The sequence below is a fragment of the Vulpes lagopus genome, chromosome 1 (genome assembly GCF_018345385.1).
Source record: "Vulpes lagopus strain Blue_001 chromosome 1, ASM1834538v1, whole genome shotgun sequence".
NCBI classification, from domain to species: Eukaryota; Metazoa; Chordata; class Mammalia; order Carnivora; family Canidae; genus Vulpes; species Vulpes lagopus.
The window spans coordinates 67,646,851-67,703,844 of NC_054824.1; the positions used below are offsets into that span (position 1 = coordinate 67,646,851).

Sequence of the window (56,994 nt, forward strand, 5' to 3'; positions counted from 1 at the left end):
TCTTTACTGCCTTTGGGCTTTTGCATTTGGTACTCTAGCTCTCTGAGACTTTCTTTTTCCCTCTCTCCTCTTCCCTCTTGGCCAATTCCAAGTCATCTTTTAGATCACAGCTTAAACATCATTCCTAGATGAGTCCTGTCTGACGACCCAGACTAGGTTAGTCCATTCCCTATAATATATTTTCATATCACCTACCATGATTCTAATTAAGTGTATATATCTGCCTCCCCTGCTAGACTGTTACCTCCATGAGGGAAGGGAGCATTTCTGTCTTGCTGACTGCTATATCCCCAGTGGGTAGCCCTAGCATTTAGTAGGGCTAAATATATATATTTCATTGCTGATCAACATATATTACTCATTATAAAGATTTTTAGCTAGGGGCACCAGTCTGGCTCAGTCCATAGAGCATGTGACTCTTGATCTTGGAATTGTGAGTTCAATCAAGCCCCATGTTGGATGTAGAGATTACTTTTTAAAAAGTAGCTGGATTTACAGTTGCTACCACCAATAAGTTATTTAGAGTTTAACAATCTTAGTTACAGTGATTGTCTAGTTATTATTATAGAAACACTATCAAATGGACTCTTGTCCATCATCTCCAAACTTATTTTACATGAACGCTTTTAAGATGATAATGTACTGATAGTAATATCCATTCAGATGAGCATAGTGTATAAGTTTTCTATTTCTCATTTGGCCACATAAGGTAAAATATCCACACATCCAATTAGGATGTGAACATCTTTGGGGGGACCATTATTAACTCTAGCACACAAGACAGTAAAATGTAAATGCATACATGAATTAGTTGTTGCAAGAAATGATAAGAACTTTGTTCATATATACTTTAAACTTTATATCAGAACAACTTCCAGAGTAGATGACATAATTTATTAAGTGAAAAATATCATAAATATATATTGAAAGAAGACACGCATAAACCAAAGATTATTAAATAGACAACATACATCATCAGCTCAGTAGTTGCCTTGCTTCCATGTGCATATCCACTATAATGCTTTCATGAAACCTGGGATTTCCTGCTGTTTTCAGGTACACACACCGTTTCCTAAAGGCAATTATATAATTATACAAACAACTATATATAACAGCATAGTGCTTTTCTTACATATGTCTAAAAATAAATTTTAGATGAAAAATATAATTAGCAATGATTTTTTTTCAATAAATACCTCTTAATATCCTGCAAAATTCCCAAAAAGTTTCCCAAAAAGTTTGGGAAAAATTACAAAACAACCTATTTGGGAAAAAACCAATTCTAACATTCTCAATTGTTTATTTTAAACATTATATGGTCTCATTCATTTGGGGAATATAAAAATTAGTGAAAGGGAATAAAGGGAAAGGAGAGAAAATGAGCGAAAATATCAGTGAAGGTGACAAAACATGAGAGACACCTAACTCTGGGAAATGAACAAGGGGTAGTGGAAGGGGAGGTGGGCGGGGGGTTGGGGTGACTGGGTGATGGGCACTGAGGGGGGCACTTGGCGGGATGAGCACTGGGTGTTATGCTATATGTTGGCAAATTGAACTCCAATAAAAAAAATTAAAAAAATAAAAGACCATGGTTAGATATTTTATTTTGTTATCTAGCAATGTCATATGAATACATAGTATAAGATGACAATGGGCTTATGGGAGGCTATCAGTTGGCTCTTTCAGATAGGAGCCTCATTCTGGGGGTGCCTGAGTGGCTCAGTCGGTTAAGCAGTTGAGCGTCTGCCTTTGGCTCAGGTTGTGATCCTGGTGGGTTCTGGGATCAAGCTGAGCCTGGCATAAGGCTCTCTTCTCAGTGGGGAGCCTGCTTCTCCTTCTCCGGTTGCCTCTCCCCTCTCATGCTCTCTTTCTCTCTCAAATAAATAAAAATCTTAAAAAAAAGAGAAGAACCTCACTCTGTATCTTGACTGTCAACTTTGACTATTTACTAATACTTAATATTAGTAAACTAATATTTAATATTTAATAATTCTATTCAGGGCTAATTTGGCTGTGATGCATTAACTGGAGAGCATGTCCTTTTTTGCAATGTAAAGTTTACTTGAGAAATCAAATTAGAATCAGAAGGTTGCCTGATGCATATAGTTAAAATGTCAAGCTGTTAAAATAGGTGAAGGGGATTAAGAAGCACAAATTTTCAGTGATAAAATAAAGAAGTCACAGGGATTTAAAAAAGAAAACAAAACAACTATCAAGCTGCCCAAGGTACCAAAAATAAAAAATGCCCAGGCACTCACAACCCTTCAATCCACAGCTCCCCTTTCCCTAATCTGGCTCAAATTATAAAAATCAAAATATTCATGTAGCATTCTGCATTGGAAAATGTAGTATATTTGAAAAACAATGAGTCAGAATTCTACTTGCTGATTCCCACCCCCTCTTGGTTTGCAAGATAACTGCTTATTACTTTTCTCTCAGTCATTTCTTTTTAGTTCTTGTTTCTTTGTCTAAAGCTGCAATGCAGCCACTAGCCACGTGTAGCTACTGAGTACCGGAAATGTGGCTGAGTCCAAATTGAGATGTATTGTAAGTGTAAAAGACATACTGGATTTTGAAGACGTACATTAACAAGAATGTAAGATATTTCATTAATAATTTTTTATACTGATTACTTATTGGAATGATAATATCTGGATTTATTTTGGGATATATTTGGGTAAATAAAATATATCATTAAAATTACTTTTACATGATTCTTTTTACTTGCTTAGTGTAGCTGCTAGAAACCTTAAAATTACATATGTGAGTCACAAATTTGTATTGGGTAGCACTGATCTAAGACTCCTGAAGTTTTCTCCTGTTACTTTTTTTAGTTGTTCTTTATTGTCTGACTGCTCTTAACCATTCCTTCCCTTTCAGTAACTGCTTAGATTTAGAAGGTAAACTAGAAAGTGAAACTCTGTGGCCAACCCTTAAGTCAAGAGAATTAAAGGCACTGGTAAACAATGAAAAGTCTCAGTTCAATTCTTCAATGTATTGGGTTGGTGCTACAGTATTAGAAAAGGGTGGGGCAGCAGGAGAATAGTCTTCATTAGTGTTTGTAGAGATGGACTATGTGTATGTGGAGACATAAAGAGATAATACAAAATCATACATTCACAAGGAAGTAGGACAAAATGTATTTCATCTCCAACCCTCCCCATCTCTAGGATTTTAATCTATTTTCTTTTTGGTGATGTTAATACGTCTGCCTTTTTCTATGCATACTTATTTAGACTGCTCTGTTGGTAGAATGTGGCTATTGAAGAAAAACTGCTTGGAGATGAGGATGTGGGGTGGTGTTGCAGATCTAAAGACCAACAGCATAGATCTTAAAGATGTTTATCTAAGTTGAAAAAAGACCTTAATTACCCTGTTCCATTTTCCACTCTAAACCATAACCCTTAGATATGTAGAATAAAGGCTGCTTGTATTGTGAGAACACCAATATTCATCAAACATACTGAATATATACTGATGGGGGAAATTCTCTGAAGATATATTTTTCAACAGGGAAAAAACATGAAGAAAAAACATGATACCATTGTTTGTGAACCTAAAGAACTTCTGAATCCCTCTCCCAAAGTAACAAATTGTTGCAAATCTCTGTGGGTGAAATACAGTTTTCAGAAGGAGTACATGACCCGACTTGTCAGCTCCCAGCCAGTTTCAGCCATGTCAAGGAACCCAGGTAAGATATTATTTGTGTTAAGCTAAGATAAATATTCTATCTAGCACATATTTTTCTTGGTATTGAGGACATAAAATTGGGCCTTAAATAGATTATTTAAACATTAACTGTAAGAATATAGTGGTAAATCTATTCATCAATGTTCTTCGGTAGTAAAAATCTAAAGCTGACTTTGCCTCATGATACTAAATCTCTTAGTGTCTATTAGCTCTGAGTTGTTGATGTGACAACTCATTCAGATGACCCCAAATTAACTAAAATAGATCATATTTGTCTTTTAATACAAATTCGTCTTTAACTTGACCTGACAATGTCCATGTTGTTAAGTAGGGAAAATACACTTTAGGTTCCTCTTTGATTTTGCCAATATAGGAGAGAACATGAAGGAAAGATAAGCTTGAATTACTGTTTTACAAAAATTTGCACGCTTACTAAATGTCCCTGAATGTTGGAAAATTAAAGCCTTATGTTGTGAAGGATATTAGGATTAGGTGTTAAATTTATGGGGTTTTTAGACTTTTAGATTAAGAATATGCTAGACACCTGAGAGGAATAACCAAAGCTAATTTCAGACTATTCTCCATTTTAAAAAGAAGTACAAGCCACTGAGAAAGTGGCAATTTCAGGCATCCTGATAGTCTCTTGCCACCATATCAAATAGGGTAGCTATCTTCTAGAAAGACCTGAATTGACTAAAATACTGAATTTTGATATGTGCAGGTGTCAACAATGATTGCTTAAAGCCTGAGACTGTCACCTGTGAATACCTTCTAGAACATGTTTGAGATGTAACCCGTACACCATAAAGTTTAACCTCTTAAAGGGCAAAATCCAGTGGTTTTCAGCATATTCATAAGGTTGTGCAGTCGCAATCACTGTTCTGGAACTAATGTTGTAAACTTTTCCTGGTACGTTTTCACACTCAGCTAAACCGTTGGATCCTCACAGATTCCTCCTCGAGCCCCTTCGAGGTGCCCCATGGGAGGCTGGTCCAAATGCTTTCCTAATTAGTCTCGCCTCACACGCAGAAGCAGGGTGAAAAACAAAGCTCCTCCGCTTGATGTATGGGGTGACAGCCAACAACCTAGTCGACGTGTTTGTTCTCGCTCTGTACGTAAGACCTGGTCTTTTTTTTTTTTTTTTTTTTTTTTTAAGATTTTATTTACTAATTCACGAGAGACAGAGAGAGGCAGAGGGAGAAGCCGGCTCCACGCAGGGAGCCCGACGCGGGACTCGATCCGGGTCTCCAGGATCGCGCCCCGGGCCGAAGGCGGCGCTAACCCGCTGGGCCACCCGGGCTGCCCCTGGGCCTGGTCTTTCAGTCGGGCGGGCCAGCGGCGAGCGTCCAGGGGCTGGGATCCGGCACGAGCCTCCCGCTTCTTTCCCACCCGCTTCCCGGCCCAGGAGGCTGCCGCGCGCTTCTCCCTTTGCCTTTGGGGGGCATTTAGGTGCGTGCAGACTGAAGGCGGCGCTGTGAGAGGGCAGCGGAGGTGTCCGAACGGCGTCAGAGCGCCGAGCCGCAGGGTGAGGGGAGGCGCCATCCGGAGCACTGCGGACACGCATCTCACGTCTCCCGCTCGCCGCCAGGGGCTCGGAGAGCGCGCGGCGCCTCACCGCCCACGCGGGAGAGCGCGCGGGCCGCCGGGAGCGCGGCGCGCGCCCCTCATTGGCCACAGCGGGCCCACGTGACCTGGCCCGCACCGCCCCCGGCGCGCGCGCGCTTTCCCGCCGGAGAGCGGCGGCTGGGCCACCGCCATTTGCAGGGGCTGGTGGGGTCGCGGGAGGTCGCTCCGAGGGGCTGCGGAAGCTGTCTCGCCGGGAGCCTTAACAAGAACAAGAACAAAAAAACCAAAAAACGCCTTAAGTACTGCTCAACGTAAAACCCCTACTGAGGAAGCTGATTCTTGAAAGGTCTCCTTTTCCCCTCTTTTGGCTTTTGGACACAGACTGGAAGTGGAAATCGCCAGTGTTATGCAGTGTGAAGCCCACATCTGTTTCTCTTGTTACTTTCGGGAAATAGACACGTTTGAACGTAGAACTCCTCGGAGAAAGAAAACAATTTTTTAAAAAAAGATTTTATTTATGAGAGACACAGAGAGAGGCAGGCTCCCTGCAGGGAGCCCAACATGGGGCTCGATCCCGAGTCTCCAGGATCACACCCTGGGCCGAAGGCCAGCGCCAAACCGCTGAGCCATCCAGGGATCCCCAAGGAAGCAATTTTTGTGAGGGGAACTTAACCACTTTTTCTTGGAAAAGTTGGGATGCAGAGGATCTTGGGAAGTCCAGGGCATCCCCTCTGGGCATCCCCTCCCCTTGGGAAGTCCTGATAAGTCGTTTAAGGGAAATGAGAAACTCTTGGGGAAACAATTAGTAAAAACAAAATAGGGCTTTTCCACTTCTAAAAAATGTAATAGTTACTGGTAGGGGAGGGCAGCATGACGTAAGTGTGTGTATGGGTATAAATGAGATAAGTGCATTGTATAAGTCTAGTCCAGTTATTCAGCCTCTTTCTCCCTTTGAGAGTGCTTGGGTGCTCATTTTTGCTTCTCCTAAGTCTCATCAACTCCCTCTTCCTCTAGGTGGACACATTTTCTTATTTTATTCATTAAAAAAAAAAAAAAAAATGCTAGGGCCTGCTGAATTCCAGACGCCATGCTACATACTGGGATGACAGTGATGAACAAAAACATTAACAGTGCCTTCCATACTGGAGCGTACTGTGTGGTAAAGGAGGCAGATAGTAGTCAATTAAACATAGTAATGTTCAATATGATGGGATTAGTGCTAAGAAGAGGTCCAGGTGCTATAATGGGGCTTTGACCTAGCAGAGAGATTAGAGAAGGCTTCGCTCAAGATGTAACCCAGGACTGAGAACCTGAAGGAGTTAAGGACAGTGGGAGTTGCAGGCAGAGGGAGCAGCTTGGCCAAGGGAGAGCTGATAGCCTCTCCCCTTCCAGTGACTGCCCATCTCACTCCTTTCCACCACATGTAAATTAATCTTGCTTCCAAGTTATCAAAGACACTTTTTTCATTCAATTGTTAAGTTCTTAGGGAGTGACTCATAACCTATAATTATTGTTATAGACAATGTATGTACAGTAGGTAAGTATACACTATACACATCTAGGGATGCCTAGGTGGCTCAGTGGTTCAGCATCTGCCTTCAGCTTAGGGCCTGATAGTAGAGTTCCCTGATAGAATCCCACCCACAACAGGTTCCCCTCAGGGAGCCTGCTTCTCTCTCTGCCTGTGTCTCTGCCTCTCTCTGTATCTCTCATGAATAAGTAAAAAAAAAAAAAATCTTAAAAATCAATATATGCGTCTAATATACATTATCATCTCTTGTTTTATATAATAAAAACATGCAATGATTATAACCATTTAGAATATGATATATCTCAACAGAACTAAAAGCACTACAGGAATTCAAAGTGGTAAGAGAACACATTCTTTTGGAAGATTCAAAAAAGACATCTTGAGAAAGTAATTTTTGAGATATGATTCAAAGGTAAGATTTGGTCAAACAGGATAAGAAGGCTGGATGGATGAATTGAGATGTGATCTAAGAGCCTTGAAAACCAGTCCAAAGAGTTTATAGAAACTAAATAGAAATGTTTTATTTCACTTTTAAGGACTTTCCTGAGATATTTTTTCCTTTCCAGTGTTTACCTTGGAAAATTTAAAATCTACAAAAGTCTATGGTTAGTCATATACCTTTTACATGGATTTACCATTTTTGGGAGGGAGGTGGCACATTTACTTTATCTTTTTATCTCTCTCTACATTCACACATACTCATGAATGGATGTACAGATGTTTTTCTTTGCTACAAAGAAAGTTAGATAAAGTAGATATACTAATTTCATCTCTAAATAATTCTATCTCTAAATAATTTATCTCCCAAGAACAAAGATTTTTCTGCATAACCGCAGTACAATTATGACATTCATGAGGTATTTTTAATTTTTTTATTTTTTAAAGATTTTAAAAAATTTATTCATGTGAGATGCAGAGAGAGAGAGAGAGAGAGAGAGAGATAGGCAGAGACACAGGCAGAGGAAGAAACAGGCTCCTCACAGGGAGCCTGATGCGGAACTCGATCCCGGGACTCCAGGATCATGCCCTGAGCTGAAGGCAGATACTTAACCTCTGAGCCACGCAGGCATCCCTGAGATATTTTTTAAATGAAAATTTGAGTATTCACATTAACATATCAATAATAAATGAGTTACTAATTTAAAATTTTAAAAAAAATTTTTTTTAAATTTTTTAATTTATTTATGATAGTCACACACAGAGAGAGAGAGAGAGGCAGAGACACAGGCAGAGGGAGAAGCAGGCTCCATGCACCGGGAGCCCGACGTGGGATTCGATCCCGGCTCTCCAGGATCCGCCCTGGGCCAAAGGCAGGCGCCAAACCGCTGCGCCACCCAGGGATCCCGTGCTGCGCCACCCAGGGATCCCTAAATTTTTATTTACTTATGATAGTCACACACACAGAGAGAGAGAGGGGCAGAGACACAGGCAGAGAGAGAAGCAGGCTCCATGCACCAGGAGCCCAACGTGGGATTTGATCCCGGGTCTCCGGGATCGTGCCCTGGGCCAAAAGCAGGCTCTAAACCGCTGCACCACCCAGGGATCCCTGAGTTACTAATTTTATATGGCATGCAACAATGACTGAGACAATAAGTGCTATACAAGTGTTTGCTTATAAAAACACATTTTCATGAGTGGAAAACCAAAGAATATGAAAATTTTGGCATATGGTGAAAAGTCTTACATTCTTGTTCCCTGTCTGTTCAGTTGCCACTCTCAGCACTTCTTATTATAGGCAACCATTGTTCTTGATTTTGGGACATCCTTCTAGAGGTTCTTTATGTAAATATGAATAATTGTGAGTATAGATTTTTATACTCCCTTTTTAGAGAAAAGGTAGCATACAGAGCACATTGTCTTTGTTTTCTCACTTAACAATATGATTTGGAGATCTTTCTGCATTAATACAGTGTTATTTACAAAGGCATAATATTCCATTGTGTGAATATAACAATTTATTTAAATAGTTTACCCTTGATATACATTTCGGTTGTTTCCAATCATTTACTATTGACAGGAATGCTACAACAAATAATCTTGAACATATTTGCATTTGTAAAATTTGACAGATACATTGCCCCCTACAGAAGTTGTTCCAGTTTCATTCCCACCAACTGTGGGAGTATCTTCAGGCTTTTGATAAGGTTCTATGCCAAGAGGCAAAATATGTGAATGTGAATTATTGTTGATGTTGTACAAGTTTAAATGAAATATTTGTCTTCAAGAGAAACTAAAAGGGTGTTTCTTAGATAAACTTATAGAATAGCCAATGTTTTTTCATCTAACCCTATGTTCTGTCCCATTCTCTCCACTCCCTTTATGCAACTGCATCTTTAGAATCATAATCGATAATATCTGTTGGATACCTTCTATGTGTAGGGCATTGAGCAAGATTCCAGAGTTATGAAATAGAATCCTCAAGGAATTCACTGTTCAGTTGATCAGACATGCACAAAATATGAATGGTTATTATGTTGAGTTCCAGAATGCAAAACACATCTCTGGCTTTGGCACACTCAATCCTCTGTTGCATCCTACCTCCATGTCCTTCCTTTTCTGCCCCTTTGCCTACCCAGTTGAGCTACCCAAGCCTTGTTGCCTTTCATATAGCTCCTCATTTCTCTTATTGTCCATTACTGAAACATATCCAACTTGTATTCCATCTTCCTAATGGAGATACTAGATTTTGTATTTCCCAGATGACAGTTAATTGATGAGTTAAACTAAGAGATGCAAGTCATTATGCTTTTGATTGGCATAGGCAGGGCTGGCCCTTACCACTTCAAAGTAGGTGACCTCCATTTGGAGGATCTCCTTACTTGATTGTGCCCAGAGAGGATAGTATTTCTCCTCTCTGGGAACCTTCTCTCCTGCGGAGGCTCTCAGTCCTCACTAATACCCTCAACCCTTCGTTTGGGTGTCAATTAATCATTAGGGTGTTATTTCAAGATGGCCTGAGATGTGAATGTCATTAATATGTGTAGGTTTCATGATACTCTTGAAAACAGCAATAGAAACTGAAATGGCAGTACGGTTGCAATTTTTATCAAAGGGCCATATATTTCAGCTACTATGTAAGCCACCTACGTAGGGGCTTACTCTTGCCTGAGGCAAATTATTGTACTGAGACCCTAGCCCTCCCTGCCCCCTCTCTTCACCCTCTCCCTCTTTACTCTGTTGTAGGGTTCAGGAACTCTGAGGGCCATTGCCCTCAGAGCTTTTTTAAAAAAAATATTTTATTTATCTTAGAGATAGAGCGAATGGGGAGAGGGAGAAGGAGAGAAGCAGACTCCTTATTGAGCATGGAGCCCATCATGGGGCTCGATCCCAGGACCCTGAGAACATGACCTTCGTGAAAATCAAGAGTCAGAGGCTCAACCAAAGGAACTACTCCGGCACCTTTCAGAGTTCTTTACTTTTGAACCCAGTCAGGCAGCCCTGGCTCAGTGGCATCTGGCAGAAGGAAAGGGGGCCTGTGAAGTGGGGTGGGTGCTCTCCCATGCCCTTAGACACTCTTTCCCTTCATCTTTTCCCAGGCTGCTCACAGCCTGGCTGATCTCTTGTGAAAGACTTTTTTTTTCCAACTGTATTACCCTGCATAGGTGATACACTTTGTACTCAGGCAGAAGTGGTTCTCACTGGCTGCCCAATGTATTTAAATGTATGGAATCAGGGACATTTGGGTGGCTCAGTGGTTGAGCGTCTGCCTTCAGCCCAGGGTGTGATCCTGGAGTCCCGGGATCGAGTCCCACATTGGGCTCCCTCTGCCTGTGTCTCTGCCTCACACTCTCTCTGTCTCTTATGAATAAATAGATAAAAAAATAATAAGTGTATGGAATCAGGTAATGATGTATTTCATTGCATTAAATTTTTTTTCTCCAGGCACTCATGCCCATGAGAACAAATCATGGATTAGAGAGGTTGTTTTGGTAAAAAGGGCCTGTTTTTTTGGTAAAAAGGGTAAAAAGTAGCCTTCTACTGTATTTGTTGAATGAATGAATGAATGAAGGCTAAATTAGTATCCAGCCTCTCCTTTCACCTCTACCCTATCCCACTGTCCCATTTCCAGAAGAGAAACTCTTTAACTGGCTGTTTTTCAGTTGTGTAGATTAATGAGTCTCAACTCTGTATATTAGGATCACCTGGGAAGTTTTTTTAAAACAAAAACAACCTATGTGTAGGTTTATTCCAAGAACAACAAAGTGTTTTTTTTAAAATTTTTTTTATTTATTCCTTTGAGAGAGAGCATGCGTGTGCAAGAGCATGCATGAATGTGCAGGTGCACAGGAGTAGAGGGGAGGGTCAAAGGGTGAGCGAAAAGCAGATTCCTTGCTGAGCAGGGAGCCCGATACAGGGCTTAGGGCTCAGTCCCAGGACCCTGGGATTATGATCTGAACTGAAGGCAGTTACTTAACCGACTGAGCCACCCAGGCATCCCCCAAATTGTTTTTTTTTTTTTAAGTTTTTATTTGCTTATTCATGAGAGACACACACACACACACACATAGGCAGAGACACAGGCAGAGGGAGAAGCAGGCTCCATGCAGGGATCCTGATGTGGGACTTGATCCCGGGGCTCCAGGATCACGCCCTGAGCAAAGGCAGATGTCTGCTCAACCGCTGAGCCACCCAGGCGTCCCCCAAATTGTTTTTTTTTTTGTCTCCAAGTCGATAATCATGTATAGCCAGAGTTGAGAAGTATTGTTCTAAATAATGTGTTTGTTCATCTATCTCTTGGTTTATCGAATTGATGCCATCCATTGATTCTTTTTTTCCTATTGATTCTTTAACATGACAGATAAGGTTTAGCTCATATCATACCCTCTCTTCTCATGTTTAATAGTTAAATTATTATTGCAATACTTCTCTTCGTTGTCTTTGTAAACTTAAGCAATTTAAACTCCTTATTTCATATATTTTCAGCACGATCACATGACTCCCCATTTTATAAGAGGCAGATACTAACTTCCCAGTCCTCTGCTCACCCTGCTCTTTGTCCCTTACACTTTTTTATTTTTATATAGCCAGAGTTGTTAGCATTTACATTCTGGCCTCCAGCCACAAGCAACTCTTCCATGCTTTGTCCATCAGCTGAGTCCAAAAGTTAGAAACCAATAACCTTGGTTTACATTTTTGTACCTATGTAAATACTGCAAAATACCAAGTCTAGTGATAGTTAATAAGATGTATAAGGCTTATTGTATACCTGGCACCTATGAACATCAGTTTTTAATATCATAATAATCTTTTTTGAAATATTTTATTTATTTATTTGAAAGAGAGAGAATGAGCACAAGTGTGGAGGAGGGGCAGAGGGAGAGGGAGAATCACGCTCCCCACTGAGCAGGGAGCCTCTCAGGGCTCAATCCCAGGACTGTGAGATCATGCCCTGAGCCGAAGGCAGCTGCTTAGCCAACTGAGCCACCCAGGTGCCCCTAATATTCATAATAATCTTAAAGTCCTTTTTAACAAATGAGGAAACTGAGGCCCAGAGAATCTAAGTATCTTGCTTAAGAACAGGAAATTAGAAAGTAACTGGGCCAAACCTTGAAGCTTCCCCTGTGGAGGATAGGATAGAAATTTCTTTTGTTTAGATTCAAGGTTAGGACACCTACTGGCTGGAAAGAGAATGCTCATGAAGGATATATACACATTTTTTTCTTTCTCTTTTTTTGGGGGTGGGGAAGGTGATGGTTGTCTTCAGCTCCTGTTATACAACTCTGATCAGTTTTCTTTTTTCCATTTCTGTTAGTAACTAATTTCAGCCACTTTAGGATCCCCTTCTTTCTCAGCGGATGGCATAGTTTTCTGCTTCATGTACAAAATTGATGTCATTGGGGTACACACCCGAATCTCCTTCTCCCTTGCTCCAGACTTCTTTACACCAACATCACAACTTACCTCCTTCTATTCTATCTCAGAGGAAGGGCACACCCCCTACTCCTCCCCACCCCCCACCTTCGATTCGAAATTAATCGAAGTTTAATTAATAAACTTTCCATGTACTTTTATTCTCATTGCTCCTAAAACTCTGGGATGTTGCCTCGACAATTTGCTCTACTCTATCTTTCATTGAGATTATTTCTGCTCTAATTCCTCTCCTCAACCTACAAAACCTGCTCAGGACTCTCAACCTAGGAAATTCCTTCGACATATCTCTTCTTTTTGCTACTGCCTATTCTCTCTCCTTTCTTCATCAGGGCACCCTTTGGAAGAGTAGTCTATACCTCTTGGCGCTAAATCCAGTCTGGTGGCTCAAATTCACACTTCGCTGTCATGCAAACTTCTTTTCATCCTTACTGTATGAATAATTCTCTTTTGCTCTACTTCAGTCCTGGGAGATACCGGCAGTCCTTTTTGAAAAGAGCAGTTTGTCCTTGGTGAGAGATTTGAGCTTTCCTGAGATTGATTATAGTGGTCTTGCTAAATTTAAGCAAACTATTTTGAAATTGTTATTCAGCTTGGGTATTGTTAGCTATTGAACATTCAACTATATATGTTTAATTGGTTTTGAAAAGATGTCTTTTTAAAAAAAGTTTTATTTATTTAGAGAGAGTGAAAGACAGCATGAGAGCATGGTGAGGGGCAGAGACAGAGGCAGACGCCCACCAAGCAGGGAGCCCAATGTGGGGCCCAGTCCTGAGACTCTAGGATCATGACCCAAGCCACAGGCAGACACTCAACCAACTGAGCCAGCCAGGCACCCCTGAAAAGATGTCCTTTGAGATGAGGCAGTGACCACTGATTTTGCACTTGGCAGATTTAAATGTTCAAAGTAGTTGAACTTACAGCACTACTTAATGGCTTAAAGTGCTCTTAAAAGATGCCACTTTCCTCAATTAAAAGGAAAGGTTTCACTGAGTTTGAGGTGAGGCCTTACCTTTCACTAAGGTAGTTTGTCTCTGCAAAGGAGACGTATGTATTTTTCCAATCTGGAAGCAGATGGTCCCACATGTGGAGAGGCCAAGACTTCAGAAGCTTCACACTCAGTTCTGTCCACTTGTTGTGTCAGCATCCAAAGGTAAATGGTTGTTCAAGACCCTGAAGTTTAGGGGTGGTGGCCACCAGCAATAAAATCCATATGTACAGGAAGGATTTTTTTCTCGAAGTATAATCACTTCCTGGTGATTGAAACAGGGACAAAATTGCCGTGTCATACAGGTAAGGTACCATGAAGTTTAACACAGACGAATGCCCTGTTAGAAGGAACTATAAAGCAATTCCTTCATCTTCAACTTAAGCCACATTATAATTTGCTTCACATTCAGACCATAAACTTCCTGTATGACCTTTTATTGTTTTCTGGACTTTCTTATTGCCTTTCCTTTTTTTCTTCTTTTAAGGAATTTATTTATTTATTTATTTATTTATTTATTTATTTATTTATAGAAAGAGAGAGAGAAGGAGGGAGAGAGGGAGAGAATGAGCAGGGGCAGGGGAGAGAGGGAGAAGCAGACTCTGTGCTAAACAGGGAGCCTGTTTGGGGACTGGATCCCAGGATCCTGGGATCATGACCTGAGTCAAAGGCAGATACCTAACCAATTGAGCCCCCCAGATGCCCCACCTTCTCTTCTGTCACATGATTTATAATTTCCATTTCTTTGAATTTCCCCCAATTTTCAGCTGTACTGGCTCTTCTATAAGTCTCCCTTGCCCAGGAGACTTCCTTTCTAGAGCTGTTCTCTAACTCCCATCTAGTCTCTTTCTAGGCATATTGCACCTCTGTCATCCGGGGACTTTCCCAGATCACGTGGGTTGGATTCACCTTCTGCCAAATCTTTTTCTTTCTTGGTTTAGTCATAGTCTGTTACTGGAAGACTTCTTTTGGAGACCTCCTCAGGAATTTTGGATGGAAGAAAATCTTCCCAAACCTTCATATATCTGCAGATATCTTTATTCACCTCTCACATATAATTGAGAGTTCTGCTAGACATGGAATTCTAGGTTGAAAATAATCTTTTATAACATTCTTCAGGGCAAAAATAGTTCCTTTATATTCTAGTATTCATTCATTCATTCACTCATTCATTCATGGGAAATGTGTTGCCAAACTAATCAATGTTTCTCTGGAGATTTTTAGCACCTCCTATGCTTAGTGTTTTGAAATTTTATTTATTTTATTTTATTTTATTTTATTTTATTTTATTTTATTTTATTTTATTTTATTTATTTTGAAGTTTTAATATGTTCTAGAAGTGAGGTTTTTACTTCCCCATTTGTTGTCCTGAGAACTTTGTGGGGCTTTTGTGTGTATGTGCGTGTGTATGTGTGGGGGTTACTTTCTAATATGAAGTTTGGTGTCTTTCAGCTTTGGGGAGCTCTCTCTTACGTTCTTTGCTTTGAAATCTGCCCCCCCTCCCATTTCTCTCTTTCTGGCATTCCCATAAATCAAATACTCATCTTTCCATATTGGCCCTCTAGGTCATCTTTTCTTTCATATTTTTCACCTTCTGATTTTTTTCTGAGTGATTTCCTTGACTTTATTTTTTCAGACCAACTGTTATGCTTTTAATTTTGGCAATCATATTTTTTAAATCAGAAAGATTTTGTTCTAGGATTATTCTTTTTTCATAGCATTCTCTTTTTGTTCTTGAATGTAATATTTTCTTAAATCTCTCAAAATATATACATTAGAGATTGCAAACATTCTCTTCCATTCCTTGAATTATATGTTTTCTTTAGGATTAGCTTAGTTTGTTTTTCTGGTATTTGTCTTGCATTCTTTGGTCCTTCTCAATTGCCTAGTGAACCTGTGTTATTTTAAAGAAATATGGACTGGGAAGCTGGTGTGGTTTTTTTTTCTCTGCTTTGTGTGAGTAGGACTGTTTTCTTAGATGGTAGCAGTAGCTAACATTTATGTAGTGTCTACGCATGTTCCAGGCACTGCCTTGTGCAAGCTAAATATATTAATTCATTTAATCATCTCAAATACCACTCTATGAGGTAGTTACTATGATATTTTATTAAGTTTCATTACATTCCATCAATTGTAAAATATACCATCATTTTGTTTACTACTAAGAAGATAAATATACCATCATTGTTGTTTACTACTAAGAAGTTAAATGTTGTTGAAATATGACATGCCATAGGTTATAAAATATATTTTGGTTTTAGAGGCATTAAAAAATCTTAGGGTTGGGGCACCTGGGGGGCTCAGTCTGTTAAGCACCTGCCTTCTGCTCAGGTCATGATCCCAGGGTCCTAGGATCAAGCTTCACATTGGGCTCCCTGCTCAGTGGAGAGTTTGCTTCTCCCTCTGCTTCTGCCTCTGCTTATGCTCTCTCTCTCTCTCTCTCTCTCAAATAAATAAATAAATAAATAAATAAATAAATAAATAAATAAAATCTTTGGAAAAAAATCTTAGGGTTGATGAAATAATACATTACTATTCCCATCTTACAGTTGGAGAAACTGAGGCACAGAGAGATTAAATAACTTGCCCCAGGTTTCAGTGTTATCTGTAGTGGGTTTTATATTTGGACCCAAGTGATCTGGTTTCAACATTTTACCACTTTGCCTAACTGGCTCCCCGCTGAGTGGAGACTCATATAGAGGCATAGGAGAGCTCTGAGTTGGGGGTGCTTTAGGGAGATGAGTTAGGGAGCTCACTTTCTGGTCCCAGGTCCCCCAAATGCTAGAACAAGGAGATCGTTAATTTGAGGCACCAACATTCCTAAAGAAACCTTAGCTTTCTTCACAAGATTTGTTTTCTTCCATTAGAGAAGAGTGGTGTGGGTTTTTTTTTGTTTTTTGTTTTTTTTTTGCCTGAAGTGTGTGGGTATAGTGAGTGACCTGGGGGTGTCGAGGCCACCAAGTGATACAGGTGATTCCCATCAGATTTCCAGCCAATGTCACATCTCCTTCTCCCAGCCCTGGAAGGGCTCCATTTAGTGGAGTAAATGACCTTGCAAGCCTCAGGAACTCCTGTGGTGAAGTCTTGGTGCTTTCTCTGCCTGGCTTATTGGTCCATATCTTGTCTCATCTGCTTTCTGCCTTCCAGAAACATGCACAGATCTCCCATCTGCTGTTGACCCAGTCTTCCATTCTTTTCACTTTCGTGGTTTTATTTTTTTTTTCATACATTCATTTTGGTGATGTCTTGGGAGGGATTAGGGACAATGGGAGGCCAATGCTTGTGTTCAGCCTTGAGCCAGAAGTCCCTAGACCTCTACTTTTAGTGAACAAAATCAAGATTATGAAAGCATGATCACTATATGAGAAATTAAAATATTCACATTATAGCTAGCAGCAGAGAAACACTTATAAAACCATATTTGCTTAGAAGATTTCCTGAGTGCAACTGAAGGGAGAGGTGGTCAAAGTTTCTTATGTAGGATTCTTAACACACAGCAGTGTTTTTTTTTTGTTTTTTTTTTTACAGCAGTGTTTTTTATTTATTTTTTTTACAGCAGTGTTTTTTAAAGTTACAATACATTGGGGCTTATTATTTGCTTTATGAAGGAATTATTCTTGCAAAAAGATTAATCACATGATTGTCCCAGATTTCCCAGTAGCCCATTTAGACTATGATTTTATTTTCAGAACTCTGTGTGGAAATATGTGTGTATATATATAGTACACACATATATATAGTATATATGTTATATAGTATAATACTATATATACTATTATATGTATATATAGTTACTATGTTATATAGTATATATATGATTATACACTACTTTATAAATATAAATATATATAAATATATTATATTTATATAATACAAAATATATGTTTATATAAATATATATATATATATATATATTTCTCCATACAACTTTTCAGCATAGAGCAAGATACTTTTCCCCTCTGGACATAAAAAATTCAATACTTGGAAAATACAGTTTTATTTACTTTTTTGTTTAATTTGTTTTGGTTATCTTGTCACAGGAGTTCGCACTTCTTCAACATATAACTGTTTTAGAAATTTGATTTAACAATTTCTTACCTGTAATTTTATAATATTTATTATAATATGGTGACATAGTTATTTTGCTGTGTAAATGTCTGCAGGACAGGGATATCAGTCTCTCTTTAAGAGTCAGCAAATAATGCTGACTAAACAGGTTAGTACAGCAGAGCCCTGAAGCCCTTTTGTATTCAACTTTAAAAAATATATTTTATTTATTTATTTGAGAGAGAGAATGTGTGTGTGTGTGCATTCATGAGCACAAGGAGCGGGGGAGAGAGGGGCAGAGGGAGAGGGAGAAGCAAACTCAGCACTGAGCAACTGAGCAGGGAGCCAGACAAGGGGTTCAATCTTATCCAGGACCCTGGGATCATGACCTGAGCTGAAGGTAGATGCTTAACGGACTGAGCCACCCAGGCGCCTTGCATTCAACTTTTATGAGGAATGACTAAATGATCAGAACCAAAACACAAGCCGCCAGGAACCTAATTTTTATTTTATTTTATTATTTTTTAAAGATTTTATTTTGAAGTAATCTCTACATCCAGTGTGGGGTTGGACTCACAACCCCGGGATCAAGAGTCAATATCCCACCGACTGAGCCAGCTGGGCACTCCAGGAAACTAATTTTTATTTTTCTTTAAGATTTACTTATTGATTTATTCAGAGAGAGAGGCAGAGACACAGGCAGAGGGGGAAACAGGCTCCATGCAGGAAGCCCGACGTGGGACTCCATCCCAGGTCTCCAGGATCACACCCCGGGCTGCAGGCGGCGCTAAACCGCTGCGCCACCGGGGCTGCCCGGAAACTAATTTTTAAATTTCACTTTTGGAGTCTGTCCTGAAGCAGATTTATTGCCAACACAATTTCCTACACAGTTTTTCCTATATTTGACAGCTCTGGAAAATTGATATGGATATTGATGATTATTTGTTTGGTTGCAGGGAAGAGACTTACTCTGGTCACCTCCAAAAAGCTGTGTTTGCTGGTGAGAATGCTTATGAAACAGAACTGAACTTGGAGGGTTCAGGTTCTGAGGCAGTTCTGGGCCCAGTCTTTTTTGAGTCTTGCTTTCTAATGAATGTTTGTTCTGCTTACTTCTTCTCTGTTGGGAGCTTCCTCTATCTCTCCTTTAAATGTTTCCTTCCCCTTCATAATTTTCATTTGCAAATGCTTTGACTTATCCTAGGCCTGACATAATCCTGTGGCATTCCTTGTCCTACTGACAACTTTTCCCTTAGTCTCTTGAACATTGAACAGAGGTGAAGGGACCGTGTTCTCTTGAGAGGCTAGGTTCTGACTACCTGGCCAGCCAGTGTATGTGCTTAGGTCAGGTATTCATCTCTGATCCAAACAGCTGTGGCCCAGGGTTGGGTTGGGGACATGGAAGGAGCTTGATTGCTTAGGCAACATGGCAGATTCTTTTGGAAGGGGATGTGGACATCACATTAAAGATGGGCATCTTTAATGAAAGGACCGTAAGGTGTGTTTCAGGATTCAGAATCATCATCATCATCAACACACACACACACAGAGTCATAGTCAATATACTATAGTTACAAGTAACGATGCCCAATAATATATTTTAGAAGGAAATTTTCTTTTTTTAAAAAATATTTTATTTATTTGAAAGAGAGAGCATGAGCAGAGGGAAGGGCAAAAGGAGAGGGGGAGGGAGAAGCTGATTCCCCACTGAGTGCAGAGCCCAATCCCAGGACCCTAGGATCATGACCTAAGCCAAAGTCAGATGCTTGACCCACTGAACCATCCAGGTTCCCTGAGAAGGAAATTTTCAAAAAGCATTTAAAAATGGTTAGGAAAACACTGTTTCTTCTGCTTTCCCATTTACTTCTCTCATTATTCCTTCTCAGTCATTTTTATGGTCTTTTGTTCCTTTGCTTACCTTGTTAATCATCAATCTTATCCATCAGCTATATAAGCTCAGAAAGATCTTACTCACTCCTACATTTTTATTGAATAAATAAATGAAACTCATAAATCTTTGGAGTTCTGACATCCCTTGAGCTTTGGATATATTGCTTTTTTTTTTGTTTTTTTGCTTCAGAAATATTACAGATGCCTGCTAAGATGTCCTACCAGGTACCTTAAATGTATAAAAGAACTCAAAATTAACTTCTTCTTCTTTCTAACTGCCTCCTCTGCCTTCTATACCTGTCCTCCCTTGACCCTCATTCTCTGTACAGCTGATGATGCCATCACCTTTCCAGTGTCCTGAGCTGGAAAAAGTAAGAATTTCCTTTTCCCTCACATTTCTCAGCTAATCTATTGCCAAATTCTGGCCTATTCTGCTTCCCAAGTATTTATAGGATTTGTTCTCACCACTCACCCCTATTAGTACTGCTTCAGGTGTGTATGCACTAGTTCAGGCTCTGTATGGTGAGGTTTAAGAATATGGGCTCTGCAGCCAGGCAGACCTAGGTTTAAATCCTGGCTCTCACACTTACTAGCTTTCAAACCCTGGGCAAATTACTCAACCCATCTAAATCACCGGTCCTCAAACCTGGCTGCCCATGGCAACTACCTAAGGAGCTTTAAATAAAATACTGATGCTTGCTTGGTTCAACTGATTTCATTGGAATGAAGTGAGGCCTGAACTGTGTGAATTTTTAAAGACTTCCCAAGGGATTCCAAGCCAGAGCCAAGTTTGAAAAGCACTGCCCTAATCCACAGTTCTCTCATCTGTACCGTGCAGTTATGACCACATGGGGGTCATTGTGAGGAAGTAGTTAGTAAGACAATGCTGGCGTGGAGTAGGCATGCTAGTTATTGTAAGGCAACTCCTTATCATCTCTCTGCAGTACTTTGCAGTAGCCTCTTACTGCATTCCCTGTCTTAAATCTTACCCATCTCCACTTCAATCCCAAAAGGAAAGAGCTAGAAGAAATCTGATCCTGTAATTTCCTGCTTAAAATCCTTCGGTGGGTCCCCTGCTCTCCTAGATAAAGTCCAAGCCTCTTTCTGTGCCTTTATGATTTTACTTTTGCCTACTCTCTTACCTCTGTCTCTCATCATCCCCTGCCTTTCAACAATAGCCCTACTTAGACTTTCTGTACAAAACCTCACTGTCATCCCTGTGCTTTTGCTCAGTTGACACTTCTGCCTGAAAAATCTTGTTTGCCATCCCTTCCCAGCTGGGCCCACCCCCATCTCTCCCTTCTCCTGGCTAATTTTTCATTCTTCATTCTTCAAGACTGAATTCAGTTATCACTTTTTTAGGGTCATCTGTCCTGACTCCTCTATGTAGACCTTGCTCTTATATATAACATGTTGAATTGTAGTTTGTGTCTCTCTCCTGCTAGATTTTTTGAGGACAGGACTTATTCTCTCAGTTCAAAGCCTGGAAAATCAAAGTCCTCAAATTGTATTGAAACAAAATAGGTTCAATGCAAAATTTGCTGTGTCTACGAAGCCATACTTATATCTACTTTAGTCCAAATTTATTTCCTCCTCCTCTGTATGCCTGAAGCACTTGGTAATTGTTTCATCCCAACCAGTGGGTTGTACACAACTTAAGGACAGAAACCTTGTCTTTATTCTTTGTAAGTTCCCCAAAGCATCCAGCACAGTAGTTTACTCATAGTATTGCTTAAAAACACTCATTGGTTGTTGAAAGCAAATAAGGTTTGGAGGAACTCATTCAAGGACCATGGATATAAGCATGAAATGGAAAAATCTATTTTACAAAACTATAAAGATAGAGACCTGAGTTGTGCAGTAGAGTAACTATTAACCATGTTTGCCTCCTGAGTGCTTGAAATGTGGCCCATTGAGGAACTGAGTTTTAAGTTTTCGTTATTTTTAATTTATTTAAGTGTAAAAACTGACACTTGGGTGACGGGCACTGAGGAGAGCACTTGATGGGATGAGCACTGGGTGTTACACTATATGCTGGCAAATCAAGTTTCAGTAAAAACAAACAAAAAACCTGACACTTGATTTCACTGTTGGAAAACTCTTAAGTATGTTTGGAACAACTGGGTTGTATATATCTACCTTTAAACTGTAGATTTCATGAAATCAAAATACAGATTAAGGTTTTCCAATGAAAAGATAGCACCTGGATTGAGATTGCTGTAGGTATAAAATAAACACTGGATTTGAAAGGCTTAAGTATAATAAATAAGAATGCAAAACATATTGGTAATAATTTTCTATTGATTATATGTTTAATGCTAATACTTTGGCTATATCGTCTTAAGTAAAATATACTACTAAAATTATTTTTGCTGACGTTACTTCTAGAAGATTTGAAATGAATATGTAGTTTGAATTATATTTCTATTGAACAGAGCTAATCTATTCCAAGGCAAGACTTTGCATTTCTATAATCATTGATGATGAGATTTCATCCCTCTCATTGCCTGAGACAGTTTTTAGTGACAAGTGGGGAGTGATTTACAGATAGTTAATCATTTCTCTTGAACTCTTTCCTGTCAATGTAGATCACAGTCTGCCTTCTCAGCCTAAGGAGAGTAGCATTGGCCAGAACCATCACCAGGAGGAAATAATCCACAAGTTGGCCATGCAGTTGAGAAACATTGGAGACAGCATTGATCGTAGGATGGTTCAAGAGGTGGGTCTTCGTTTTCCCCAGCCACGGTCAGTCAGGTAGCGAGGAAAAGCAAACAGAACAATGGCTGTCAAGTGGCTGGGATGCCCAGGAATTAACAGAACACATGGATTAGTAATGTCTAGAGTATGAAACATTAGATCTGAAAATTGTGAACCTGAGTCAAAGCCAGTATTTGATCTCACACTTGCTATTCAAACTGTGGTACATGGACAGCTGTATAGCAGCAGCAGCTTTTGGCAGCTGGTCAAATGTGCAAAATCTCAGTCCCCAGCCTCAGTGCTGGAATCAGAATCTACTTTTTTACACATACCCCAGAGATGTGTGTGCACATTAAGGTGTGAGAAACGTTGCTCCACACCCTCAAACTAGAGTGCATATTAGAGTCACCTGTGGAGTTTGAAGAACAGCCGCCTGGGCCCCACCTTGAGAGATTCTGATTTAATTGGCATGAGATGTGTGGTCTGGGCACTTTTTTTTTTTTTTAAAGATTTTATTTATTTATTCATGAGACACAGAGGGGCAGAGACACAGGCAGAGGGAGAAGCAGGCTCTATGCAGGGAGCCCGATGTGGGACTCGATTCCAGGTCTCCAGGATCAGGCCCTGAGCTGAAGGCGGCGCTAAACCGCTGAGCCACCCGGGCTGCCCGACATCAGGTACTTTAAAAGCTCTCTAGGTGGTGGGGCGCCTGGGTGGCTCAGTCGGTTAAGTGCCTGCCTTCGATTCAGGTCCTGATTCCTATGGTCCTGGGGTTGAGCCCACCTCAGGCTCCCCATCCTCACTGGGGAGCCTCATGCCCGCTGGTGCTCACTCTCTGTCAAATAAATAAAATCTTAAAAAAAAAAAAAAAAAAGCTCCCCAGGTGAATCTAATACTCATTCAGGGAAGAAAGCCTTTGCTTTGTCATGGTTTTCCTCCTTGAACCAACCCAGAGGTGATAACGATAACCCTACCCCTCTGGTTTCTTTGTTTCTCTTGATTATTATAAGAGATAATAAGGGGAAATGGGAAAGAAGAATGATTACCATTTGATGTCTTAAGAGGTGTTCAAGTCTACCAGAACAACCTATAATTGGCAGTGGAGAAAGAGTGATATATGGGCTCCATAAGGGGGTGGGGCTGGGTGGGGGAGGGGCTGCCTTCAGAGCCCAACTTCTTTCCCTCAATTGGACCTGTCCTGTGATGATTTCTTGTTCATCACCACTGTTGCCATCATGTTGGCTTTAGGGAGTGCCATGCCCTCTTTTATGGTCGGGTCCAAAGGTGAACAATACTCAGCCCTTCCCTCAGAGAACACATTCCCTGAGACTAAATATCCCAACTACTAAAAGTCAGAAGGAAAGAGGAAATAAACACAGAGTGTCAAATAAAATATTTGATGGACAACTTTCATTCAAACACATTTTATTTAGTGCTTACTGTATGCTAGACTCAGTTCCAGGCATAGGTAGCCAGAGCAGACAGCAGGGCAGCAGATGAGCCTGCACTCGTTGAACTCGTAATGTAGGAGGGGGACAGTAAAGCAGATGACTTGTCAGATAGTGGTGCAGGCTCAAAGAAGGATGGGGCATGCTGAGTGATGCACAGTGACTTTGGGGAAGGCCTTTCTTGGGGAGGCAGTATTTGAGTGGAGAGTGGAAATCAGGTAATGAGCCGTGGGAATACCTGTGGGGAAAAGTGTTCTGGGCTGAGGAACAGGGAGTGCAAAGCCTTGTGATAGGAGCAGGCTTAAGGCACAGCAAGGAGGCTGGAGTGGAGAGAGTTGAAGTCCAGAAGTTGGTCTCAGTGTTAGAGGCAGTGGTAAGGTGTCTGGGTTTTACCCTAGAGATAAAGGAAGCTTCACGGAAGAGAGAGCAGGAGAGTGCCATGAGCTGATTGATCTACATTTAGGATAAGGACTGGCTGCCAGGCAGAAAGTAGGCTGTCGTGAAAATTATTTTAGCATATGTGTTGCCGAAGCGAGCACTGTCGTGAAAATTAAATGAGATAATTCATGTAAATCACTTAGAACAGAGCCTGAGCCACAGAAAATTATGATTAAATGTTATCTCAGCCAAGAATGAACTAATTTTCTGCCTTCGCCCTTTCACAGTTGGAGTTGACCACCTCTGCTATGGATCATTTATCACCGCATATTCCTGTTATTCACCATTTCCCTTCCAGGCCGCAGTCTCTTCTGTAGGAAAGTTTTCCCAGATGACTCTACTTTATGAATTAAGATCCTTAGCTCAATGTTCCTGCTTCTTTATCTGCAAACTCTGAGTACTCATGGTTCCTTATAATTTTTTTCTCTCAAGAGGAGAGAACAGAGGAGGACAAAGCACAGCGACCTGTTTTCTGTATTTGCCTCAACCCAGTCAAGAGGGCACTGCTCTAACCTAACTTCCTATTCAATTTTCCTCCTTCTTTCTTTCCCTTCCCTTTGAAGGTATAATTAACTTATGTCTTAAATTTATGCCTACAGCTTAATAAGTTGACATTGAACTCTCCTGGCTTTTTAAAAAAATAAATAACTTTATGGAAAAATAAAATTCACATACTATATAATTCACTTATTGAGATTGTACGACAAATGGTTTTCGAATATTCACAGAGCTGTACAGCCATCATCAGAATCAACTTTAGAACATTTTCATCACCTCAGAGAGACACCTCAGACCCAATAGTTAATAGTCACTTCTGTTTCCTCCCACTTTTCTTCCCAGCCCCACCCAATTCCTTTCTATATCCATGGATTTGCCTATTCTGAACATTTCATGTAAGTGGACTAATATGCAGCCTTTCGTGTATGGTTTCTTTCACTTTGCATGTTTTTTTTCAAGGTTCTCCCATATTGTAATACCTATCAGTATTCTATTTCTTTTGTTTTCTTTATTTGAGAGGGAGAAAGGAAGAAAGCACAAGCATGAGGAGCAGCAGGCAGAGGGAGCTCTATGTGGGGCTTGATTCCAAGACCCTAAGATCATGACCTGAGCTGAAGGCAGACACTTAACCAACTGAGCCACCCAGGCACCCTATTCTATTTCTTTTTATTGCTGAACATTATCCCGTTGTATGTATGTATCACATTTTATCCATTCAGCAGTTGATGGACATTTTGGTGGTTTAAACTTTGACTCTTTTTTTTTTTTTAATTTTTTTTTTTAAGATTTTATTTATTCATGAGAAACACAGAGAGAGAGAGAGAGCAGAGACACAGGCAGAGGGAGAAGCAGGCTCCATGCAGGGAGCCGGATGTGGGACTCGATCTCGGGTCTCCAGGATCAGGCCCTGGGCTAAAGGCAGGCGCTAAACCGCTGAGCCACCCGGGCTGCCCTAAACTTTGACTCTTATGAATAACAATGCCACGAACATTTGTGTAGAAGTTTTTGTGTAGAAATATGTTTTCAATTCTTTGTGGAGTATATCTAGGAATGGAATTGCTGAGTCATGGGGCAACTTTATGTTTAACTTTTGGAGGAACTTCTAGGTGGTTTTCTAAAGTGGCTGCACCATTTTACATTGTGGCACCACTTGTAGCAGTGGTGTGGAGTAGCAGGATGTGAGGATTCCAGTTTCTCCACATCCTTGACAACATTTGTTGTTAACTGTCTTTTTTATTATAGCCAGCCTGGTGGGTGTGGAGTCCCAAGTGATCTACAATTCCCTGATGGTCAGTGTTGTGTATCTTCCTATGTGCTTACTGCTCATTTGTATATCTCCTTGGAAAAATGTCTATTCATTCTTTGTCCATTTTAAAATTGGATTATTTTTCTTTTTCATTATTGAGTTGTAGGAGTTCTTTGTACATTCTAGGTGGAGGTTCCTTATATTTTCTCCCATTTTCACTTATTTGATGGTGTTCTTTAAGCACAGTTTTTAATTTTGATGGAGTTCAATTTATGTATTTTTTTCTTTTATTTCTGCTACTTTTGGGGTTATATTGCCTAATATACCTTGCCTAATCCAAAGCCATGAAGATTTACACCTATTTGTTCTTCTGAGAGATTTAGTTTTAACCCTTATATTTAGGTCTTTGATCCATTTGGAGTTCGTTTTTACATATGGTATGAGTTAAAAGATCATCTTCGTTCCTTTGCATATGGGTAGCCAGCTGTCCCGGCACTATTTGTTGAAAAGAAAAGACTATTCTCTCCCTATTAAATTGCCTTGTCATCCTTGTCAAAATCATTTGGCTGTAAATGTGAGGGTTTATTTCTGGACTCTCCATTCTATTTCATTGATCTATATGTCTATCCATACGCCTGCCCTAGCTTTCCCTGCAGCATTTTTCAAAGCTGGCTTTGCCCTAGACTGTTAAAGATATCTTGTCCTGGACCACAAAATTACATTTTAGACCACCTATAAATAGACCACAGTACATTTAAAAAATAATTTAAAAAATACCTCTGAAGTTTGGCTCTAAAATGCTCAAGGCTTTACTCTGCTGGTTCAAGACTTAAATCAAGCAACAGAATTTCAAATCTGGAATGGTATATTTCATATATAGTCATCATTTATTTACCTTTTGTACTCTGTTTAATCAAGTGGCCACAGTGATTCTCCAGATGTCTTCTTGCTTTTGGTGTATTTAAAGAAACTTTTATTCTTGCTCTTGGAACTTCCTAACAAAGAGCTATACTTTTGTCTGCTAAATGGATTGTCCTTGAGCTGCCATGTAACTTGATTTCTTGCGGTTTTCACTTAAGCAAGTGTTCTTTATTTTCAAATAGGCCTTGATTCTCAAAAATAACATCTTCTATTTTGCTATTTAGGGGTTTTGCGGGATTTTGGTTCAAGGACCTGGTATTTTCTCCCCCCTCATCCAGGGCATGTAATTTTCCTAGGTAGAAAGTATGGTTTATTTTTATTATTTTAAGAAAATATTTATTTATTTATTTTGGAGGGGGTTAGTGAGAGGGAGAGAGAATCCCAAGCAGATTCCACACTGAGTGCAGAGCCCATTGTGGAGCTCGATTCCACAACTCCGAGATCATAACCTGAGCCAAAACCAAGAATTGAATGCTTAACTGACTCTGCCATCCAGGTATCCCTAAAGTATGTTTTAAAATAGTCTTCCTATCACTTTTAGGATTTAAATATGTCTTTGGAATTTTTCTCTAGAGGACTCTTTCCTTCTGGATTCTAGAAATTGTGCCCTTGCCTCCCCTGCCATCCTTACAGGCCTAGGAGTGGCAATAATTGAGACATTACTAGCCTGGGTAACTGCATCACCTTGTTTGTCCCCCACCTTTGTAGATAGTCTCTTTATTTAACTATCCCTGAATTATCATTTTTTAAAAAAAAGATTTTATTTATTTATGAGAGAGAGAGAGTGCATGATTGAGAGAGAGTGAGCACAAGATTGGGGACAAAGAGAAAGTGAGAAGCCTCCCATGGAGCAGGGACCCCGATGTAGGGCTTGATCTCAGGACCCCAAGATCATGACTCAAGTGAACTGAACCACCCCAGTTCCCCTCTTTCTGAATTATCCTACTCGGCAGTGTGCCATCTGTTCCCTCTGGGACCCTCACTGGTACAATAATGCATATGGAATATCTTAGCTTGTTAGAAAGAGGGGAGAGAAGCCAATGTTTATTAAACAATTTCTTGCAGGTGCTCTTTGAAAGACTCTTAAACATTTCATTTAATTCTCCCAATAATTTTATGGGTTAGTGGATTAGCATTTCAGGAGAAATTGGTTGAGGCTCAGAGAGATTAGGTAACCTAAGGTCACTTGGCAATTAAGTGACAAAACTAGAATTTAAATATATGAGCATCTGATTTGGTGCTGTATACATTTTCTTATCTACATTGCTGGAAGGAAACTCGTTCAATTTTCCTAACTGATATCAACTAAAAAGGGGGGAAAATCCTTTAATGATTCCCAGTTGCTGACAGGACACAGTCTAAATTCTTTAGCTTGCTACTATTGGTTTATCTTTCATTCATTCATTTATTCAACTAACACTTATTGAGTATCTACTGTGTGTCAGGATCTGTTTAAGTACTGGAGTTATGGCAGAGATTAAAAGAGACAAAACTGGGGAACCTGGGTGGCTCAGTTGTTTAAGTGGATGCCTTTGGCTTAGATCATGATCTTGGGTTCTCGGATTGAGCCCCTTGTCAGGCTCTCTGCTTTAGTGGGGAGTCTGCTTCTCCCTCTCCCTTTCTCCTTAGCCCCCGTGTGTATGTTCTCTCTTTCTCTCAAGTAAATAAATAAAATCTTTTAAAAAATGAGACAACTCCCTAATCTCATGGAGTTGATAATCTAAAAGGGAGACAAACTGTAAGTGAACAAATAAAGTATATAGCTTATCAGACACTGATAAATATTGTGGAGAAAAATAAAGCAAGGAAAGAAATGAAGAGTGTTGGAGGATTTACAGTTTTAAGTTGAGGAGGGAAGGCCTTACTGGGAGGGTAATTTCTGAGCAAAACCTTGACAGAGGTGTGGAGGGAGCCCTGGATGATCTTAGGACCCCAAGATTCTGGGTCCTGAGTTGGGTGGGGTGGAGGAGCAGTGGAGGCAAGCGGAAAGCAGAGACTTAGAGGCAGGAGCAGATTCGGCATGTTTGAGCAAGGAAGCAATGAGGCTGAGGCTGAGTAGGAGAAAAAGTAGTAAAACCTATGTCAGAGTGGTTGGTAGAGGCAGATGAGGGAGGGCGCTGAGGTCCCCCTGAGGACTGAGGCAGAGCAGCTGGAGAGCACTGAGCAGAGGAGCACAGTTCACGGCCCACCAAGTCTGCTGTGTTGAGAAGGGACTGCTGGACGAGGGACAGGGACAGGGAGACCCATTTGTATTTGACTCTCAGCCTTGTTCTCTTGATGTTCACAAATAAACAGTGGTGTGTGCTTACTGCTCCATAGACCTGCTGTGCTCTGTTACCTCCAACTTGGCTCATATTCACCCCCACACACTCATCTATGTCCTATCCTTTCTTTCAACCCCAAAGCAAACATCTTGCTTCTTTGAGAGAACAAAGCAAAGGTTCTGCAAAGCCAGAGGAAGAGGTCATCAGTCCTGAAAAGAGTGCCCCGATTGCTGATGGTTAAGATGGGAAAACCCGCCCAGAGGAAGACTTCCCAGGGCATGCAGAGGATGTGGACATTACACAACAGACCAAGATATTGTCCGGCTCATACAGTTCAGAAAGCAGCCCAAGATGCTTGTTTGTGACATTGATTGAATTAATCTTAATATGGAGTTTCTATCTACTGATTGTTCTATTGCTCTTTTTTTTTTAACCCCCTCCCCTCTCATTCTTGTGTTAAACAGGATCTTCAACAGGAAGTCAGAGAGGCACTGGCTCATTTTGTCTTGCTTTTCTTTGGAGGAGTTCATGTGTTGCTGCGCTTTCTCTGGAATAACCATTTGCTGTAAAAGGAATGTAAATGCCAACTTCTGCTTTGCTCCTGTCCTCTGAGAAAACCTGAATCCTACTAGAACAAATGAAAGAAAACCCTTCTCCATCTCCTTCTTTTTTACCCATCACTGTTGGTTCACACCTGGTTTGTTGGAGAAATGCAGACTCACTGGCCACTTGTTTGTGCAGAGCAACCAGCTATGAGATGCTTGTGATTGCCTCCTGGAAAAGCCCAAGGAGGCCATGACACTTAGAGAACATCAGCGCTGTGGATGGTCCCTGTGTTCCTTGTAAGGAAATCTTAAACATTTTCTTCCATGAGTGAAGTTGAACCTCATCCTCAAAGCAGAGGTCACAGAAATGAGTGCTTTCTCCTGCCCCTTCCTGGGGTACCAGGCCCTCCAGTGATCTGTTGGTCCCCCCTTGTTGCCTGTGCCCAGATCTCCAGTGCCCTGTTCTTCCACCTGTCTACCTCATCTTCCCTCTCTTGCCCCTTTTTGAAGTATCACGAGTATTAAGAAAGTTTGTGGTTATAAATTATAAGTTCTATATATACCTTTTGAGTTCTTTGTAGGATAAGTATTATTTAAAAATTAATAATTTAAAAATGAAATAAATATTGTTATTTTTTCAGCATGAAACACCTGTGCATATTTCTTTTTTTAAAAAAAGATTTTGTTTATTTATTTATTTGAGAGCAAGTGAGAGCTGGGGAAGGGGCAGAGGGGGAGGAAGAGGGACAAGCAGACTCTGCTGAGCATGGAGTGGATGTGAGTGTGATGTCATGATCCCCTGAGTTCATGACCTGAGCTGAAATCAAGAGCTGGATGCCTACCAGACGTACCACCCAGGTGCTCCAACTGTGCATATTTCTTTTGTGAAGGAGGGATTCCACTTATTCCTGCTCATATGGGTTCAAAATTTTGTAGACTTTGATCATATGTAGCATCACCTTTGTCCTTCCAAAAGTAAAATGTCCCCATTTTTCCAGTTTGTCTCAGGTAATGCCTATACAGTCCCATCATTATTTAGGTTTTGGTTTGCTGACATGGATGGATGAATGCTGGAACATCTTTCTTATTTATATTTACTCTTTTGATAGGTATTTATTCCTATGGTTAAAAATCAAAACAATATAAAAAGGTTTCCAATGAAAACTCTTGGTCTTATTTTCTATCCTGAATCCCAGTTATGTCTAATAGTTTGTTACATATCCCTTTAGAGTTTCTATGTACAAATACATAACATAAACACACATACGTATATTTACCCTAAAAGGAAGTATGTAGTACACATTGTTATGTACCTTGATTTTTTTTTTTTTTTGCTTAGCATGGTGATCAGTAGTCTTACGAATGTTAACTTATTTACTTCTAATAGCAACCTTACGAGACAGGTATTATTTTTATTAGCTCTTACTGTTAAGGAAACTAAAGCAGTTGATAGAGGAAGTAGAGCGGTTAACTAGTTTCCATAAGGGCACATAGCCAGTAAGTGACAGCTGGAATTCCAGGCTAGGTTATTTTTTTCTTTTTAAAAATATTTATTTATTTATTAGGGGGAGGAGGAGCAGAGGGAGAGAGAGTCTCAAGCAAACTCTGTGCTGAGCATGGAGCCCAAAGTGGAACCTCAATCTCACAACCCTGAATGGGAATCAAGAGTTGGTGGGTTAACCAACTGAGTCATCCAGGGGCCCCCAGAATCTAGGTTCTTTTTTCTTTTTCTTTTTTTTTTTTTTAAGATTTTATTTACTTATTCATTAGAGACACACACACACAGAGAGGCAGAGACATAGACAAAGGGAGAAGCAGGCTCCCCTCAAGGAGCCCAATGTGGGACTCAATCCCTGAACTCCAGGATCACGCCCTGAGATGAAAGCAGAGCTCAACTGCTGAGCCACCCAAGTATCCCTAGAATCTAGATTCTTAACTGCTATAATGTACTGCTTCTTGGAGAGCTTGCCATCTGACAGAGAGCTCTTTCAGACAATGCATGGTGTTCTGTTAAATGGATCTACCATAATTTATTTCATTAGCTCCTCTCTTTTTTTAAAAAACATATTTTATTTGTTTATTCATGAGACACACACACAGAGAGGCAGAGAGACAGGCAGAGGAAGAAGCAGGCTCATGCAGGGAGCCCAATGTGGGACTCCATCCCAGGACCTGGGGATCATGCCCTGAACTAAAGGCAGACACTCAACCACTGAGTCACCCAGGTGCCCCTCATCAGCCTCTTTTAATGGATACCTGGATTGTTTCTAATCATTATCATCAGCCATGCTGGGATCCCTGGGTGGTGCAGCGGTTTAGTGCCTGCCTTTGGCCCAGGGCGCGATCCTGGAGACCCGGGATTGAGTCCCACGTCGGGCTCCCGGTGCATGGAACCTGCTTCTCCCTCTGCCTGTGTCTCTGCCTCTCTCTCTGTGTGTGACTATCATAAATAAATAAAAATGTAAAAAGAATCATCAGCCATGCTGAAATAAATAGCATGTGCATTCTGGATATGTGCAGGTAGATTTATTGAATACATTTCCAGTAGTGGGATTGCTGGGGGAAGGGTACATGTATTTGTAACTTTGCCAGATCTTGCCTTACTACCTTAAATGGGTTGCCCGGTGTTCTCTGTTCCCCTCAGCCTCTCCAGCAGACTATGTCATTAAACTTTTGAATTTTTGCCAACTTAACAGGTAAAAAAATGATATCTCAAAAACTTATAAAGGATATAACGGGTGAGTCTGAGCATCTTCTTCTATGTTCCCAGGGCCATTTGATATTTTGTTTTAAAGTTTTTTTTTTCTTTTAGATTTATTTATTTGTTCATGGGAAACAGAGGAGAGAGAGAGGCAGAGACACAGGCAGAGGGAGAAGCGGCTCCACGCAGGGAGCCCGACGTGGACTCGATCCGGGTCTCCAGGATCGCGCCCTGGGCCAAGGGCAGGCACTAAACCGCTGCGCCACCCAGGGATCCCCCTTTGCTCATTTTTTCTATTGGGTTTTTGGCCTTGTTCTTACTAGCTCCTAGGAGCTCGCGCTCTATCAGCGCTAAGCCTTCTTTGTGACCCCATGTGTACCTTCAAGAGTTTCCGCCGAAGGTTCAGACTTCCCTCCGTTCCTCGTGCGGGTGTGCGGGCGTGCCTGGAGGAGCCGGGGGCCCGGGAAAAGGCGCTAGCCGGGATCCACAGTCACTAGGGTCTATCGGGAGGACTAGCACAGCCGCTCTGATGATGGGGCTCTGCCTGGGTGGTGGGGCACGGCGGGCCCAACGGCAGGCCGGGGTGGGGTCAGACCAGGGGGTCACTCATCCCTAAGAGGAGAGGCCCCCGGCCGGGGGGCAGCAGGGAAGGTCCCCTCCATCCAAATGCGGAGACACACAGGGGTGACACGCAGTTGGTCTGTGGCCGTCCCGAGCCCACGACCAGGGGTTCTCTCGGCCCCCCAGGTCCCGCAGAATCTCACCCCGTGCCCCCGGGAGCCAGCGCCAGGCCGTCCTGGGCGGACGCGAGCAGGACCGACGCCTCCCGGCGGCGACCGGACCGCGCCCGCCGCGCTGCGCTCCCGCGGGGCCCGCGCCTGCCCCGGGCAGAGCCCGCCGGGCGGCAGTGGGAGCCGGATCCCGCTCTTTCGTTTTCGTTTCCCGGAAGGACAGCGATCACCCGAGCGCCCTGTGAGCCTGCTGGTCCGGGGAACCCGAGGGCACACTGCCCGGCGCTTCTCCAAAGAGGCTTCCTCCTCCTCGCCTTCCAGTGCCGGGGCCCGTTGTGGGCTGGGTGGGGAGGAGGCCCGAGAGCGCCCAGCGGCCGCGGCGGGGACGCTCACGACGGCCGGCCGGCGGCTCTCCCACCTCCACCTGTAATGCAGGTAAGAGCCTGGCGGCTGAACCCCTCAGCGCGCGGAGTCTCCGCACCCCCATCCCTTCTCCGCCACCTCAAATTCCATACCCAAGTTATCAGACCTTTTTCCTGCCTGGAATCTCACTCTCCAACATTTCCCCAAACCTCACCATTCATCCCTCACCGGCCCTCCCTCCTCACTCACCTCCAGCCTCACGGTCTCTCTTCCGAACCTCTCTGTGTTCTATTCTGCTCCTCCTTACATCCTCCTCACCCTTGGATCATCCAGTTGTGACGTCCCTGGAAGCTCCTGCGGCCCTAATAGCTGACAAAAGCGCCACTGCAGAGGGGCCCCCACTCAAGCAGTCCCTCTCCATGTGCCACATTTCACCAGCAGCCTCAGAACTGCCCCAGAGCTGGTCCCCTTCCCACCTCCAAGGCCTTTTTCCACCTCCTCTCTCTAAGAAGATTCAGATGCATATCCACAGTTTATCAGACCTCCCCCCTGGCTTTCATGCGGAAGCTCAAGAGTTCTAACTCTCAGTAGCTCCCTGGCTGGTATTTTCCAGGCAGCTAAAACTCCAGAATTGGCTGATCCTAATGCTTGGAAGAGGCTAGAAGAGTCCACAGGGGGCTTTCCTGCAAGCGTGAGACCCTAGGCCCTTCTCCAGCTTGGCAAGCCAACGCTCCTAGGTGGCAGCCTCAAGAGGCTGGGTTACCTGGGAAATAGCACCAGCCTTGGAGGGGGTTGAGGGTGGGGTTGGGGATACCAGCCAGAAATGCAGTGAGAACTACCCCAAAAGGTGTTAAACCCTCCTCTGCTTTGCAGCTCCAGATCCACAGTCTTTCACTGCAGGTTGCCCTCCTCAGACATCAAGAGATGAATGTAATGCTCTTGAAGATCCTAGTTTGAGAAAATGACTTGCTGGGACTAGTTTCACTTTTACTTTTCACGGAGTGGCACCTATAGCTGGGCATAAGCCCCAAGGCTATTTCTGTTTCTACAAAATCTTGTCACTTTTTCATCCCCTCATCCTGAGGGATGAACCAAATCACCTCTGGGGCTGAGCTGGTTATAAAATTGTAAAGATACAGGCTTTCCCTTGGAGGGATTTTGGGATTCAGAAATTTATCCTTCCTTTTTCTCCCTTAAAATCAGCATTTACTTGTTTATTTATTTACGACTTAAGGTCTTTTTACCCTGGCCCCTCATGTCCCCTGTGTCCTCTCACCAAGGTCCCAGTAGATATTTCTAGACTCTCAGATTTCTATCTTACAAGTCAAATTTTGGCAGGGGAGCCTTCTGGTGGGGTTATGCATATGCATGGAAAACTTGAATCAGAAAGATGAAATTTATCAAGTGTCTACTCTGTACAAAATGTTGAAGATATCAAGCTGAAGACATGCATGGTTCCTACCTTAAAATTTTTTTTTAATTTCTCATTTATTTATTTGAGAGAGAGAGAGAGTAAGCAGGGGGGAGGAGCAGAGGGAGAGGGAGAAGCAGACTCCCAGGCAACTGAACTACCCAGGCACCCCACATGGTTCCTACCTTTAAGGTAGATGCAGAGATGGATGCTCTTTCCCTTTGAGAAAAGTTCTTAATACGTTTAAGGATGACTGAGCCTTCACCAAGAAGGTTTGTCTTTGACTGCCCTGGTTTTTCCTCTTTCTAGGAGGGAGCATTGGCCAGCTCTTCTGTGAGCCCCGAGGCAGCCACACCACCCCCAGGAGCCCAGGCCAGATGTGAAGCTAGAATGAACTTGCTGGGTGAAGGGGAAATCTGCAAGTTGCCAGGAAGACTCCGTGAGTAGAGAGGAGGAAAAGGCTGACTTTTTTTTTTTTTTTTAAAGATTTGTTTATTTATTTGAGAGAGAGAGAGAGAGAACATGGTGGGAAGGGATAAAGGGAGAGAGAGACTCTCAAATAGACTCCCCACTGAGTGTGGTGCCCTACAACATGGGACTTCATCTCACCACCCTGAGATCATGACCTGAGCATAAATCAAGAGTTGTACACTTAATCGACTGAGCCACCCAGGTGCCCCAGGCTGATGTTTTTAAAGGACGTAAATGTGACACATAAACTTCCTACCTAAGGAACTGCCTTCCCTCCATTTACTATTTCTTTGCTGGGTTTTATTTAACTTTTCCTTGGTGAGAAAGTCAGAGGATGTAAATGTGAATTCTCACTGCAGAGAGCGCAGCTGCCATGGCCAAAGGTTAGGGCCGGCAGTCTCCTCATTAGTAAGATGAAGGCTGGGATCAAATGAGCTATGGGTTCTCTCCCAGTCTAGAGTTGGGGATATTGCTAATGAGGAAGCCAGATAGGGTTAAACAGTGAGCAACAGCTATATGTATGTAGAACTCTCTTTTAAATAATTATGTTTAATTTTTATTGTTACAAAAGTTGCATGTGCTTATCATAAAAAAATGGGAAATGGCAGGGAAGCATAAGAAGAATACGTAGAATAATCAAATCTACCCAAAGAGAGCCACGGGAAGTATACTGGCCATATCTTTTTATTTCACTTTCCTAAGTAATGCTCTTGTCCTAGTTAACTCATAACCATAGAACAGGCTGTAGATTCATGTATTTATGTCTGTATTTCAATGACCAGAGCTGAGAGGTGGAAAAGCTAAGTGACATGCTCAAGAGCACATGGGCTCTCCATGCTAAGGCCAAACCTTGGTCCTGCTGATAATCTTCCAAGAGATTTTTAAATGTACTTCCTAAGCCATGGAAATCATGGGATAGGCAGCAAGCCGACTGCCAGTGGAAGGTCTTAATCTTCTTGGGGCAGCTGTGGGTAGCTACATCTGACGTGAGTTGTGAAACCTCCAGGCCACTTCTTGCTCAGCTCACTCAGTGTCTGAAACACCGATTTCATACCCTTCTGATTTCCTGGCCACGACCTGAGTTTTGAGCCACCAACAGGATTGAGCAGAATGTTGGGTATGACTTTACAGGCCTTGGGAAGACCTGGATACCCCCCAAGTGCCTCTGCTGTCCACAGCCTGGTATTCTTTTAATGAGGATAAGAGGGGGACTCATGGATATGAGAGAACCACAGAGTGTGAAGGATGCCCTCATACCTCAGAGCAGTGGTGGAGGAAGTGGCAGTGTGATTTGGGGAGGCGGGCAAGGAGCTCTATAAAGAATCTCTGTTGTTTCATTTTGTCCAAATGCCTGCCCTGACTGGTAGCTTGGGGCTCAGGGCTGTTCCAAGGAGATATTTGGCAATGGTTACATAGAGGATAGAATTTGGGCTCTGACCCAACCCAAGCCATGGCAATGAGGAAAAATGGAACTTTGGGGACAGACCTGAAGACCCTGAGTGTTTCTGTTGAGAAGAAGCTTTGATGTCATCTCATGGCAGCTGAGGACACCAATTCTCAGAGAGGGACGGGCTACTTTGCAGGTTCCACAAGGCCCTCTAGATTACCCCCCATTGCCTCCCCCATATTCAAAGACCGCCCCCATAACTGGCACACCAAGTTCTAGAATGTCAACACTGATAGAGACCCTAGATGTTGCCTCAGGTAACTCACTTGTATTACAGAAATTGAGGGCCAGAAGATTGTGTTCTGCCCAAGGTCAAGTAATCTTTGGTCACCTCCCTTCTTCTGGGTGTCTAGCTCAAGGTTATTGGGTAAGAGGGTACAGGAGAGGGAGTAGGGACTTAGAAAATTTAGTCATCATCTTGGTAAATGCAGTTATGCAGGCCTTTTAATTTTTTGAGGTCACTTTTGGTGGGTCCCTTCTGAGATGGTCCCCAGGTCTTTCTGCACATTTCTAGTGACAGGAACGTCCTCCTCTCTTCAGCCAGCCTTATTCCCTGTTACTCAACTCAGGGTGCAGGTCATTTGATCTATTTAGAGCTCCTGAGGTACTAGTGCTATAGCCTTTGGTTAGATTTCTCCAGAAACAGACCCGGAAAAACTTCCCCATGGAGGAGAGAGAGAAGGAAATTCCATTTAAATTTAAATTGTAGGAGTGGCTGGGTGGCTCAGTTGGTTGTGTCTGACTCTTTGTTTTGGCTCAGATCATGATCTAAGGGTTGTGGGATCCCACCCATGTTGGGCTCCATGTTCAGCCCAGAGTCTGCTTGGGATTCTTTCCCCCTCTCCCTCTGTTCCTCCCCCACCACTTGTGCTCTCTCTAAATAAATAAGTAAATAAATAAAATCTTAAAAAAAAAAAAGAAATTTAAATTGTAGCACTGTGGGCAGCTGGAGCTCACTCCCAGAGGGGACTTCTGGGGTACAGTGAGAGCACCCCCTGAGTCTTGCTAGCCCAGGGGTAAAGAGGCAGGTTCTTCATCTACCCACTTCCCATCCATGATGGGGTGAGGCTGCTTCCTTGATTCTACAGCAAATTGGAAGGACCCCTCCTTTGCGGAGAAGCGGAGCCAAACCCAGCCAGGGATTGGCTTGGCTTCATTCCTTCTTTCTCATTCCTCTTTAGCTTTCCACATTGTCCTCTGCATTGGCTAAGTCAGATGCAGAGTCAGGTGCTGACATTCAGCATTCAGTGGCCTTCAGGGAGTAGAGGTGAGAGCTAAGGGCCTTGGGCAGGGCCCCAGCAGCATCTTCTATACTTCTCATCTTAGATTTCATGACTCATATTTACTTCTGAAAATATTCAGGCAACACGGTTCTGGCCTTTAGTAAATATCTAACAATCTTAAAAGATAGGGCACACTAAATGACTCATTTTCATGCCAACAACATCCCAAAGAAGCAAACTCCTGACACCTAATGAGAGATTGACCTTTCAGATGGCTGGAGTGATGTCATCCCTGTTTCCTGAAATTGGGTTTCCATTGCCTGGCATCTCTCTGACATTTATCCCCAATTACCCACCCCATTCCCTCCTCCATCTCTGGCTTCTATTCTAATCATCAGGGTGATTTGCCTCCTCAGGAAGGTGAATAAACAAAACAAATCTTGCTTAGCTTTGTGAGTTGGTGATAAGTGGAGCACACACAACTTCCCTGTAGAGCTTACATTTCCGTGCCTATTTGCCTGACAAACAAAGATGTTCATTAGAGCAGTGCAGAGTTCACTCCAAAGATGACTTTCCTGTCTAGTGACGGAAAGTAGGCTGGGACTGAGGGGCTGGATCCACGAGGCTCCAGCACTGTGTCCTGCACTCACAAAAGGAGATTCACAATGATTCCTCCCTCTTTGGAAGTGGAGAGTGAGGGGATCCCTGGGTCGCACAGCGGTTTAGTGCCTGCCAGGGGTCCAGGGGAGCCAAGGGGACCCGGGATTGAATCCCACGTTGGGCTCCCAGTGCATGGAGCCTGCTTCTCCCTCTGCCTATGTCTCTGCCTCTCTCTCTCACTGTGTGCCTATCATAAAAAAAAAAAAAAAAAAAAAAAAGAAGTGGAGAGTGAGAGAATTCATTTCCCCATCCCCCAGTCTGCATCCACAAGGATTTTCTCAAAGCCAGGGTGAGTCAGGAGCTGTGAAGACAGTACAGGCCCAGGGACCACTGGCAGGGGCTGGGCGGAGGTCCCTGGGGAGTAAGTCTGAGAGGAAATGATGCAACCTCAAGGGGACTGCTCAGGGGATTTTGAGAAGAGGCAGTTTAGAGATGGTCATTGGCACAGCCACATTTGATGACAGAGACACTGAGATGCCATGTGAGAAAGTCATCTTGCAGCTAATGGCCAGATAGGGCCTCACACCTCGGACTCTTAGTCCTTGGTCCCATGTCTTTGCATTTTGCTGGAGCTTATTCCCTGGGGAAAAAAACTCTGTCAACTTCCCACTGCTGGATAGAGAAGAACTGTGATTTCTGCATTTTGAAATTGACTTTCAAAGCTCCTAGTTGTGAGTAAGCCATGGGAAGAGACCACAAAGCACACCCTGTCCAATTTTCAAATGTCAAAGGCAGAGGGATGACACATCCCTGCAACTCCCTGGCAGTATAAAACAAGGGAAGAGGCCCTTGGGGGAACTCTAACAGATGTTCGTGTTGCTGTTCAAGTTCATATCTTTCACCTATACAGAACCTCTGGGCACTCATTTTCATATATACAATTCTAACAGAGCATAGCTTCCTGCTCTCCTGGACCAGGGTGGCTCAATTTTTCACATGCAAATGAGACTCCTGCGAGCCTTGCTAGATACACAGATTTTGATTCAGTAGCTTTAGGGTGGGACATAGCTTCTAGAGAGCTATATCTCTAGTAGACTCCTGGGTGACACTGTTGCTGCTAGAAATACATTTGAGGACCTCATTTTACATAGCTATGTCCTAATAGTGCTTTTCAAAGTGTTTGGTCAGGATTCACTAAGGAGTGGAATCAATTTAGTGGATCAAAATAAGTATCTTTAAAAAATGAAATAGAACATTTTACAAATACTTTGGGTTCTTTATATGTATGGGTTGTGATATAAAATGCATTTTTTTTTTTTACTTCGAGTTGAGGTCAGAGTGGTCTGAGAAACTTTGCCCTAGATGATGGCATATGACAAGCAATAAGTTAGATGGATGCAGGTGCCAAGACAAAGGTAGAATGGGGTGGAATGGGGAGTCTGGAGACTAGAAGCGCATGTCCTGGAAGCTTCGAATATTGACAATGATGTTTGTCACCTGCCAATGAAAGGGAATATGGCAAACAACAAACAGATGGGAGATTCCCAAACCCAACAATTTGGAAACAAAGAGCTTCCTCCTCCCTCAAGTCAGGGCCTGGACTAGACTGTGTGCATCTTCGTGCCCATTGAAAAGAACCTCACTTTTGGAAGAAGCTAAGCCAAAGCCCTTGGTTTTATCTCTACCCTCCCATTCCTTCCTTTTAACGTGGCTTTGTGCAAGACACAACACAACTGTGTGTGCTGGCCCTGCCCCACTGTCTGGTGAATATAAAGCTGAGTATGATTGCCAAGAAAAGCAATATTAGCTAAGATAACAGGGCAAACAATGGGGTGATGGATTTGAGGCTGCTGGACAGTGACTCTCAATAAACCAAGGACAATGGTAATTGCTAAACTATGGTCATCAGAGCAGAGAATCAAGCTAGTCCCTCTGTTTTCAGGCAGGCTCCACCAATGAGGATGCTGATAATCATAATAAATACCATTTGTTGAATTGTTACTCTTGACCAGGCATTGTGCTGGGTGTGTTGTATATACTGTCTGATTAAATACACTTGAACAGGCCTGGAAAATAGATTCTTTTATTATCCCCATCTTATAGATGTGAACATTGGTCTTAGAGTGGGGAGAATTATCTTGTCCTTGGGGCACGTGGGTGGCTCAGCGATTGAGCATCTGCCTTTGGCTCAGGGCGTAATCCCAGGGTCCCTGTGGGGAGCCTGCTTCTCGCTCCGCCTATGTTTCTGCCTCTCTCTGTGTATCTCTTATGAATAAACAAATACGATCTTAAAAAAAAGAATTATATTGTCCATAGTCACCCATCAGTAAAAAGATGGGGGGCTGGGATTCAAACTCAGGTACGTTAGACTCTGAAGCTGTCATTTACTCTGAGCATCAGCCTCCACTGTGGGATGATGACAGCTTTCATTTTTAGAGGACTAGCCAAGTACTTCATAGTTTCCTGCATTCCTCCTGAGAACCCTGCCAGGAAGGTAGAAACCAGATGTTAGTTTTGATTTGGTTGCTAATGATTGGTCCAGCTCTGTTGTTCTGGAGGTCACTCTATCCTGCAAACTGCAGGAGTATGGTAAGGAATAGCTGGGAAATAACTTTGGTCACATGGGGAGGGGCAGCTGGAGGGAGTCTGGAAATCAAGACAGAGGGTTTTTTTTTTTTTTAATTAATTTTTATTGGTGTTCAATTTACCAACATACAGAAAAACACCCAGTGCTCATCCCATCAAGTGTCCACCTCAGTGCCCGTCACCCATTCCCCTCCAACACCCGCCCTCCTCCCCTTCCACCCCCCCCTAGTTCGTTTCCCCGAGTTAGGAGTCTTTATGTTCTGTCTCCCTTCCTGATATTTCCCAACATTTCTTTTCCCTTCCTTTATATTCCCTTTCACTATTATTCATATTCCCCAAATGAATGAGAACATACACTGTTTGTCCTTCTCCGATTGACTTATTTCACTCAGCATAATACCCTCCAGTTCCATCCACGTTGAAGCAAATGGTGGGTATTTGTCGTTTCTAATTGCTGAGTAATATTCCATTGTATACATAAACCACATCTTCTTTATCCATTCATCTTTCGATGGACACCAAGGCTCCTTCCACAGTTTGGCTATTGTAAGACAGAGGGTTTTTGACTTGCTGGGGTTGATTGTTGGGAGCCATGTCAGTTTCTTGAGCAAGAGAGTGAAAGGGATGCTATGAGAAAAGAGACCTGGTTGGGGTGGGACTGGGAGTTGGTCAGGATGCCTAGAAGTCCTTCAGCTCACTCATTTAAGCAATTTATATTTATTGAGCATCTCCTGTGTGCTGGGCATTGCTGTAGGTGCTGGAGAGACAGCAGTGACCGAGACTGGCAAAGTCTGTGGTCATGGAGCTGACATTCTAGCGAGGGATGCCGTGACTGCATAAAGAAGCAGGATGCCCGGTAATAAGCACAGCAGAGGATAATGTGGCCCAGGAAGGGGGGGGGTAGCCCTTGAGTCCTGCCCTGCTCTAGGGGTGGGTGGGAGGCAGTGCTGACTCTTCAGGAAGATACATGAACCCTCCAGCTTTCCCAGCTGGGGGCTCTGTCCAGATCTGTCCCAGGAATCAGGAACCAGCCAAGCTGGAAATCCCCAGTAAGGATGTAGTTGGGGCAGGGAGAGTAAGGTGGTATCAGCTGGAGTCTTGAGACTCCATTTTATCCCATTTTACAGGGGTGAGGGGATGTGAGGAACTGAAAATACGGTGGATCACATCCAAGAGAGGGAAAAGCATGGGTTGGTTTGCAGGTAAATCCCCTGAAAGGTGGTTAGACTGGTAAGGGGAGACTCAGTTTAGGTTCATCCCAGTAATGAGGTCAGGAAGACATTGTGTGTGGGGGGGTGGGGGGGTAGTGGACACCTTAGATAATGCTCGTCAGCAATTGCTAACGAGACTCATGTAAGACTCATGGCTGAGTCCTGCCAACCATTTTACTTGTGTCACCTCAGCTAATGTCAAGACAATGTTCCACTTGTCTTGGAAAGCACATACCACGTGCCAGACCCTGGTCTTTAAATTGGTGATCTTGTAGAATCCTCATGACAGTCCCATGTTGCTAGTTCTGTATTCGTCACCACCCTCGATGTGCTGGTGAGGACACTGAAGCATAGTTGTTTTGCCAGTTTTCAGCTGGTCTGGCAACATCATTGATCCTTTTTGTTGTATGATTCTCCTTTTCTTTTAGGTATAATTTACATAAAGTTATGTGTACAGATCTTGAGTCTACAAATGTTTATGTTTGGATACACCTGTGAGCCATCAGTGAGATCGGGAACTAGACCTTTTCCAGTGTCCCAGGAAGTTCCCCTGCTCCTCTCCCCGGTCCCACAAAGGGCAACCACTGCTCTGATTTCTCCCCCTAGATTAGCATCTGTTCTTGATTACATGTTTACGTCTGGCTTCTTTCCTTCAATATATCAGTAAACTTTAATCCATGTGTCATGGATAAGCAGTGCCTTATACTCTCTGTTTAATGGCCAGGCAGCATTCCATTGCGTGGACGCATCACAATTTGATTGTCCCTCCTCTGGCTGATGGATATTTGGAATGTTTCCATACTTTTCTATTATGAACTGACACTGTGGACATTCGCATATATGTCTTCTGGTGGATGCATTCCCACCATGTCTCTTGGGTCTTTACGTAGGGGTGAGATGCTGAATGATACAGTATGTAGCCTGGGTCCCTAACCCCTCCACCATCCTGCCCCTCACACAGCCCAGCAGCCCACCCAAGCAGTGAAATTTTATCCTATTTTACAGGGGTGGGGGGATTGAGGCTAAGAACAGCTTGTAGGTGATTTGGCTAGTAAGGGGTTGAGCTGGGACCCAGACCCTGGGGCTGGAGGTTTGGCCCAGAACCAGATGGCTGAGCCACTGCTTGGAACTTGGTCCTTCCCTGGGGGCTCAAATCCTATTGGAAAGCCTTTTGTGACCCTAGTATTCTTTGAGGACACAAGGAACCGGAAGGTCCTTTTTCTGTATTTATTGGACTGGAGGTTTTGACAGCAGAGGGATGAAAAATGAGGGTAGGAGAGAAGAAGAGATAATGAAAGAAAAACCAAATTTCACTCCGGAGTGACGACTGGCTTCACTTTCAGGTACTACTGTGTGACCTTAGAGTCAGTCACAGATGGCTTGGGGAATCCCATGCCCCTGTCTCCGGACCTGGTAGCAGGACCACATCTGTGGTTGATACTATCTGCCAAGTTCATGGTTTCCTCCTCTTTCTGTAGTTTTAGTGTTTCTCTGGAAGCAGGACAGCTGGAGGGGGTAGATTCCATCCCCTCACTCTGGCCAAACACAGGACCATGTTTTCCTCTGACTCTGGAACATAGTTTTGAATTTTCATGCTGACAGCCTCAAATATCATGAAATAGGCAATCCCGCAAAAATGCAATGGCCAGTGGGCTCCCAGAGCCCCAGAAGCCCTGGCTGGCTGATGGGCCTGCCCCTGATACTCCTGAATCTTACTATCAGGTGGCTTCCAGCTTTCATACCACTCAGCTTTTGTGTCTCAGTCACTCCTGTGATTACTGGACTGATCTCTCATGGAGGCTCTAAATTCCTATTTCCACCAGCAAGGCATCCTTTCCCCTGCATTCCTGTCAGGTGCAGATGTTATCATTAAAATGATATCTCATTCTTCTCTGATTATGCCTGTCCCTGACTGTGAAGTGTCATGTCTTGGCACATCTTTATTAGTGTATTGTTCTACTGTAGAGGTTCTCAAGTAGAAGCAATTTTTCTCCTCTCCTTTGGGGATACGAGGCAATGTCTGCAGACATTTTTTAAAAAGTTTTTATTTATTTATTCATGACAGAGAGAGAGATGCAGAGACACAGGCAGAGAGAGAAGCAGGCTCCATGCAGGGAGCCTGATGTGGGACTCAATCCCGAGTCTCCAGGATCACACCCCATGCCAAAGGCGGTGCTAAACCGCTGAGCCACCAGGGCTGCCCAGTGTCTGCAGACATTTTTGGTTGTCACATCTCAGTGTGTGTGTGTGTGTGTGTGTGTGTGTGTGTGTGTGTTTGCTGCTGACATCTAGTGGGCAGGGGCCAGGGATCCTGCTGAACATTCCACAAAGCTCAGGATAGCCCCCACAGCAAGGAATTATCAGGTGCAAAGTGTCAGAAGTGCCAAGGCTGATTGCTCCACCTGAATTCCTGGTAAGATGTTTTGTCTTAAAAAAAAAAATCAATTTAAAGGTGCTCTTCATTTATGATAGACATTCATCCTTTATTTGTCATCTACGTTGCAAATTATTTTCCTTTATTCTGCTCTCTTTTAGTTTCATTTATGGTATACACACACATACAAAACTTAATGTAGTCAAGTGCATCCTCTACATATGTTATAGCCTCTGAGTTTACTGTCATGGTTGAGGTTTGAGGTTCCCCCCATCCTTGTTTAATGCATGTGGGTTTCCTATTCCCGCTTTTTAAATATTTTATTTTTAAGCAATCTCTATGCTCAGCATGGGGCTCGAACTCACAACCCTGAGATATAAGTTGCATGCTCCTCCAAGTAAGCCGTCAAGTACTCCCCCTATTTCCACTTCTTTTTTCTTTTTTCTTTTTTTAAGATTTCATTTATTTGTTTGACAGAGAGAGGGTGGACGAGTGAGGAGAGTGGCAGGCAGAGGGGGAGGGAGAAGCAGTCTCCTCACTGAGCAGGGAGCCCGACTTGGGGCTCGATCCCAGGAAGCTGAGATTATGACCTGAGCTGAAGGCAGATGCTTAACTGATTGAGTCACCCAGGTGCTCCCACTTCTATTGAGTTTCTATTATTCTATATATTAAGGCTTAATCCCATTTGGAACTGATTTTTGTGAATGGTGACAGGTAAAGGTCCAGATATATTTTTTTCCAGGTGGACAACCAATGTGGTTTTTACCATAGCTTAAATTCACTATCCTTTACCACTGAATTAAAACCCCACCTCACACTTTCGGGCTCCTTCTTTTCCAATGATACTTGTGAGTCTCAGGTAATAGCGTCAGATCTTGATTACGTGGCTTTGTGGTATGTAGTACCATGAAGGCCAGTTGCCACATCTGTTTTTTTTTTTTCCTCTTAAATAATTTTTCGGTCAGTTTCAGAAATTTCTTCTTTATTATTCATTCTTCAGTCCCAAACTAAAGTAAGGAGCCTCTCCTTCCTCCCATGCTGGGCTGTGTTGCCCTGCTTTCTGTGTTTGTAGCTCAGGGCTCTTTCCCTCTGCATGACTGAGCAGGATTTCATTACATAGTCATTGGTTACCTCCCTCCTGCCAGCCTCACTTTGCCTGGGATATTGGCTGAATTGATGAATAAGTGGATAGTGCACCTTTTCTTTTCTTTTCTTTTCTTTTCTTTTCTTTTCTTTTCTTTTCTTTTCTTTCTTTCTTTCTTTCTTTCTTTCCTTTCTTTCTTTCGTTCTTTCTTTCTTTCTTTCTTTCTTTCTTTCTTTCTTTCTTTCTTTCTTTCATAAACTTGAAAATGAGTTTTATCTTTTGTGCTGATTTGGGACCAAAGTAGTCACAGGTTGACACCATCTTTGTCACTGCCAAGATATGGCCATGGACAGGTATCTCCCCTGCCTCAGCTTTCTACCTATCATACCAGCCCTGATGAACCCTGAGCTCCTTCCACTGTTACGTGGCCAGGATCCTGGCAGGGGTGAAATGCTCTTGAGAGGAGAAGCACCACACAAAGCAAAGCCCCAGGTTGTCAACACAGTGGGCACAGTGTTGTGGGCCCCAATATTTTTAGGGGCCAACAGAAATGTTCTGATTTACTTTAAAATTAGGAGAAAAAAACTTTTAGGCAGAAGAAAATGTTTTAATACATAACAATATACTTGTCTTTATACCAGTGTAGTCATAAAATAAAATTAAAAATATTTTTTAGGGAAGGAAAGGGCCTATGAGCAAGAGTACCAAGGACTGTGAAAGTTGTCATGTGGCCCTCTTAAATGCAACCCATATGAGTGAGGCAAATAATTGGCATTAGAAGCATAATAGGCCCAGGCAGTGTAGACATGTAGAGAGAAGGAATAAAAGAAAGCAACTCATTGTCTGGGTATTGCCAGAGGCAAGAACACACAAGCTGAAAATGGGTGCAGGAGACTTCCTGGTCCCTTGGGCTGCTCTCTGAGCAAAACCAGACCTGAGCTGGTACAAGAGAGCAGAAGAGTGGGGCAGCCAGACAGACCTGGATTCTGGGCCTGGCTCTACCTCGTGTTACCTGTGTAACCCGGGGCTAGTCATTTAGCCTCTGGGAGCCTCAGCTTCCTTATTGGGGAAACAGTCACAGTAACACCCTTTCTTCACGTCTAATCATACATGCCATCACTCAACACATGTCTGTGGAGCGCCTCCTGTGGTCCGGTCGCTGTCCTGGGTGCTGAATACATAGAACAAGGTGCCCTAGCACATCCAGCCTGGTGCCTGGCATATAATAGTTCCTCAGTAAATATTTGTTGACTTAATAGTTGGAAAACAGGCCAGGGGGAGGGGGTACCCAAAGTAAAATAAGTGAACACATACAAAATGCATAGATAATGATTAACTTAAACATATGACCATATCAAGTGCAATGACGAGGAAAGTAAGGTACCAGGAAGTAAAAGAACAGGACCTGGTGACAAAGGAGCATCTGCTCAGATGTAGCGTTCTGAGTGGGCTTCTTGGAGGAGGTGACATTCCAGAGAGGGCCTGAAATGGAAGGATGAGTGATTGTTGAGGGGAGAGCTCCTGTCCCCACCCTGTGCTCTCTCTCAGTCCCTGTCCCTCTGGTTGCAGGCATCCAGCCGGCACTCTGGAGCAGGGAGGACGTACTGCATTGGCTGCGTTGGGCAGAGCAGGAGTACTCTCTGGAGCGCACTGGGGAGCACGGATTTGAGATGAATGGCCGAGCCCTCTGCATCCTCACCAAGGATGACTTCCGGCTTCGTGCACCTGGTTCAGGTCAGAGAAACTCACTGGATTCCCTCTAAAACATTCTGATGAAAACCCAGGTAGGCCCAGGGAGGAAGCTGGAGGGAGATGGACGTGTTGGTTGGAGGAGCATTCTCAGCTTCCAGCATGGCAGACATCCCCTTTTCCATAAATGTTTGCCTAGTGGTTCCTCACAAAAGCAGGCTGCAGCAAAGGAATCTGGGTGTTGTTTGCAGAGCCCCAGAGCTCTGTCCTACTGTCACTTCCCCTTGCCTTCCCCACAGCTCTTGTCTCCCCTACCCCTTTCCACTCTGCTGCCTCTCATCTCATCTCATCAGCATGAAGCTTGTAAATGATCCCAGACCTCACCCAAGAGGCAGGTGACCGACCTGCTTCTTGCCTTCACCCCTAGGGGACGTCCTGTATGAGCTGCTCCAGTACATCAAGACCCAGAGGCAAGCCCTGGTGTGTGGGCCCTTTTTTGGAGGGGCCTTCAGGCAGAAGATGCCCACTCAGCACTACCCTTGCCTCCTGAAAGGTGAGGAGGCTCCTCTCAGAGCTCTGGGACCCTACCCCAAGTTGGCTTCATTGGAAGAACAGGGATTCTTCCAGGCAAAGGAAGAGGCAGCTGTGTGGGCTGGGCTCCCAGCTCCCCTCTGCCCTGCCTCCTAAGCCATCACCCCTGGCCCCTGTAGGTCTCCTGAGACCACCCATCTCCCCATTTCTCTGCACTCCTCTCTAGCAAAACATTGTTGTCTGGTGTCCCTATTCCCTCTCCTCCTGATCTCTTTGTGGAAACTCTTTTCTAGAAACCTGAATGTGGGGATGTCCCTGTCCACCAAGTGAATACTTGTTCACTGTCACCTCTCATGGCCTTCAATGATCATCCCCCCTCCCCTCAAACTCTTCCCTTGACTTCCAGAACACCCCATGGTCACTCCTCAGTTTCCTGGCTTTTCTTTTTCTCTCCTTCTTCTAAATGTTGGAGTACCCCATGGCTCAAGGGGCCTCTTCTCTATCTGCACTCAGACCTAGAGTGTTAAATACCATCTAGTACCGATGACCCCTACATATGCCCATACCTCTGCAAATTCTAGACTTTCACACCCCACATTGCCTACCCGATACCTTCCCTGGGATGTCTAATGGGCATTTCAACCCTAAGAGCTCCTAAAGCAAACATGTGTCCCACCTCTCTCCCCACAACTCTACTCCTCTTCTGGGATTCCTCATCTCAGCAGACTGCAACATCATCTTCCTGATTGCTCTGGCCAAAATGTTGGATGTCACCTCTGCTTGCTTTCTTTTTTTTCCCACTTAAATCCCAACCATCAACATGACCAGTGGACTCTACCCTCATAATCTATCCAGAACTCAATCATTTCACACACCTCTATTGCTGCCCATGGCCCAGCCCTCATCATTTCTAGAGAATCTCTTCACTGATGTCCTTGTTTTCACTCTTGATCTCCTATGATCTATTCACAATAGAGTAGCCAGAGAGATTCATAAATCAGATCATGTCACTTCTCTGCTCAAAATCTTCCAATGGCTCCCATCAAACTCAGAGTCAAAGCCACAGTCCTTATTTTTTTTTTAAAGATTTTATTTATTTATTCATGAGAGACACACACAGAGAGAGAGAGAGAGAGGCAGAGACACAGGCAGAGGGAGAAGCAGGCTCCATACAGGGAGACTGACGGGGGACTCGATTCTGAGTCTCCAGGATCACACCCTGGGCTGAAGGTGGCGCTAAACCGCTGAGCCACCTGGGCCGCCCAGCCACAGTCCTTATAATGACTCCTGCCTTCTGCTGTCCTCTCCCACCCCTCTCCCCCTTGCTCATGCTGCTCTAGCTACAACAGCCTCCATGGTCATTGAATAAGCCAGACACATTCCTGCCTCAGGGCCTTTGCTCTTGCTGCTCCCTCTGCCTGGCATTCCCTCTTCTAGATTCTCACATAGCTCACTCCTCTCTTTCCTTTAGATGTCTACTAGATGTTAACACTTTAGTGAGACCTTCCCTTACCATCATGTACCTGTCTTTCCCAGGATTCCCTATCTGCCTTACAGTGCTTTATTCTCACCCCCCTCATATTGTATACGATTTCCTTTTTTATTTTACACATTCTCTCCATTTGCAACCCCCTTACCCCCCCACTATAATATAAGCTCCATGAGGGAAGGGGCCTTTTTTGGGTTCAGTGATATGTCCCCCACATGCTTTAGAACAATGCCTGGCTCACAGAAAGTTCTTAATAAATATTTGTTGGGTGGATGGAGAGGATACAGGGCTAAGATACAAGGCACCTGAATTCTGGACCTGGTTCTGTCACCCCTTGGCTTTGCAAGGGGTGGGTTTGAGAGATTAAGTTACTTGTCTCGGAGCTGAGGTTGGCCCCTGTGCTGTCTGGCCCTCACCTGTGCCAGAGCTCAGGGACCCTATGTCTCCTTGACCTTCCACCTGGGGACCAGATGGAAGAAGAGCATTGGGAGTGCTGCCTCACGGGGCTCCCAGGCATGGCATTGAGGGGTCTGAGCTGGGGGAGGCTCAGGATTCTTCCCACAGAATCAATTGGTGCTTATCTGCTTGCAGAGGGGACCGGGCCCCCTCAGTTGGCCCCCCAAAGGGATCTCCTGCAGCAGCCATCACACCTGGGGCCTGCCAGCTTCTTGAGCCCCCTGGCTAAGAGGCCCTTTGGCAGGGAGGAGTCCCTCGATGTATTTCACCGTGCGGAGCTGGGCTGCAAGGCTGAAGGAGACTGCTCCTCCCCCACGATGCCACAGGCCCCCATTGATGGCAGGATCTCTGGTGAGTAGGAGGCTGTGTGCCCCTGGGAGGTAGGCTGAGGCCAAGTCTAGAGGGTGGGGGGTGGCAGGGCAGAGGTTTGTTTTGAGCTGAGGAATGGCGTCTGTGCTGAGCTTTTAGAAGAGTTTAGGGTGACTGTCCCATGTGCTTGCCATAATCTGGCCACAATAGGGCAGGGACAGTTAAACTAGTCACAGTCAGATAGTGAGATTGGCATGGAGTATTCTTCCCTTTAAATTTTTATTTATTTATTTTTCAACAATTGGGTGCTTACTGTGTATCCGGCATGGTTCTGAGAACTTTACTTAATCCCACACCAGCTTTTTGAGGTTAGTATTAGCTCCATTTTATAGGAAGGAAAATGAGGCACAGAGAACTTAAGTGACTCCCCCAGGATCAATCACACAGCATTAAGTGCCAGAGCTGGGGCATGAACCCAGGCAGTCTGGCTCCAGAGCCTGAGCTCTAAGCAGGCAACACACTTCCACTCTACATTCATTGTTAAAGTGTTGACTAACAGGCCACCAGAAAAACTGACAGATAAACTGCCTTTCTCTCTCTCTCTCTCTTTCTTTTTTTACAAGATTTTATTTATTTATTCTTGAGAGACACAGAGAGAGAGGCAGAGACACAGGCAGAGGGAGAATCAGGCTCCATGCAGGGAGCCTGATGTAGGACTTGATCCCCGGACCCCGGGATCATGATCTGAGCCAAAGGCAGACGCTCAACCGCTGAGCCACCCAGGTACCCCCTGCCTGCCTTTCCAAAGCATAATTTTGAGCCATGCTAGGGCAATAACATTTGTCCTAAGACACCACTAAGCCTGGCTTCTGGGTTGGAAATGCCTGGGAATCACTGAAGCACAAGCATTTGATCTTTTTAATAATAATGCTTAGTATTCTCTGAGCACTTACTCCGTACCAGGCACAGTGCTAAGGGCTTTTGGGTTTATTATGTTACTCAAGCCTCATATCATCCCCTACAAAGATACTGTGGCTCAGAAGAGGTTAGGTAATCTGCCCGAAATGACCCAGCCAGGTGGCCCAGGTAGGAGGCCTTAAGCTCTTGCTCCCAGGCTCCCTTGGCCACTTGCCCTCCATGATGATTTGATTTTCTCAAGCTTCTCACTAAAGGACTTGACAGGATGGATTTAACAATCCTGATTTAACAGAGAATAGGGCAAAGGGCAGAGAGGGATCTGGAAGCAGTGCAGGCCACTGGCCGCCATCCAGCATCCCCACTGCCTGCCCTTGCTACCTGCCCCCCAAGTGAAGGGCTCTCATGTTTGCAGAGCTGAGTTAGTCTTTTCAATCTGTGTGTCACTCAGGAGATTAGTGACTCGGATATGTCCATACCTCTCTGGGCTCGTTTCGTCATATCTCGCTGTGGATAAAGATTTATATATTTATTTAAGGGGGGCACTTCCTAGAGTTAGGGTGAATAAATGAGTCCATGAGCCCCCGCAAACGGCTGTGCTCCATCTTAGACTGCCGGCTGCTGTGGGATTATGTGTACCAGCTGCTCTGTGACACCAGGTATGAGCCCTACATCAGATGGGAAGATAAGAACGCCAAGATCTTCAGAGTTGTGGATCCAAATGGGCTTGCCAGACTCTGGGGAAACCATAAGGTAAACCTCAGCTAGCATGTGGGCTGGCCTCCACATGTCCAGAAGAAGACAGAGCAGGAGTTCAGAGTGGACCCCTCAGCACTAGGGGACAGTTCTCAACTGACAGAGGTGGGGGTGAGGGGCTTCACCAGCAGTTCCAGAAGTATTGGGATCATTTTATTCTGGGAGATCCTAAGGGACAAGAAGTTACTTCTTGAGGATGGGGACTGTCCCCAAAACTCGGGAATCTTGCCCTTCTACTCACTTAAACCCACTTTTGCTTAGTTCTTGAGACTCTCAAAGCATTTTTACATGAATTACACTGCATATGCTGTGGGGTAATTAGGCCAGGTGAGGAAACCAGTTTCCCGGGATGGGGTGGGGGAGCTGGGGTAGAGATTCAGGTCTCAGGCTGTGTGGGAGCATTGGGTATCAGGGCTGGGAAAGCCTGTTAACCACTGAGGTCTGCATTCCCAATGTGAGGAATGCCCATAACCTAAAAGGGCATCTGCCAGAAGATTTTAGGTGGTTTACTCCAAATTCTACTACTTATTTATTTTAGTAAGAATTGGGATTAAAAGTTTTTAACTACGACGTCGATCTCTTGATTTACAGTAAAGCAAGTGTCCTTGTCTATAAATAAATTCAGTTAGCTATAAAAAGAGTCTTAAAAAAACTATTAGCAATCAATCATGGTAATTTGTAATAGATAACGTTTCCTAAAATGGTATAGCGTTTGATCACCAGGCAGTGCTCTGAGGGCTTTCCCTGCATTAACTCGTTTAATCCTCAGGACACCTCGTGAAGTAGACACCAGAGGGGAAACAGAAGCACACAAAGTAGTTTGTCCAAGAGTTTGCAGCCAGTAGGTGGCGGAGCATGGACTTGAACACAGAGTGTGTGCCTCTGCCTCCACTCTATTTTAAAGATTTATATATTTATTTATGGTGAGGGGAGGGGCAGAGGGAGAGGGAGAAGAGAAACAAACTCTCTGCTGAGCAAGGAGCCCCATGTGGGCCTCAGTCTCAGAACTCTGAGATCACGACCTGAGCAGAAACCACGAGTCAGGCACTCAACCAACCGCGCCACCCAGGCACTCAAAAGGATCTGCTTCTGTTGCCTCTCTGTGGTGCTGGTGGTTGGAACGGATGCAGATGACTCAAGCCTGGGTGTGTTCACCTGGTCCAATCCCCTTCTAGTATAGGGAGGGGAACTGCGGCCCAGGGAGCAGCGATTCCATTTAATGAGCATATATACCCCATGCCAAGTGCTGTGCCAAGTGCTCCCATGGATTAGCTAATTTAATCCTCACAATAAACCTGTGAGATGGGTGCTCTCATCTTCATTTTATAGCTGGGGAAACAGATGCAGAGAGGTGAAGAGATTTATCCAAGGCCACGAAACTGCCACATGGTGGAGCTGGGGCTTACGTTGACACTAAAGCCCAGCCTCGTTGCCTTACTCTGCAGTGCCCACACCTCAGAGAAAAATAAAATGACTTGGCTAAAGTCATGCAGCCCATGGCGAGCTACCCCTACCATTGTGTTTCCCTTACCATTCTGTCTCTCTGACTGCATTTCCAACTAAATATATATATATATATATATATATATATATATATATATATATAGAGAGAGAGAGAGAGAGAGAGAGAGAGAGAGAGAGCCAACACCCTTCACTTGGGGGGCAGGTAGCAAGGATATATATATATATTACTACTTGTGACATTTGCTATTTGGAAGCAACATATGAAGGGTGCCTGGACGGCTCAGTCGGTTAAATGTTTGCCTTCGGCTCAGGTCATGATCTTAGGGTCCTGAGATTGAGCCCTGCATCAGGTTCCCTGCCCAGTGGTGAGCCTGCTTCTCCCTCTCCCTCTGTCTGCTGCTTGTGCTCTCTTTCTCTCTCAAATAAATAAATAAAATCTTAAAACATAAATAAACAAAAGCAACATGTGATTCATTCTTGCCCTGTGGTCCTCAGCCCTGTAGGTAGTACTGATTATTTCTCCTCCAACCTTCCCCTGCCTGTCTTCTTCCAAACTCAAGAGAGCTCTCATAAGCCCTCACAGAACTCTGGTTCCGGGGGGTTAAGAAACCATCTGGTTCAACCTGTTTCTTTCTTTCTTTCTTCCTTTTTTTTTTTAAAAAAAAAAAAAAAGGAAATGGGGTAGGGTGGGAGGTGGAGGATAGAGGCAAGGAGACAGAGACAGACATTTTTTTTTGAGAGAGAGAGAATGTGAGCAGGGGGAGGGATACAGGGAGGGAGGAAGAATCTCAAGCAGACTTTCCGCTGAGCATGGAGCCTGAGGCCAATCTCACTGCCCTGAGAGCATGACCTGAGCCAAAATCAAAAGTCGGATGATTAACCTACTGAGCCACCCAAGTGCCCCCAACCTGCTCCATTCCAGGTGTGGAAACTGAGGCCCGGAGGGAGTGGGGTGGGGAGCGAAGGATGATGTGGGACTGCTTTGCCTTCTAGAACCGGGTGAACATGACCTATGAGAAGATGTCACGTGCCTTGCGCCACTACTATAAGCTGAACATCATTAAGAAAGAACCTGGGCAGAAACTGCTATTCAGGTGAGTAGCCTAGGGGCTGAGGAGGAAAGGGGAAGCAGTGGTTGGGTGGGCTGGAAGCCCCCAGCGGCTGGGGCAGGGGCTGATTTGCAGCTGGGGCCTGAATATTCCAGATTTCTGAAGACACCCAGGAAGGTCAGCCAGGACAAGGGCAGCCACCTGGAACAGCCAGAGAGCCAGGAGCAGGACAGGATGGATTTCAAGGAGGAGATGCTGGAAGTCTCTCCATGAGGGGCAGGTGGATTCTGGGCACCAAGCAGTGACAGGACAGAAACTGAGTCTCCCTTGAAGGCAGCTAGCTGCATGGTGGTCTCCGCCTTCCTCCCGGAGCAGCACCTGCACCTGCCATGTGACCTTGGGCAGGTGGTTTCCCCTCCCTGGAACCTCAGGCCTCTCACCCATAAAATGCAGGTGCTATTCTGAGCTGACCTCACAGGATTGCCAGAAATCTCCATACAACAACATTGGTGACTCCACAAATCCCAAACCATTCTGAAGCTTGAAAACGCCTCTGCGTTATGGGTTCAGCTTTTCTTCTCTTCTCCCCAACGCCCCTAGGAGTGGCTGGAGGCTTGGGAGGGGGTCAGAACCTCTGCCCTGTGACCTCCTCCAGTAAGGTTTGGGGGAGAAAGGGAAGGATGTTTTCACTTCACTGAAAACAGAACTTCTTGGATTCACATCTTCTTTCTTGGTAGGAGGAAACCTCTGCCTCTCACCCCCTGGGCAGGTCAGGAAATCCCCAGCCTGAGCTGGCTTTGAGTCACCACACAGAAGCTGAGAAGGATTCCTGGACTTTGGCACTCAGAGCTTGATCACTCAGGAGCAGAGCTTCTGTCCTGGGTTAGTTCCGTCCCGGGCCTCGACTGTTCCACACCAGAAGTGGCCGGGCCACAGCAAGGTGGCCTTGGCATAAAGGCTCAGTATGAAAATCCTTGGCCTCTTTCCTCTTCCTTGAGATGGTTCCATCTCCTCCGCTTTGGACCAGGATGAACCTGTGCTCCATAGCGTTTCTCAGCATCTCTAACCCAGAACTCCACAATTGGACGGGGAAAGACTGTGGAAACCCCCTTGTCCAGCCCCTCCTTTTATTGATAAGGCAACTGAGGCCAGAGATGGTGGTGGCAGGGTGGGTAACTTGCTCAAGGACAAACAGCTCAGCCTGACTGACTCCTAACGTTGCCTCATAAGTCACTTCTTCCAGGTACGATGTTGGCATTGCCTGGCGTTCGTTAATGGTTGTCAACAGCTGTGTGTCCAGGGAATATGTCTCTACCCAAGGCGATGAATCTCACCCAGTGCTGGGGCCACAGGGGCCTGGGCTAGGACAGACTCTTCCACCCCAGAGCCCAGATCCTTGGCCTCCCCACTCAGCCCCAGGGGAAAGTCCACCTTTTCCCCACCTCCCCATGCATGTTAGGCCCGGGTCTGGGATGTATACTTGGGTGCCAGGAATAAAAAGATCCATTCAGCCCTTCCCTCCACCAACATTAATTGAGCACTTGCTGTGTACCTGGAACTAGGTGAAGCTCTGGGTTTGCAACCATTTTTGGCACAGATTCCCGAAAAGTGATGGGTCACTGAAAACATGTCAAAACGGATTTCCTCACAGATAATTTTCAAAAGCAAGAGATACATTCTCATAGTTTGAAAGAAGAGCCAGCCATGTCGGTCTTTCTTTCTTTTTTTTTTTCACAGATAATATTAAAGTCAACAGTAAATAAATAATTTATTTAAAAACTGAGTGTGTAAAGAAATTCATTAATGAAATAAATGACACAAGTCACTGTCACCATCTTGTCAAGCCACTTACAGCATGAACCCAAAGCATGGGCTCCGTGATTCTCCATCTCTGCTACATGGATTCTTGCCAACAGTCTTTTTCTCTTGCAAGGAAGTTCCACTTCTCCCTGGCTTTCCCCAAGATATGATTGACGTATAACATGGTGTAAACTTGAGGTGACAACATCTAGCACTTCCTTCAATCCTGGTGGCCCTGCCACCTCTCGGGCTCTTATGGGAAGCCTGGGCTGATGCTGGTGACCTATTGTCTCTCTCCTGGAGGAGCCTCGTAGTGACAACTCTCCTTGGCTACTTCCTCTGGTCCCTCCTTATGGTGTAAATCCACATTTTCTACTCTAGCGCTCTTTTCCGAAGTTTTATAGAGATGCTCAGAAGACACATCCATTTATAGAGCGAGGTCTTAATACCTCCAAACTATCCAGCTTCTGGCGGTAAATACGAAGGTGATCCTGGCTCAGAAAGAGTCTGTGGAATGCCAGGTCCCTTCCTGTGTGCTGACTTGGCTACCCGGAGGGACTATTGAACTAAGCTGCCCTGGGATGGCTTCAAGATTTGGGCAGGGAGTTTCGAGTATGCTGTTCTGAAAATCAGAATGTGCATATTTTAAAAATATTTTAATCATGAACTTAATTTTTTAAAATTCCCAAATCCTTGTAAA

The 56,994-nt window shown here is 43.7% G+C and overlaps 2 protein-coding genes across 4 annotated transcripts; both read left to right on the forward strand.

Moving 5' to 3' along the window:
* Positions 1–2,529: 2,529 nt before the first annotated feature.
* PXT1 (peroxisomal testis enriched protein 1) lies at positions 2,530–30,146 on the forward strand. Its single transcript, XM_041768818.1, has 4 exons — positions 2,530–2,596; positions 3,514–3,691; positions 22,166–22,296; positions 29,554–30,146. Exons 2-4 carry the CDS (start codon positions 3,523–3,525, stop codon positions 29,656–29,658), a joined length of 405 nt encoding a protein of 134 aa, XP_041624752.1. The 5' UTR covers positions 2,530–2,596; positions 3,514–3,522; the 3' UTR covers positions 29,659–30,146.
* Positions 30,147–33,369: 3,223 nt separating this feature from the next.
* On the forward strand, positions 33,370–56,242 carry ETV7 (ETS variant transcription factor 7). Of its 3 annotated transcripts, none has more exons than XM_041764489.1 (8): positions 33,370–33,501; positions 35,150–35,279; positions 47,406–47,570; positions 47,953–48,078; positions 50,137–50,352; positions 51,836–51,978; positions 54,439–54,539; positions 54,650–56,242. In XM_041764489.1, exons 1-8 carry the CDS (start codon positions 33,496–33,498, stop codon positions 54,765–54,767), a joined length of 1,005 nt encoding a protein of 334 aa, XP_041620423.1. In that variant the 5' UTR covers positions 33,370–33,495; the 3' UTR covers positions 54,768–56,242. The 3 variants fall into 3 exon arrangements, with proteins under 3 accessions (XP_041620423.1, XP_041620508.1, XP_041620588.1); XM_041764574.1 differs by having other exon boundaries at positions 55,232–56,242; XM_041764654.1 differs by lacking the exon at positions 47,953–48,078.
* Positions 56,243–56,994: the final 752 nt, after the last annotated feature.

Coding starts and splice junctions, on each gene's coding strand:
- ETV7 (XM_041764489.1), top strand. Junction 48,079..50,136: donor CTACCCTTGCCTCCTGAAAG/GTGAGGAGGCTC, acceptor ATCTGCTTGCAG/AGGGGACCGGGCCCCCTCAG. Junction 54,540..54,649: donor GGGCAGAAACTGCTATTCAG/GTGAGTAGCCTA, acceptor TGAATATTCCAG/ATTTCTGAAGACACCCAGGA.
- PXT1 (XM_041768818.1), top strand. CDS start 3,523: ATGAAGAAAAAACATGATACCATTGTTTGTGAACCTAAAGAACTTCTG. Junction 3,692..22,165: donor AGCCATGTCAAGGAACCCAG/GTAAGATATTAT, acceptor CTGTCAATGTAG/ATCACAGTCTGCCTTCTCAG. Junction 22,297..29,553: donor ATCGTAGGATGGTTCAAGAG/GTGGGTCTTCGT, acceptor TGTGTTAAACAG/GATCTTCAACAGGAAGTCAG.